Source organism: Nicotiana tomentosiformis, chromosome 3 (genome assembly GCF_000390325.3).
Source record: "Nicotiana tomentosiformis chromosome 3, ASM39032v3, whole genome shotgun sequence".
Classification (NCBI taxonomy): domain Eukaryota; kingdom Viridiplantae; phylum Streptophyta; class Magnoliopsida; order Solanales; family Solanaceae; genus Nicotiana; species Nicotiana tomentosiformis.
In genome coordinates this window covers 9,767,790-9,839,878 of record NC_090814.1, presented here as the reverse complement: position 1 = coordinate 9,839,878, position 72,089 = coordinate 9,767,790, and the positions used below count along the sequence as shown (strand labels likewise).

The 72,089-nt window shown below is 38.0% G+C and overlaps 3 protein-coding genes across 7 annotated transcripts; 1 reads left to right on the top strand and 2 right to left on the bottom strand.

Moving 5' to 3' along the window:
• The first annotated feature begins 6,807 nt into the window (after positions 1-6,807).
• Positions 6,808-8,675, top strand: LOC138907348 (zinc finger BED domain-containing protein RICESLEEPER 2-like). The gene is made up of 3 exons (XM_070197946.1): positions 6,808-6,837; positions 6,996-7,479; positions 7,735-8,675. The coding sequence occupies exons 1-3, from the start codon at positions 6,808-6,810 to the stop codon at positions 8,673-8,675; spliced, it is 1,455 nt and encodes a 484-aa protein (XP_070054047.1).
• Positions 8,676-21,806: 13,131 nt separating this feature from the next.
• Positions 21,807-22,876, bottom strand: LOC138907346 (uncharacterized mitochondrial protein AtMg00860-like). Its single transcript, XM_070197945.1, has 3 exons — positions 22,713-22,876; positions 22,411-22,531; positions 21,807-22,175 (listed from the first exon to the last, which is right to left on the bottom strand). The coding sequence occupies exons 1-3, from the start codon at positions 22,874-22,876 to the stop codon at positions 21,807-21,809; spliced, it is 654 nt and encodes a 217-aa protein (XP_070054046.1).
• Positions 22,877-35,940: 13,064 nt separating this feature from the next.
• On the bottom strand, positions 35,941-55,807 carry LOC104115798 (protein RRC1-like). 5 transcript variants are annotated; one of them, XM_009626505.4, is made up of 18 exons: positions 55,604-55,807; positions 54,271-54,351; positions 54,056-54,191; positions 53,863-53,902; positions 48,818-48,875; positions 48,577-48,723; positions 47,955-48,071; positions 47,667-47,832; positions 43,825-43,937; positions 43,287-43,358; positions 42,918-43,139; positions 42,666-42,724; positions 41,849-41,933; positions 41,576-41,713; positions 40,909-41,133; positions 40,020-40,807; positions 37,487-37,653; positions 35,941-36,544 (listed from the first exon to the last, which is right to left on the bottom strand). In XM_009626505.4, exons 2-18 carry the CDS (start codon positions 54,331-54,333, stop codon positions 36,258-36,260), a joined length of 2,883 nt encoding a protein of 960 aa, XP_009624800.1. In that variant the 5' UTR covers positions 54,334-54,351; positions 55,604-55,807; the 3' UTR covers positions 35,941-36,257. The 5 variants fall into 5 exon arrangements, with proteins under 5 accessions (XP_009624800.1, XP_033517092.1, XP_009624802.1 ...); XM_033661201.2 differs by having other exon boundaries at positions 48,577-48,720; XM_009626507.4 differs by lacking the exons at positions 53,863-53,902; positions 54,271-54,351; positions 55,604-55,807.
• Positions 55,808-72,089: the final 16,282 nt, after the last annotated feature.

Here is a 72,089-nt window from a genome sequence, read left to right as displayed (position 1 = left end):
TTATACCTCCACCCGCATATATTGGGGTGAGGTAGCATAGCTGCTTTGTGTTGGGATTGTGGTATTGTGGCTACACCTCCACCCGCATATATTAGGGCAAGGCGACAGAGCCGTTTTGTGTAAAGATTATGATATTGTGATACACCTCTACCCGCATATATTGGGGTTAGGTGGTAGGGCTGCTTTGTGTAGAGATTATAGTATTGTGATACACTTCCACCCGCATATATTGGGGTGAGGCGGCATGGCCGCTTTGTGTATAGATTGTGGAATCATGATACACCTCCACCTGCTTTTGTTGGGGTGAGGCGGCAGGGACGCTTTGTGTATAGATTATGGTATCGTAATACACCTCCACCCGCTTTTATTGGGGTGAGGCGGCAGGGCCGCTTTATGTGAAGGTGGTTATAGAGGATCCACGACTTAATATCTTTAAATTTTAATGGAAGCTCTTAATAAATTTCCTTGACATTAACAGCTATATAAGCCCCTTTACTGTTACCGTGATTCATCATATTTATGTTATAATTCCAAGCCCTTGAATAGGTGTATTTGTATTGTGTAAGTAAACAATGTGAACAGTCTATCAAACACAAAGGTGTATTGTATAGGTGATACTGTGAACGGTCTATGAAACGCACATGTGTATTATATAGGTGATACTGTGAATGATCTATGAGACACATAGGTGTATAATATGATATGTGAACACTAAGGACGGTCTATGAAATGTATATGTGTAAAATAAGTGAGGAAGATGCCACTTTCATTAGCCTTGTTTGTACATGTTGTTACAATTACGTTATATTATATATTCCACATATAGTTCGTATGGCTCAGTTGATCCTAAAAGAAGTTGAGAATGATGCAAGTATAATAAAACTTGAAATGTGATTCTATGGGATGTTTCATAGTTTCTTGATGTACTTTAATTGCCTCTTATTTGAGTTACCGTATTTTCATATGTTATTTTGGCTGCCTTACATACGAGTACTATTCTATTTGTACTCACGTCTCTTTTGTCGGGGGCGTTGCATCTTTTAATGGATGCAGGTATACTTCTACAGGATGATATGGATCTTTGAGAGGGATCTTCTTCACTACTTAGCTTATGGTGAGCCCGCTACAGTTCTAGTGGGTGTTTGGGTCTAGTTTATTTTATGTATTTAGGTATCTATTGTCATAGAAGCTCTATGTACACTGTTGGTCATGTAATTAAAGATTTGAGTTTTGTCATGTATTTATGTTCACAGTATTTACAGCTATTTATAAAGTTGTGTAACCATCATGAGAAAGAATTTATGGGCCATTGAGCCAAATGTATTCAATATGAAAGTCAAGATCTAACTATGTTATGGTAAATCATGCATGAGTAATGATGAGAGATTAATGCATTTTAGGCTTGCTCGACTGGTTTACTCGGTTGAGCGTTGGTCGCACTCCTCGAGATCGGGGCGTGACAAACTTGGTATCAGAGCATAGTTTAGGAGTCGTAAGGTGTCATGGAGTTGTGTCAGTAGAGTCCCTCGTATCGGAGTGTTGCTGGCCACACTTATAATAGGGATGCTACAATGACATTTAAGAAATCTTTCTCTTCTTCTATCCCCGATTGTGCATTAAGGTTCCGAGTTAGTCTCGGAGTTTCCTTGTTAACATCAATAAATGTTTGCATATCGTGCTACGAAATAAGAAAGGCCTATGGATTAAAGGAATGATGCACATAACAGGCATAATGTGTGAAGTGCCCAATTGTCTTCGTAATGGAGGAAGGAAAAGTCAAGGATACGACCAAGGTAAGCAAGGTCATCGAGTTGGTCTCGAGAGTCATGGTTGTTGTTTTCATGTATATGGTGCAATGTGGTACTATCTATATGTTGTTTAGGATTGATTTCTGATATTCTTTGGCAGGTGGATAGACCCCAATTACGGGGGAGACTCTGGCGATATTTCTGAACATTTATGGAGTTAGCCAAATTTTTGAGCTTTTGGTGTGTAGATAAAGATTTAAGTCACATTAGGTGTCTATGGTAGACTCTAACCCTCATTCGATAACGAATGATCCTAAGCGGGGGAGAATGTAAGGCCCTATTAAAATTTGCTAATGATTTAAGATTTTAAAGTGCGCCAACGGTATTTGGGAATAACGTATTCGAGTATTAAAGAAGACCCATGGGATAGAACCACATTATTTTGAAATGCAAAATATATGTTTAGGGTGTTTTGGAATATACTAAGGAGTTTTGTAAATGTCAAGAATTCGTGTGGAACAAGTTGGATACATTAAGTGGAAAGGATGTCTCAATTCTCACAAGATCCTACTTCAAACAAATTTTGCTACCGAACTACAATGACTTAGGAGGTTATCTACCTATCAAATTAAAGCCCTTTAAGTCTAGTTTCTAACGCTTCAAACCGTTCGTCATTTGGACACTCCTACAAGAAGTTATGACCAACTTACCAAAGGCTGGCAGAAGGTGACACTACCGCGTCGCCCCATGCGGCGTGCCTGTGGGGATTTCCAGAACACTTCGAAAAACGTTTTCTGGGCACATTTTTCACTGCCGCGTCACACCCCGCCGCGCCCCATGCAGCGTGGCTATGCAATTCAGGGTTTTTATAACCCGGCCCTATTTCGTTATATAGGCGCTGTGGACAATTTTCTTGCAAAATCTGATATTTTTGAGAGTGAGAGAGCGCCCTAGAGAGAGGGAGAGTTCCTCAACAATTGGTTCTTCAATGCTTGCTCGAATCCTTGAAGATTAACAAGGAAAACTCACTAGGTCTTCATCCTAGAGGTAAGATTCTACACCCTAACTCTCAATTTCGAAATTGAACTAGAAATGGGTAATTAGTAGGGTAATTCTTGGGTGTGGGAGGTACTCTTTATGCATGTATGTACCAACAAAGATCGTGCGAAGGTCATTGAACTAGTATGGGTGAACTCTTGGTGTTGAATTATTTGTGGGATGAAGGAAATCTTGTAGAAGAAACTTATAGTTAAATTTGCACACCTAGTGTTTCATAATATGCTCAAGTGAGCTAAAACCATGAATATCTTCCTAATTTGTATTCAATTTTGTAATGTCTCTAAATAGATTGAAGTTGCTAGAATTTTCGAAACATTGTAGTAAATAAAGGAAAGCTCAAGAAATGTATGTTGGCTAAACTTCTCTCCTAGAATTGAATCACATGATGTTCTTGTAAGTTCTGAGTTATTCACTATAAATTAACTATTCCGAATAAGCTTTGTGTTGAAAGGTATATGTTCAAAATGTATTCCGGATACTCTTATCATAGGATGTTATCCTTCGAAAATGTGTTCAAAGCATGAGTTAGGTATTAAAATGTTATGATTTCAAGTCGAGTTTCAAGTGAAGGCTATTATGCCAAATTGTGTAAGAAATCACAAGGTACTTAAGACTCTTAATTGCTCATGTATGTATTAAATGTCGTAATTAGAGATTCTTTGTTCTCGATAATCTATAAAGATGCTTGAAAGTGAAAGTAGTGAGTAGTGAATATAAAGTGTGGACAGCGTGCCAAGAATAAAAGTTATACTTGTGGCCAATAGCGCCAATGAAATGAAATGATGTATGAAAGATTATTAAATGAGCCTTGGTTCAACTATTCCGAATTGACTCCGAAAATAAAATTGTTCAAAAGCTTATGTACTCAAGTCATGTCCAAGTATGGTTGCTCTAACTAATGTTATGCTTGGTAGGTATTTCCAATATGTTGTGAGTTCTTACATATTCATGAGCTGAAATTGTGTATTGACCTTTTTGGGGAGAGGTATTGCAAGAGTATTCTATAGGATGACGTTTATGATAATAATCCGTGAAAGAAAAGAAATAAAAGTGTGGAATATGATATGCGGCCACAGTGCCATGAATGAAGAATAATATGTATGGCCAAGGGAGCCAATGAAATAATGATGTGTAAGTAGTTGAAAATACTAATGAAGTGATATATGGTGTGAAAAGGTTATGAGATGAACGTATTCGTATTTGTGTTTTCAATGTGCTATAAGCTCCTACGTCCTCATGAGGAGAGGCTAAGTTGTTCCTAAATATTTTAAATGTTCTTGATGTCATGTGATCACCCATGGCAAGTACAAGTAAGTAATAGTATGAACATGAAATGTGGCCGTTTGCCAAAATGAGAATTATGAGGTGTTGTATGTCCCAATTGCTTCAATCATAGTATGTATGATTCTAAAATAATTAATATAAATGACTTCGATTTTAAGTCCCCAAGAATCATGAACATAGATAATAACCTTAAGATGACAAGAGAGTATATAATGAAGTGGAAGAGGGATGTCCTATGCTAAGTGACGATAAATGTTACAGAAAACGTATTTGGGCCATGTGCCATTAAAATTGACTTATTGATTTACCATACATGTGCTAATGTAATGAGGCGTATTTCTCCATGATGAGCATGAATATGAACATGAAGTATTCTAATGATCCGGGAACTTGCGACCTCAAAAGTAGCGCTAGTCATGTCGCTTTGGGTTTATATATATGGTTATGTGCATAATGATTCTCTATTTTTACTCAATTATGTTATACCCCCCTTGGGAAAGTAATGTACTGATTCAATGTGATCAAATTTTAATTCACATATGACGAAATCTTATGAACTTATATTCTTATTAAGATCAAAGGTGCCAAAGGGTATGATTTGAAAGGAAATCTTTAGTACTAACTATTATCGTTTGAGAATCCAAATTGTGATATTGTGGTTACACATCCACCTGCATATATTGGGGTGAGACGGCAGAGTCGTTTTGTGTAGGGATTATGGTATTGTGGTTACACCTCCACCTGCATATATTGGGGTGAGGCGGCAGAGCTGCTTTGTGTAGGGATTGTGGTTACACCTCCACCCGCATATATTGAGATGAGGCGGCAGAGCCGCTTTGTGTAGGAATTGTGGTATTGTGGTTACACCTCCACCCGCATATATTGGGGTAAGGCAGCAGAGTCACTTTGTGTAGGGATTATTGTATTATGGTTACACCTCCACCCGGATATATTGGGGTGAGGCGGCAGAGCCGCTTTGTATAGATATTGTGGTATTGTGATACACCTCCACCCACATATATTAGGGTGAGGCGGTAGGGCCGCTTTGTGTAGAGATTATGGTATTGTGATACACTTCCACCCGCATATATTAGGGTAAGGCGGCAGGGCCGCTTTGTGTATAGATTGTGGTATCGTGATACATCTCCACCCACATTTGTTGGGGTGAGGCGGCAGGGCCGCTTTGTGTGAAGGTGGTTATAGAGGATCCCCGACTTAATATCTATAAATTTGAATGGAAGCTCTTAATAAATTTGCTTGACGTTAATAGCTATCTAAGCCCTTTTATTGTTACCATGATTCATCATATTCATGTTGTATTTCCAAGCCCTTGAATAGGTGTATTTGTATTGTGTAAGTAAACACTATGAACGGTCCATGAAAAATACATGTGTATTGTATAGGTGATACTGTGAACGGTCTATGAGACGCATAGGTGTATAATATGATATGTGAACACTAAGGACGGTCTATGAAATGTATATGTGTAAAATAAGTGAGGAAGGTGCCACTTTCATTGGCCTTGTTTGTACATGTTGTTACAATTACATTATATTATGTATTCCACGTATAGTTCGTATGGCTCAGTTGATTCTAAAAGAAGTTGAGAATGATACAAGTATAATAAAACTTGAAATGTGATTCTATGGGATGTTTCGTAGTTTCTTGATGTACTTTAATTGCCTCTTATTTGAGTTACTATATTTTCATATGTTGTTTTGACTGCCTTACATACGAGTACTATTCCATTTGTACTCACGTCCCTTTTGCCGGGGGCGCTGTATCTTTTAATGGATGCAGGTATACTTCTACAGGATGATATGGATCTTTGATAGGGATCTTCTTCACTACTCAGCTTATGGTGAGCCCGCTACAGTTCTAGTGGGTGTTTGGGTCTAGTTTATTTTATGTATTTAGGTATCTATTGTCATAGAATTTCCACGTACATTGTGGGTCATGTAATTAAAGATTTGAGTTTTGTCATGTATTTATGTTCACAGTATTTACAGCTTTTTATAAAGTTGTGTAACCATCATGAGAAAAAATTTATGGGCTATTGAGCCAAATGTATTCAATATGAAAGTCAAGATCTAACTATGTTATGGTAAATCATGCATGAGTAATGATGAGATGTTAATGTAAATTAGGCTTTCTCGACTGGGTTTACTCGGTTGAGCGTCGGTCGCGCTCCTCGAGTTTGGGGCGTGACAGTAACACACATGGCATTGATCATAACTTCTCTGCACCTAGAACTCCACAACAAAATGGCATTGTAGAAAGTAGGGGTGTTCGCGAAAAAACAAAAAACTGAACCAAACCGAGAAAAAAAACCGACATCTTTTTGGTTTAACTTGGTTTGGTTTTTAATTTTAAAAAACCGACAAAATTTGGTTTGGTTTTGGTTTTATACAAAAATAAAACCGAAAAAAACCGAACCAAACTGATTATATAGATACCTATTTTAAAAATTATATATATATATTATTTCTAAAATATTCTTTACAGTATATGTAATATTTTACTCTCTTGGGCCTAACCTTTGAAATATTTCTTTAACTGCAATGAGCTTATGTCAATTTAGCCTGTCAAGACAAAAGGTCTTTAATTCCTTAGGGTTTATTTGATTCTCTTTCAGCCCTTCACAACAAAACATACGCAGCTTCCAGGCCAAACAAAATTCTCTCCTCTTTCCCTCTAAAATTCTTGACAGCGACCGATGGCAACCACAACTATGAGAAATGAGCAGGTTTTTGCCTTTCTTTTTGGTCTTAACCCCAACTAGTTATCTTTTTTTTAATGGATAATTTAAAAATAATTTACATGAAATTGTAAAGTATTTTTGTATCACTTATGTAGTTCTTTTTGTTCTTGACCATTGTTTGCCTGTTTCGTCTCTCTTAGCAGATGGATTCAGAAACTGAGGTTCAGGAAATTCCTCAGCTTGAAGGCAACAATACTCCAGGTATTAATTCAAGTGTTCCTACTCCTCCTAAAAAGCATAAAAGAGCAATACCTTATGAAAATGATTCTGGCCTTGGGAGGGAAACATCAGACATTTGGAAATACTTTTCTAAATTTTTTGATAAAGATGGTAAGCATAAGTCAAAATGTAGTTTCTGTACTAAAACTTTTGCTTCCGATACTAAACAAAATGGGACTACTACATTATGGAACCATTTGAATATTGTTTGTAAGAAATCCCCTTTTAGATTCATTGACAGAACACAGACAACACTCAGTTCTTACCCAATTAAAGGAAGTAGACAAGAAGGTAGTGTTGGTACTTGTAAACTGGAAAGAGTTGTGTATAATGTCAATGAAGTAAGAAGGGCTATTGTTGAATTTGTGATCATTGATGAACAATCATTTAAAGTCGTCGATGGGGAAGGTTTTAAAAGATTAATGTCAATTGTTGTGCCTAATTTTGAGTTACCCTCTCGTTTGACTATTGCTAGGCAATATTTAAAATTTTATCATAAGGATAAAGAAAAGCTTAAAAAACATATTCAAAATCAACATGTATGTCTTACTAGTGATACGTGAACATCGCTCCAAAACCTAACTTACATGGTTATAACTGCCCACTGGATTGATGATAATTGAAACTTGCAAAACAAAATTCTGAACTTTTTTCAAGTTCCAGATCATAAGGGTGAAACAATTGCAAAGGGTATTGAGGTCTGTTTGTTAGATTGGGGAATTGAAAATCTATTCACCGTGACCCTAGATAATGCAACTGCTAATGATGCAGCAATTAGATACTTGAAAGGGAGGATTGAGGATTGGAAAGGAATTGTCTTTGGAAATGACTTTCTACATGTTAGATGTAATGCTCACATTTTGAATTTAATTGTAAAAGAAGAATTAAGTGATCATATTGAGTCTATTTCTCGGGTCAGAAATTCTGTGAAGTATGTTAAGTCCTCTTCTGCAAGATTAGCTTCCTTTAAATCAATTATTGAAAAGGTAAAGATTGATGGTCATGGCCTTTTGAGTTTAGATGGTGAAACCAAGTGGAACTCAACTTATATGATGTTAAGTACAGCTATAAAATTTGAGAAGGCCTTTTCAAGAATGTATATTGATGATCACAAGTACCAAAAGTATTGTCTAGATATGATTGGAAAAGCAGCGTACCCAAGTAGGGATGATTGGAAGAAGGTAAAAGTTTTTACAAAGTTTCTTGACATTTTCTACCAGATTACTTTGAAATTTTCAGGAACTTTGTATGTTACTTCAAATTCTTTCTTCCATGAGCTTTTTTATCTTCTTAACTTTATTGTCAAAAATTCTCAAGGTGATGATCAAGTTCTGATTGATATGGTTGTTAAGATAAAACTCAAGTTTGATATATATTGGGGTGACTTTGATAATATGAATATATTATTATTTGTTGTTATTATGTTGGATCCTTGGTATAAGATGAGGTATGTGAAGTTCATTTTTGCTAAATCTTATGGTTCTGCGGTGGGAGATTTGAGATCAGACAAAGTGATAGATACTCTATCTCGCTTGTATAATTGCTATAAAGATTCTTCTGCTGAAAATTCTGATGAGATTTTGGGAGGTCAAGTTAGTAGATGAGTGAAGGTGATACTGGAGAGATATGGAAATCACAATGGAAAAAATATTTGCAAGAGCAAGATAATGAAGGAAGTAAGACTGATCTTGAGAGGTATTTGATAGATGATTTGGAGTTGGCCAAAGATTTTAATATCTTGTCTTGGTGGAAAGATGCAAGTAAAAGGTATCCAATTGTTTCTAGGATTGCAAGAGATGTTCTTGCAATTTCTGTTTCTACTGTTGCATCTAAATCGGCTTTTAGTACTAGTGGGAGGATTCTTGATTCATATCGAAGTTCTTTATCGCCAAATACGGTAGAAGCTCTAATTTGCACTCAATAATGGCTCAGGCCAACTCCCAAAGAATGCAACATTGAAGATATTTTAGAAGAAATCCAAAAACTTGAAATAGTTGAAAAAGGTAATTTTATACATTTAACTCATTATGAATATATTTATATTTGTGAATTACTTAATGCTTAATATTTATATTTTTTTTATCTCTTTCAGAATATCCCGATAATGTTTTGAGCATTGATTAGATCGGATGATGGAACTGGCTTCAACCATATTCTTGTTGCTTGGAATTTGGTTGTATTTTTTGATGTGGATGCTTTACTTTGCCATATGAAAAACTGTTTTATAATATCCTGTTATAATTTTATTATTGTAATATAAATTTTGTGACTTTGCAATCTTCTGTTAACTTTCTAAAGTTGGGGTGATAAAATAGCATTAATGTGTGTCTCTGGTGATTAGCTCCATCTTCAACTACAAGGTTGCATTTCATTTTTCATGAGGGATTGTAGATATGTATTTATTTGTATAATGAAGTTTTAAGTGCACAAGTCTGAGTAGTGAGTGATATAAAAATTGGACATACTTGTATAATTTTTTTATGTGGCCAGAAAGGTCATATAACTTCTCTCTTTTAGCTGTACTCTTTGGCTAGAGTTCTAAAGAAGCCGAAAATTTGTTATGTACTTTTTGTGAAAAGTTGGGATATCTTGTTTATTTATCCAGTCATTTCATTATTGAGTTTCTCATTACTAGTCATTCAACCGAAAGAAAACCCCTTCCAAAAGGAATCATAAAGGCCACAACTCATGTATTCGTAAAAAAATCGACAAAAATCGAAAAAACCGAAAAATCAAAAAAAAACTGACAAAAACCAAAATCTATAAATTTCTATTAATTTGGTTTGGTTTGGTTCAACAATTTGAATAACCGATGTATTTGGTTTGGTTTTTTTAAGATAAAAACCAACCCAAATCGAACCATAAACACTCCTAGTGGAAAGAAAGAATAGATCTCTAGAAGACATGGGGAGAACCATGTTGATTGCTAGTGGACTGCCTAAGAGATTTTGGGTTGAGGCAGTCAATACTGCTTGTTACTTGCTAAATAGATATATTATCATACCCATTCTTGAGAAAACTCCCTATGAGTTACTTAGAGGAAGAAAATCCAACATCACTCACCTGAAAGCGTTTGGGTGCAAATACTTTATGTACAATAATGGCAAAGAAGCTCTAGGTAAGTTTGATGACATAAGTGATGAGGGAATTTTCTTGGGTTACTCACCACATAGTAAAGCCTATAAAGTTTTTAATAAAAGAACTATGTGCGTAGAAGAAAATGTTCATGTTATTTTTGATGAATCTAACAGCATGGCTGAGAAAGGTCTACAGGATAAAGACTATGACATAAGGCTCACTGATGAAGGAGCTTCTAAAGAATCCGAACTTTAATATAAAGATGAATCAGGACATCCTAAGGAAGCTGAGAGTGATCATGAGGAACAAGAAGAAGAGAGAACTACTCTGACTGCTAACCCGACTGATGAAGTTGTACCTGCTGATATTGTTCCTTTGGGTCACTCCTTGGGTGAACCATCTCTGGAGATGCATATTAGACCATGGAAATATCAAAGTTCACACCCCTTTGAGAATATCATCTCTGATCCTAATGCTAGAGTGCAAACCAGGTCATCTCTGAGAAATTTATCTGCACTTACAGCATTTTTCTCACAGGTTGAACCTAAGAATATAAAGGAAGCTCTAAAGGATCCAGATTGGATTATAGCCATGCAAGAGGAGCTAAATCAGTTTGAAAGAAGCAAGGTATGGCACTTGGTTCAAAGACCCAAGAACGGAATTGTCATAGCTACCAGATGGGTGTTCAGAAATAAGTTGAATGAACAATGAAATATCACAAGGAGCAAGGCCAAACTTGTGGTTCAGTGATACAATCAAGAAAAAGGCATTAATTATGATGAGGCATTTGCACTTGTAGCCAAAATTGAAGCTATAAGGATGCTAATAGCTTTTACTGCACACATGGGGTTTACCCTGTATTAGATGGATGTAAAGAGTGCATTTTTGAATGGTTACCTGAAGGAGAAAGTGTTTGTTAAATAACCTCTTGGGTTTGAGAGTGAAGAATTTCCTGAATATGTGTTCAAGTTAGACAAAGCCATGTATAGACTGAAGCAGGCTCCAAGAGCTTGGTATGAAAGACTCTCAAAATTTCTCTTGACCAATAACTTTGTAGAGGAAAGGTGGACAACACACTGTTTATGAGGAGCAACGGCAAAAATATTCTGATTGTGCAAGTATATGTGGATAATATTATCTTTGGAGCTACTAATGAAGCAATGTGCAAGAAATTTGCTGAGATGATGGGGAATGAGTTTGAAATGAGCATGATAGGTGAATTGAACCTCTTCTTAGGGTTACAAATCAAGCAAACACCTACAGGACCATGATACATCAGCAAAAATATATCAAGGAACTACTGAGAAAGTATTTTTTGAGTATTGAGATTTTGATGATTAACAAAGTTTATTCAGATGAAATATTCTAAAAACCAGGTCCTCACCGTAGCTGCTTAACTGCTCTAAGAACCAGTTTCTCAGGGCTAAGGACCAGTTCATCAAGGTTGATGATTGTACGTCTTTGCAAGACAATAACTTTATTTCAAAGTTACGCAGGCCCGAGTTTGTTGGAAGAAGATTGTTAAACATGATAAGAGAAGTTTCCCAAGAAGATACACATGCATAAGTAGGAGACAAGAGTCTCAAGACTTGTGGAGTCCTTGGAGCAATTGGAGTCCTATCAAACCAGAATCTGACTACGCATAAGACTCCTAAAAGATCTCGGAGTCCAGGGAATTTGAATACTATCATTTTGAACTGATGAGATCATCCTTTCACTCATCAACTGAAGAACTATATTTTCTACACTTAAGTCGAATACTAGTATTGTGTTATTCTTGAGTCAGTCTAGTAAATGTGTTTTAGGAAATCGAGTTGTAATCAAAGTATCACATACAATCAGTGAGTTAGAGTAAGTGTTTGGTTTTGCAAGTTAGAGTAACTTGTAAATCAAATAGTTAGAGTAGGAGTACTGGAGAGTATTGAGTTACAAATTTATAATCGATATATTTGCCTCATTGTTCTAGTGAAGTTGAAGTTAAAAATCTTACGTAGTAGGTCGTAATTTTCGCATCTTTTGAGCCGAGTAGTTTTTTACGTAAAAATTGATGTGTTTACTTTACGCGTTTACTAATGGATAAAGGCACTCAAACTAATAGATGTACTGCGGTGGACTCCACGTACAAAAAGCGAAATACTTTAATAGTTAAAAGTTAAAATTTTCGACAATAAGTTCTACCAAAGTGTACTTTAATTTAAAAGAACTCTTATCAATATAAATAATGTTAGTAATAGATATTCGTATATAAATAAATATTACTAATGAATATTCAAGGAATAGCATATGCATCGACATTAGCAACTTTATTAACAATATCAAATATTTTGTCAGTACCTAGACAATAGTATTATATACGTATCAATTATGTAAAATCAAACTAAGGCTTTATCATGGTAAAAAGGAAAAAAAGGGGAAAATATAGCCATAAAAGACTTGCATAAGCAAGAAGACTGGAGAAACTTGCTTTACACATGTTTAGCCTTTTCAAACTGTTAAAAGACTAAATAATCATTTATTAGGAATATATAAACATATTTTGTGTATTTACCTCCAGAAGAGTAGTTAAAATCAAGAAGTGCAGATAAAAGGATTGAAAAAAGTATTATTTAAGGCATATCTATGACGAAAGAATTATGTCAATGTGGTTAAAAAAATTAGATTTTCTAAATAGATAAAAAGATGTAATTTTAAATTATTAAAATCTGATAATAGTAATGAACGAAGAACATCTGTCATATGTTTTTGCTATATTTTTGCTTGTTTACACTTTTGCCCCTGTAACCTTGCCCCATTTCACTTGATCGATTTTTAACCTTTGCACATAGGATATATTGTGTAAAGAAAAAACAAAGTCTGGTCAAAAAGTAACCTTTTATTAAATAAAGATTTGTAAGGTCCTTTCTGTGCAATGTTCTCCAATGAGTTGTACAGACACTGAAAAATGAACAAAACATGAACAAACACTGCGTGAAATTCTTAGAATCTGTAGCAAGAGCATGCTCTTGTACTCGGAAATGACAGAAATTGAGAAGAGAGAGAAGAGTAAGAGAGAAAATAGGAAAATTGTATTCAAATTTCGGATAACCTTCTCAGTACAGTACCAGCATATATAACAGAAATCTAACATTGGATCCTATGACATATCCTAGGGCAGGACACATGTCCCATTTCCAGTAACAGAAATGAGGACTTCATTGAATTAAAACTACTAAATTAAGGGACTTAAATTGAAATAATAAAAACTACAACTTAAAGTTGCCTGGGACTCGATTGCATAACTTAAAAACTTGGTTAAATTCTCATTCTTGACAATTCATTCCCCTTTAGAACCTTGTCCTCGAGGTTCATCAAAGTCTAGAAATTGTGACCTGATGAAATTGTAGTGTTCCCAAGTAGCTTCTTCTGGTAACAGATATGTTCATTGCACTAAAATCTGAGTTGTAGCCTTGTTTCCTTTCTTCACCATCCTTCTGTCAAGTACAACAATGGGTTCTATCAGTAGTTGCCCTTCTGAAGAACACATGGGAGGATATATTGAGCAAATAACTTGTGGTCCTACTTTCTTTTGAGCTGAGAAATGTAAAAATACAGGGTGTATTTTTTATGTTGATGGCAGGCTCAACTTGTATGCAACTGGCCTAATCTTCTGAACAATCTGATAAGGACCATAGAACTTAGAAGCCAACTTCAAGCTCTTTCTCACGGCTATGGAAGTTTGTATATATGGTTGTAGCTTCCGAACACCCAATCACCTATATTAAACTCTCTTTTAGTCCTCCTTTTATCAGCATACATCTTCATTCTGTTTTGAGCTTTTTCTAGATTCTCTTTCAATACCTTAGCCATTAACTTTCTTTAAGCACTTGGTCAATAGCAGCTTAGACTGTGCCACCAACTCAAAAGAGAGTTGTGGTGGATCATATCCATACATAACCTTGAAAGGAGTCATTTTCAAAGAAGAATGGTAGTTGCTATTGTACCAGAACTCAGCTGAAGATAACTATTTGTTCCAATCTTTTGGCTTATGTCCTGTCATGCACCTCAAATAATTTTTAAGACATCTATTTACTTTCTCAGTCTGACTATCCGTTTAAGGATGGTAAGCAGAACTGTAGAGCAACTGCATCTGCAAATTCTTAAAGAGTTCCTTCCAAAAATTGCTAAAGGAAAACTTTGTCTCTGTCAGGTACAATACTCTTAGGCAAGCCATACGTTGTATCCATAAATATTCTGGCTACTTGAGAGGCAGTAAAAGGATGAGTTAAAGCAATAAAATGAGCATATTTGTTGTACCTATCCACTACCACGTGTTGGGATTTTAAGCTTGTGTAACTTAAAGAGGGTGAATAAGAAATAGAGGGAAAATAAAAGAGTTGAGTTTCCCTTGGCAAAGGGACATTGTCCCATATCGGAGGAAGAAGAGGCTTTTGATGGGTATATATATAATTGCTCTTCTTCTAGCTCTTAAAGAGTAAAGAAAAAGGCAAGCCTCGCGCCGTCGTCGCTTCGGCTTCGGAGTCTTTTTGGACAAAATTCCTTTCAATTATTTAATTAATTAATTAAATAATTAACGAAAAAATTCAATCCAAAATAACTCATGACCCGCAACCCGGTTCGGTCAGGCCCGTTTTCTTTCCCGGATTATTTTAAATATATTTTTCCCGTAATATTTCAAACAACTCTTTTCCAACAGCCATGGTTGTTTCTGAAATGTTACAAACCTTTTCAGAAACAATGCCAGCAACTCTATAAATAGAGTTTGAATCCCAGAATCTTTCCTTACGAAATTTTCTGAGCTTCTTCTTCTTCTTCTGCACAATAAATTTCAGTGTGTTTTACAGCCTTCGAGTGGCTCGCTGTTCACCGGCGTTTTGATACTAACACTCCGGTGAGTTAAATCGTTCTATCCTGGGAGGATATATTCCAGCATCTCGGGTACTTGAGGGGAATAATTTCCTTAAGGACACACTATGTATTCAGTGGGTTCGATTTATTCCTATACTGTTTTTTGTTTTTCAGAATCTATTTCGTTAAACAAGTATTACTAACTTTCTGTTTGTTTTTTTTCAAAAAGTTTAATTGTTTATTACAGCAATACAGAATTATAACATTCTTAAGGAAATTAGTTTTATTATATTCTGTATTTTGTTTGTGGAGATTAAAACCTGTGTGGTTTTCTACTCCTTCTGAATTTTACTATTCTGATTTGAAAATATAAAAAACTTCATCAGAGTATTGAAATTCATAAAACGATTTGAAGAACATAAAAACATCATCGTTTTTCTGTGAAACAATATATAAAAACTTCGATTTTATTTATTATACATACTGTTTTTTGTTAATAACAGTATTGTTTACTGTTCTGATTTTGCCATTAATTGAACTCTTTTGTTGTTTACAGTGAGAAATGGCAATTGATAACGGAAATTCTTCTGCGACTATTGCGGCAACGACGATAGCCTCGTCAAGACGGACTGCTGTTCCACCGGCAGAGAAACCGGGGAAATTTTCCGGAGCCAACTTCAAAGGATGGCAGCAAAGGGTGTTCTTCTGGCTTACCACACTTGGTATGCAGAAATTCACTAGCGAAGAACCTCCAGTGCCTGCTGCGGACATGGCGGACAACGAGAAATTCATGATTGTTGAGGCGTGGAAGCAGGTAGATTTTCTTTGCAAAGGCTATATCTTAAGAGCTTTAGAGGATGACTTGTACAATGTGTACAGTGCGATAAATACTTCGAACGAATTATGGGACGCACTTGAGAAGAAGTACAAGACTGAAGATGCATGCTTGAAGAAGTTCGTGGTTGCCAAATTTCTAGACTATAAAATGATAGACAGTAAAACTGTTGGAACCCAAGTTCAGGAGCTTCAACTTATTTTTCATGACTTTATTGCTGAAGGTATGGTCGTGAATGAAGCATTTCAAGTGGCTGCAATGATTGAAAAATTGCCTCCTTCGTGGAGAGATTTCAAGAACTATCTTAAGCACAAGCGCAAAGAAATGAAGTTGGAAGATCTTGTGATTCGTCTCAAGATTGAAGAAGACAACAAAACAGCCGAGAAGAAGTCTCGTAGAAATTCAACGATCATGGGAGCTAATATCGTTGAGGAGACTGCTCCAAAAAGTAAGAAGAGAAAGAGGTCTTCTGGACAGACTAAGGAGCAGAACAAAAAGAAATTCAAGGGCAGCTACTACAATTGTGGAAAAACCGGTCACAAAACCCCTGATTGTCGCCTCCCGAAAAAGTATAAGAAGAAGGGACAGGCCAACATAGTGGATAAGAATGATGACATTGATGATCTGTGTGCAATGCTTTCGGAATGCAACCTAGTTAGAAATCCGAAGGAGTGGTGGATTGACTCTGGAGCCACTCGACATGTTTGTGCTGTCAAGGAAGCATTTGCGACTTACTCTACTGCTGGTCCCAAAGAAGAGCTTTCCATGGGAAATACTGCAACAGCCAAGATTGAAGGTTCTGGGAAGATATTCCTGAAGATGACTTCCGGCAAGATGTTAACGCTCAACAACATTCTTCATGTTCCTACTATTAGGAAGAATTTAGTTTCTACTTCTTTGCTTGTTAAGAATGGATTCAAATGTGTATTTGTTTCTGATAAAGTTGTTGTAAGCAAGAATGAAATGTATGTTGGAAAGTGGCTACCTCACAGAGGGCCTCTTCAAACTAAATGTAATGCTTGTTGACAGTATGAATAAAATTGCAGCTTCTTCTTATTTATTGGAGTCAAATGATTTATGGCATATTCGTTTAGGACATGTCAATTACAAAACCTTGCGGAAGTTAATTAATTTAGAAGTGTTGCCTAAATTTGAGTGTAATAAATCAAAATATCAAATATGTGTTGAGTCTAAGTTTGTAAAACATCCTTATAAGTCTATTGAAAGGAATTCAAATCCTTTAGACTTAATTCATACTGACATTTGTGATATGAAGTCGACACCATCTCGAGGTGGGAAAAAGTATTTTATTACTTTTATTGACGACTGCACTCGATATTGTTATGTTTATTTGCTTAATAGTAAGGATGAAGCAATTGAAGCATTTAAGCAATACAAGAATGAAGTGGATAATCAATTGAATAAAAAGATCAAAATGATTAGAAGTGATAGGGGTGGAGAATATGAATTTTTATTTGCAGAAATATGTTCGGAATATGGAATTATCCATCAAACTACTGCACCTTACACACCTCAATCCAATGGAATTGCGGAAAGAAAAAATCGGACATTAAAGGAAATGATGAATTCTTTATTAATAAGTTCCGGATTACCGCAGAGTTTGTGGGGCGAAGCTATCCTTACAGCTAACCGAATACTCAACAGAGTACCCCACAGCAAAACGCAATCTATTCCATATGAAAAATGGAAAGAAAGAAAACCTAACTTGAAATATTTCAAAGTGTGGGGGTGTCTAGCAAAGGTACAAGTTCCTTTACCTAAAAGGGTTAAAATCGGACCAAAAACTGTTGATTGCGTTTTCATTGGATATGCTACAAACAGTAAAGCATGTCGGTTTTTGGTTCATAAATCCGATAATCCCGAAATTCACGTTAATACAGTAATAGAATCAGATAATGCTGAATTCTTTGAAAGCATCTATCCGTATAAAACTGAATGTGAGTCGTTAAGTGAAAGACCTAAACGACCTCGGGAAGAACCAAAGGAAAATACTCCAAGTATAAAAGATCCAAGGCGTAGCAAACGTCAAAGAACATCTACTTCCTTTGGACCAGATTTTGTGACATTCTTGCTTGAAAACGAGCCTCAAACTTTTAAAGCAGCTATGTCATCTTCTGATTCAGCGTTTTGGAAAGAGACAGTCAATAGTTAGATTCAATCAATTTTGGATAACCATACATGGGAATTGGTAGATCTTCCTCCGGAAAATAAGCCTTTAGGTTCGAAATGGATCTTTAAACGGAAAGTGAAAGCTGATGGCACTATTGACAAATATAAGGCAAGACTTGTTGTCAAAGGTTATAGACAAAAGGAAGGCCTTGATTACTTTGACACTTACTCGCCAGTAACGAGGATAACATCTATTAGGGTGTTAGTGGCACTAGCGGCCGTGTATGGTCTTGAAATCCATCAAATGGATGTTAAAACAGCTTTCTTAAATGGAGAATTAGAGGAAGAGATTTACATGGAACAACCTGAGGGTTTTGTGGTAACTGGTAAAGAAAAGAAAGTGTGCAAACTTGTTAAGTCACTTTATGGACTTAAACAAGTACCCAAACAATGGCATGCCAAATTTGACCAAACAATGTTAGCAAGTGGGTTTAAAATCAACGAGTGCGACAAATGTGTTTACATTAAAAACACTCCAGGTCATGAAGTCATTGTTTGTTTATATGTTGATGACATGTTGATAATGAGCAAAAACATGGAAGATATAAATGCTACTAAGCGCATGTTGGCTAGCAAATTCGATATGAAAGACTTAGGAGTTGCTGATATGATCTTAGGAATCAAAATTCACAAGACTCCACAAGGTCTAGCATTATCACAGTCTCACTACATTGAAAAGGTACTTGACAAGTTCAAGTATTTGGATTTCAAAATTGCCAAGACTCCAATTGACGTGAGTTATGCACTTCAAAAGAATGAAGGTGAAAGTGACTCACAACTGGATTATGCAAGAGTATTGGGAAGTTTGATGTATATCATGAATTGTACACGACCAGATATAGCATGTGCTATTAGTAAACTGAGTCGGTTTACAAGTAATCCCAATCACATACATTGGATGGCAATGAAACGAGTTTTGGGGTATCTCAAACATACCCAAAATTACGCTTTGCATTATAACAAATATCCCTCCGTGATCGATGGATATAGTGATGCAAATTGGATCACTGGATCATCTGAAGTTAAATCCACGAGTGGATATGTTTTCACAATTGGGGGTGGAGTAGTGTCTTGGAAATCATCCAAACAAACGTGCATCGCCCGTTCTACAATGGAATCTAAATCCATAGCTTTAGATAAGGCCGGTGAAGAAGCTGAATGGCTCCGGAATTTCTTGAAAGATATTTCATTTTGGCCCAAACCTTTGGCACCTATTTGTATACATTGTGATAGTCAAGCGGCAATAGGCAGGGCAGGGAGCGTTATGTATAACGGAAAATCTCGTCATATACGACGGAGACACAATACCGTTAGAAAACTACTCTCTAGTGGTGTTATCACAATTGACTACATAAAGTCAAGAGATAACGTGTCGGATCCACTTACAAAAGGCCTATCTAGACAGGCAGTTGAAAGATCATCAAAGGGAATGGGGTTAAGGTCTAGGACAAGTTATCATGACGGTAACTCTACCTAGCAGACTGGAGATCCCACGAGCTAGGTTCAAAGAGATCAAACAAAGTTATGAATGACGGTTCAACATTGTCAAATAACTCAACCCATTCTCGTGATGAAGACAATGTTCAGAAATCGAGGTAAAGCATTAAGGCTTTTTGATGAGTCAACAAAGCTTAAAGGTTTTTTAATGATTTGCTAAGTCTGGCAGGATATGACCAGATAGTGTGTCTATAGGATTACACGTTTAGAAATCACCTATGTGAGTGTGAAGTGTAAGCCGCTTCAAGGGGAATGAAAGTAAAGGCCCATTCTCTAAGCACTCATGAAACCAGGCGGTGTTTATGGCTGAAACAAACACAACCGTGAGAACCATAGATGGTTAAGGATTGATTGTGTGACTTATGTTGTCTAGGTATACAACAAAGCTCGACGGTTCAAAGATATCAAATCTACCGATTGACCGAGTATATCCGATATAAGTTCACTACGGAAAGTTCAAAGGGAAACCTACTTATCCAGATGTAATTAATTCTTGCATGTAAAACACACACGCGTCCGTGCATTCCTTTATTTTATAGCCATTCCCCATTCATGTGGGGAATTGTTGGGATTTTAAGCTTGTGTAGCTTAAAGAGGGTGAATGAGAAATGGAGGGAAAATGAAATATTTGAGTTTCCCTTGGCAAAGGGACATTGTCCCATATCGGAAGAAGAAAAGGCTTTTGATGGATATATATATAATTGCTCTTCTTCTAGCTCTTAAAGAGTTAAGAAAAAGGCAAGCCTCGCGCCGTCGTCGTCGTCGTCGCTCGCTCGCTCGGCTCGGCTCGGCTCCGGCTCCGGCTTCGGATTCGGATTCGGATTTGGTCAAAGATTGATTGATTAATCTTTTTGGACAAAATTTCTTTCAATTAATTAATTAAATAATTAACGAAAAAATTCAATCCGAAATAACCCATGACCCGCGATCGGGTTCGGTCAGGCCCGTTTTCTTTCCCGGATTATTTTAAATATATTTTTCCCGCAATATTTCAAACAACCCTTTTCCAACAGCCATGGCTGTTTCTGAAAGGTTGCAAACTTTTTCAGAAACAATGCCAGCAACTCTATAAATAGAGTTTGAATCGTAGAATCTTTTCTTACGAAATTTTCTGAGCTGCTGCTTCTTCTTCTTCTTCTTCTTCTTCTTCACAATAAATTCCAGTGTGTTTTACAGTCTTCGAGTGGCTCGCTGTTCACCGGCGTTTTGATACCAACACTCCGATGAGTTAAATCGTTCTATCCTGGGAGGATATATTCCAGCACCTCGGGTACTTGAGGGGAATAATTTCCTTAAGGGCACACTGTGTATTCAGTGGGCTCGATTTATTCCTATACTGTTTTTTGTTTTTCAGAATCTATTTCGTTAAACAAGTATTACTAACTTTCTGTTTTATTTTTTTCAGTAAGTTTAATTATTTATTACAACAATACAGAATTATAACACCACGAATATAGCATCATATCCTTCTGATTTTGGCAAGCCTTCAATGAAATCCATGGATATACGCTCCCAAGCTCTTTTAGGTGCTGGTAATGGTTGAAGGAGCCCCGGATAAGCCATTTGTTCTTCCTTGCATCTCTGACAAGTTTCACATTCTTGGACAGTCTTTTTAACATCTTCAGCCATAGAAGGCCAATAAAAAATTGCATTCACCCTATGATAAGTTTTCATAGTTCCAGAATGTCCACCAAGTCTAGAGTGGTGGATAGTTGAAAGCAATTGTTGTTTGAGAGACCCATGATTACCAACCCACACCTTGCCCTTGTATCTCGGTAAACCTTGTTGCAATGTAACATCTAAGTTAGCAGAAGGATTAATTCTCAGGGTTGCTATAGCTTGCACTACTTCTTGATCTCCTTCAGAACTTGACAATACCTCTTCTAGCCATTTAGATTGCAGTTGAGTTAACATCAAATACTGTGATTGATTATTAATTGTTGCTTGTTCATGCTTCCTTGACAACGCATCCGCCACAAGATTCTCAACTCCTTTCCTGTATTGTATCCCATAGCTTAATCCCATCAGTTTGGTTAAGCCCTTGTGCGGTAAGGATGTGGTGGTTTTCTGCTCCTGCAAAAACTTCAAACTAAAGTGGCCAGTCGTGATTATGAAGTGGTGTAGGTGCAAGTAATGCCTCCACTTATCCACTGCCAACAGGAGAGAAATGATCTCTTTCTCAAAGGTAGACAACCCTTGATGTCTCTTTCTCAATGATTGACTCATGAAAGCCAAAGGTCTCCTCTCTTGCATCAGTACAGCTCACACTCCAGTATTACAAGCATCCACTTCAAGTATAAAGGGTTTTGCTGAAATCAGGTAAAGCTAGGGCTGGGGCAGTTGTCATGGCTTTCTTAAGGCTATGAAATGTTGTAGCATCTTCCTGGTCCCATAAGAAACTTCCTTTCCTCAAAAGATTGGTTAAAGGCTTGCTTAACTGAGCATAGTTTTTGACAAACTTTCTATAATATCCGGTCAAGCCTAAAAAACCTCTTAATTCCTTCACAGAAGCTGGTGTAGGCCAATCTATCATGGATGAAACCTTTTTTTGATCAGTTCTTACTCCACTTACAGAGATAATATACCTTAAATACTCTACTTGAGGCTGCCCAAATTCACACTTACTCTTTTTTGCAAATAGTTGGTTCGTCCTCAATATCTGTGACACCACTTCCAAAAGTCTCAGGTGTTCAGTCATGTTTGGACTGTATATTAGTATATTATCAAAAAAATACTAATATGTACTTTCTCAGTTGTTCCTTAAATATATTGTTCATTAAGGACTGGAAGGTGGTTGGAGTATTAGTTAGCCCAAATGGCATGACTTTGAATTGCCATAGCCCATGGTGAGTCCTGAAGGCAGTTTTATATTCTTCCCCTGTTCTTATTCTCACCTGGTGATATCCAGCTCTAAGGTCCACTTTTGAAAATACAGTAGCTCCATTTAGTTCATCCAGCAAATCATCTATCATAGGAATTGAGTACTTGTTCTTAGCAGTTAAGCTATTCAATCTCCTATAATCAATACATAACCTCCATTATGAATCTTTCTTTTTAACCAATAAGGCAAGAGAGGCAAATGCAGATTGATTCGGTGCCACAATTTCAGCTTTGAGTATATCAGTAATAATAGACTCAGTGGCATTTTACTGATCATGAGAGTACCTGGAGGGCCTCAAATTGAAGGGTTGAGCACCAGGGATTAGTCGATGACATGATTACATTTCCTCTTTGGTGGTAACTCAATTGGCTCCTGAAACACATCAGCGTAGAGACTGCCAACAACTTTTCAATACTAGGATCCATCTCCTTCTTTCCTTTGGCCGCTGGACTAGCAGTTGCCATAGACAGTTCAGCCATCATTATACAGGTTCTGTTATTCAACATTTTGCTTCATGTTGCAGTATCAACTGGTGTTACTTCAGTCTTTTCATTTACCCCAATCAAGGTCACCATTCTGCCATCCTTCATCAAGCTTAACCTATGAGGTTTTGTATGCAGTATTACTGGAGCTACCACATCAATCCAGTCCATACCAAGTACCATGTCATAACTACCAATCTTCAAAAACCTAATTTTGAAAGAAAATAACTCATCCTGCATTTTCTAGTTAAATAGTAGGCTTTCCTTATTACAACTCATAATCTGCCCATTAGCTACTGCTACCCTCAATGGAATTGCCATAGGTTGCACATGCAATTTCAACAATTTGACTACATGAGGACCAATGAAAGAATGTGTTGTTGAACCACTATCAATCAAGATTAGGAATTTTCTTGGCATATCCCAGTATCTTGATAGTGGAAATGGTTCCACTTACACAGCTTAATCCTAACACCACATTTAGAGAAACCTCAGCTTGTTCCTCCACTACCTCCTCTAAGGTTTCAGACACATCCACAAATTCTTTCACTTTTGACTCTCCTTCCACAGTCACTCCTTCCATTGCATGAAGAGTCTTGGCCTTACACTGATGGCCAAGCTCATACTTCTCACGACACTTATAACAGATTCCTTATTCTCTAAGTGCCTCAAACGTATTTGGTTTAAGGGGAGCTCTATTAGCATGCCTCTGATTAGGATAGGTGATTCTCAGTGGTTGGGTTGGTGTTGGAAGTGTTGTTGGTTTTGGTACTGGATGAGTTCTTGGATAGGTAATGGCCAAATGTCTTGGATATGCTAGGTTTGGGTTGTTTCTGGAGGATATAAGGGCAGTAAGTGTTGAAATGATTCTTCATATAATTTTGCTACTTCATATGCATCCATAATGGTTACTGGGTTGGCCAGCTTCACTAATGGCTTAAGTTTAGGCTTCAAGCCACTAATAAAGCTAGAGACAAAGTGAGTTTCATTTAGGAGAGGGTTAATGATGGTCATGTAACTAGTTAATTCCTCAAATCGCTCCTGATATTGATCTACACTCCCAACCTGCATGATTTTGTTAAACTCATCAACAATATTTTGGGGTCTGATATTACCAAACTGTCTACAAACTTCGTGCAAAACTTCTTCCAAGTAATTCTACCCCTGTGGTTGACTAAGTAGCTATCAAACCACACATCCACCTTATCTCTAACATTCATGGAGCATAACTCAGTTTTTCCTGCTCAGGTACACCATACAATTCAAAAAACCTCTCACATTTTCGCAACCAACCTCTAGGATTAGTTCCATCGAAATCAGGAAAATTGAGTTTATGCTTCAAGGTTTTCTAATTTGGGTTTGAATCAACAGGATGAACAGGGATTGGTAACAATGGAGAATTAGAGGAATAAACAACAAGGGTTGGTAATAGAGGGGAACTAGAATAAATAGGGTTTTGGAAAAGGGGAGGGCTGTTAAAGATTAGAGCTGGTGGGAAGGTGAATCCTCGACCCACAGGAAAGTGGACGGAGTGAAAAGAGTTTGAGTCGATACAAATGGGAGATTTAGTACCTGAAACACCACCATATTCGTAGGTCGCCCGAGCAGATTAAGCGGTAACTGAGGCTGGTTGTTGCACTGGAACAGAGGTCACTGGTGCGAGTTGTTGGTTAGCCCCAGTGTTCGCCGAAGATGGCGTAGCGGCTGCTGATTTCTCTTGCTGAGATAGACCCGTATTAGAGATGATGAAATTGAGCTTCTGATTAGTATCCTTGACTTCATCGAGCTGAATTTGGAAATGGCTTTGGGTCGACTCTAGGGATTGAAACTTTGTGCTCGCCTGATCACAAACGTCGAAAGCTGAACACGCATGGCCTTCATCTCCGTCTCTAAGTCGAGTATCTCAGGATTAGAAGACATTGCTACTAATGGTTGATTCCAAGGTGGCCCTGACACCATTGTAACATGAGCAAGCTCTTATTACCCAGAAATGGCAGAAATTGAGAAGAGAGAGAATAGGAAAATTGTATTCAAATTTCGGATAACCTTCTCAGTACAGTGCCAACATGTATAACAGAAATCTAACATTGGATCCTATGACGTATCCTAGGGCAAGACACATGTCCAATTTCCAGTAACAGAAATGAGGATTTCATTGAATTAAAACTACTAAATTAAGGGACTTAAATTGACATGATAAAAACTACAACTTAAAGTTGTCTGGGACTCGATTGCATAACTTAAAAACTTAGTTAAATTCTCCATTCCTGACAGAATCTCGCAATCGTTTTTGATTTGTCACGCGTTAAATAAGTCTAGAAAAGTTTGGTACAATCATCAAAGAATAAAGTAGTAAAACCCTAAATTTAACCGAGCATGAGCTAAGGGTGTTCGAAACCGAACCGAAACCGAAAACTGAATCGAAACCGAAGCTTAATGGCTTATTGGTATCGGGTTAACGTTTAACGGACGAAGAACGGATTAAATTTTTTTTATTAACGGCTTATCGGTTTGGGGGCGGATTATTCAATTTTCTTAACGGATAATCCGTTAAGAATATATATTTTTCCAGAAAGATTACCATCTTCAAGAATAATTCATATTTTGTTATAAAACTTTAACTTTAAACAGTTTACTATATAGCCAAAGCAAAGCCAGGAGACACTGCAATTTCTAACTAGTTTCATGTCAACGTTTCTTAGTAAAATCCGAAATAATAGCAGAAGAAAGAACACAAGCCAGTTACAACGAAATTTACAGAGCAATAGCCTCAACCACAACCAGCAGTGACAGCTCTCAGATTAATACTGCTAATATCAACCATTGCCATAAGCTAAGCATCATAGTTAAAAACACAATTCATCTGTTACAAAAAAGGCATTTATAATGTTCGTCATCATTATAAGGCACTGAAGAATGTCATCATTTCAATCAACCGAAACTAAACCGATAACCGCCCGATAATAGCTAAATCGATACCAATCCGCCCGATATCTTATTGGGTGGCTAGCGGATTAATATATTTAAAAACCGATAACCGATAAGTCAAACCGTTAAGAGTAAATAACCGTCTGATCCGCCCGTTAAGCAGCCCTAGCATGAACCCATCAAATATTTATACTATTTTGAGGAAAATACAAAGAGTAAAGTTTTTTTGTGACAACCGCCGCTTTTGTTGAACGAGAGAAATGCAGATCTTCAATAGGAAATCAACGGTTTTCTAAATTTAGATAAAAAAAAACTACATACAATAGCAAAAGTCTATTTTCTACTGTTCCCTACGTACCAATTTATGTGAACCTGTTTGATTGGTCACGGAATTTAAGAAAAAATAAAGACTTTTAGAATTTGTGATCCTAAACAAATCAAAAAGGGGTGCAAAGTATTTATGAGGTTATAAAAATTTCTCATTAAGGGTAGAATTAAAAGTTTAAGCTAAATTATTTTCAAATTTAGAAAAAGATCATTCTTTTTGAAACGAATCAAAAAAAATAGGTTCACGTAAACCGGAACAAAGAGTATCTAATAAGAGAGTTAGCTGACAACTATACCAAATGTTTGCTTGGTCTTCTGAGGGTTATCTAGTCATTTCAGTTTAAATTGAGCTATGATTGGTTGATAGAGAATCTCACTGTAGACACCTTTAAAAATTTTGAACACTTTGGCCAGTTTAGCCCTTTGCTTATATGATCAACCAACCCCACATTCTTTCTTTGTACTACCTCACATGGACCCCACATCCCACCCCATCAAAGAGACCAAAAAACTCAAATCTAACAAAATCATTTTGCTAAATTCAATGAACAATTTGCAATAGATAATACTTTCCGCTCTCAAGCATAAGCAGGCTCATCTGATCACTAACGAATTATTTTGGGATTATGTTAAAATATGATGAATAAACCTTAAAACTTATTTTCAGTTTCTTGCAATTGTTATCATCAAGAAGATATAATTTCGATCAGTTTTGGTACCTGTAACAAAGGAAAATAACTATGCACTATTATACTGTTTTCTTTCTTAATAAATTTAGTGTGGTACATTCTCTTTGATTAGTAGGGACTAATTTAAAGATTTATTAACTTAAAAATACTTGAAAATATAGTTAATCACTAATAATTATTGATAAGGAAGACAATTGTATTACATTCTATCCGATAGGTCAATCATGTAAAATGAAACTAAAAGAGTGCTAACAAGATCACTTATGAATTTATCAATTTCAAATCAGATTTTTTTTAAGGTCTATTTTATTAATTTCTAGAGCTAACGATAAATTTTTGTATTGTTAAATATATTATTTATAAGTTTCGCCATAAGTAAAACAACATATAGACTGAATACGTTAGAAACTTACTTGTTTCATTGTAAGAAAATAAAGTTGTATATGGTCGAAATAGATTTCGGTCCTCGTACGTTTGATCGGGTTCGAATGGTAAGCGACCGAAGTGAGACTTCGAGATGAGTTCCGAAGATAGTACAAACAAGCTTCGAGCTCCAAGACCGATCGAGGAGTCAGCTCGGTATCATTATCGAGCCCATGACCAAATCGAACCGCAAGGCAACATGAAGGTAGTCGGAAACGCACAAACCGATTGACACTCACCCCGAATGTCGAACTCGAACCAAGGCCGAGGGCTCGACCCAATAACGAGCTCGAGCCAGTATCGAGTTCACAGACAAGAGCCGTTGCAACCGCACTAGGAGAGAGAATCTTGGCGGGAATCGAGAAAGAGACAATCCATCATAGGTTCTTCACTGTATATTTTTTATTGTAAATAAAGTAAGACCCCTCTACTATGAAAGGGGGAATCCCTGTAAGCACATGGCAGGTTCACACATTGTAAGAAAAGAGTACTTTTATTTATTGAAGAATAAATCTCTTGAGCTTGTTTCACTCAGCATACTCAGTCTCATCATTCAATAATTCATATCCCGTTTTTATAGCCAGGAATCTAAACATTTCACTTCTAGTACGATTTATGTCCAGCTATATCACATATCCTTAGAACCACTAATAAATTCAACTATATCTGATTTTCGGGGTAAAAAGTTTGGCGTCCATCGTGGGGCTAAGGGTAACAGTGGTTGTTTGATACAAATCTGCAATACACACCAGTTTACAACTTCAAATCAACAATGGCAAACCCTCGATTGATGGCTTTACCTATCGACTACGAAGTCGGCCTTCAAGATGAAACCAACAAATTGACACCCAGGGCCGGAAGGCGAATTAACGATGTCACCGAAGCTCGAGTCGAAGTACCGCTAGATGTCAATTCGCAAGTGGCTCTTGAGGCGAACCAACGTTCCAAACCGGAAAAAAGCATTCAGGGCGGTACTCGATCCGTAGCTCGAGACACCCATAACGTGGAGGAGATCGGAGTCAGCTTATGAATGATCTTCGAGATGTTACAAGCCCAGCAAATAGCGATAGCTCAGTTGCAGAGCCAAACTCATGTAAAATTAGGTCGGAGCCCAATCTGCTTCGAGAAATCACCCACAGGACAGTACCAGCCATAGTGAAGTCAAACGAGCAAGAATCGGGGACTACTCCCGAAATTACTAAATTGCTCGAGGAACTCACAAAACGAGTCGAAGCCAATGATAAAAAAATAGAAATATATAATTCCAGGGTCGATCAAATCCCGGGAGATCCACCAATGTTAAAAGGGCTGGATTCGAAAAAATTCGTACAAAAGCCTTTTCCCTCGAGCGCAGCCCCAAAACCAATCCCCAAAAGATTCCGCATGCCCGAAATTCCCAAGTATAACAGCACGACCGATCCCAACGAACACGTCACCTCTTATACGTGTGCCATCAAGGGTAACGATTTGGAAGACGATGAGATCGAATCCGTGTTATTGAAAAAGTTCGGAGAAACCCTCTCGAAGGGAGCGATGATTTGGTATCATAATCGGCCACCAAATTCCATCGATTCTTTTGCCATGTTAGCGCATTCGTTTGTAAAGGCACATGCTGGTGCCATATAAGGTTGCAACAAGGAAATTATACCTTTTCAAAGTAAAGCAAAGGGGTAATGAAATGCTGAGGGAGTTTGTATCCCAATTTCAAATGGAATGCATGGAATTGCCACCGGTCACAAACGACTGGGTCGTCCAAGCGTTCACCCAAGGCGGAGATCGAGTATCCAGCGATAACTTGGGCGGATGTACACAACCGATATCAGTCAAAAATTAGGGTCGAAGATGACTAGTTGGGAGCTCCTTCCAAATCCATGCATCAGAACAGGGCAGCTATTAAAAACCAGAGGGACATAGATAGGGAGCAAAGGTCGAACAGAGACCGATATCAACCGTACGTCGCATATCGAATGAACAACGGTTCAACGCGCAATGCCGCTCGGAACAATCGAAAGAATGATCGAGGACAAAATTCTCGGGGGCTTATGAGCAAGAATGGTTTTGATAAATATGTTGATCCTATAGAAGCACCTCGGCTATCGGAGTACAATTTCAGCGTCGATGCATCGGGCATTGTATCGGTGATCGGAAGAATCAAAGACACTAGGTGACCCAGACCCATGCAAACTGACCCTTCCCAAAGGAACCTGAATTCGATGTGCAAGTATCATGGTACGTATGGCCACAAGACCGAGGATTGCAGACAATTGAGAGAAGAGGTAGCCCGTCTATTCAATGAGGGCCATATTCGATATTTCCTCAGTGACCGAGCCAAGAATCACTTCAGAGAAAGGGACGTCAGCAAAAAAGATAAACAAGAGGAACCTCTGCATATCATTTATATGATCATCGGTGGGGTCGATACTCCATAGGGACTCGTGCTCAAATACGGAAAGATACTGGCCGCAGGGGAAAAACGAACTCGAGGATATATACCCGAGGGCACTTTATCATTCGGAATTGAAGAAGCCGAGGGCATCTCTCAACCTCACAATGGCACTCTGGTAATTTCTATCCTATTAAATAAAGTTCAAGTTAAGTGTGTCTTAGTGGATCCAGGTAGCTCTGCGAATATCATCTGATCTTGGGTAGTAGAGAAGCTCGGTTTACAGAATCAAGTCGTGCCTGCAGCTCAGGTCTTAAACGGCTTCAATATGGCCAGTGAAACAACTAAAGGGGAAATTATTCTGCCCGTAAATGTAGCTCGAACCATCCAAAATACCAAGTTCCACGTAATCGAAGGCGATATGAGGTACAATGCTCTACTCGGAAGACCATGGATCCACAATATGAGGGCAATGCCTTCGACTTTACACCAAGTGATGAAATTCCCTACGTCGGATGGCGTGAAGACAGTGTATGGGGAGCAATATGCTGCAAAGGAAATGTTTGCGGTCGATGAGATAACACCAATACCAAAGTTATCGGCCTCAGAAAAGTCGAGCACAAAAGATAGGCAGGAAAACAAGTAGCAATCACAGCAACCAGTCTCGACCGAATTGGTGAAGCAGGAAATAGAAGATGACGAGGAAGAGTTTCCGACACCTCGAGCTCTCATCATCCCTGACGACTCCGATGCCACCAAGTCAACGATCGAAGAACTGGAGCAGGTTATATTAATTGAACGTCTACCCGAGAAAAAGGTATACCTGGGAACGGGGCTGACCCCCGATCTCAGGCAAAAACTTATTCAATTTCTTATAGATAACATAGATTGTTTTGCTTGGTCCCATTTAGACATGACAGGGATCCCACCATCGATAACAACGCACCAGCTAAGCTTGGACCCTAGGTTTAAACCGGTGAAGCAAAAAAGAAGACCTCAGTCCGAGGTAAAACACGCATTTGTAAAGGATGAGGTAACTAAACTTCTCAAAATAGGGTCAATTCGGGAAGTAAAATATCCCGAGTGGTTAGCCAACGTAGTTGTAGTCCCTAAAAAGGGGAACAAACTTAGAATGTGAGTAGATTATAAAGATCTAAACAAAGCATGCCCCAAAGATTCTTTTCCACTACCTAGCATCGATCGCATGATCGATGCCACAGCCAGCCACGAGATCCTTACTTTTCTCGACGCCTACTCCGGGTACAATCAAATTCGAATGAACCCGGAGGACCAAGAAAAGACTTCATTTATCGCCAAGTACGGAACCTATTGCTATAATGTAATGCCATTCGGGCTAAAAAATGCAGGAGCTACTTACCAACGCCTAGTGAATAAAATGTTCGAAGAACAAATAGGTAAGTCGATGAAAGTTTACATTGATGGCATGCTAGTTAAGTCCTTGTGCGCAGAGGACCATTTGACTCATTTGCAGGAAACGTTCAAGATCTTAAGGAAATATAACATGAAGCTCAACCCCGAAAAATGTGCTTTCGGGGTTGGATCGGGCAAGTTCCTTGGTTTCATGGTATCGAATCGTGGAATCGAGATCAACCCCGACAAAATTAAGGACATCGAAGACATCACCGTCGTGGATAGCGTGAAAGCAGTGCAAAGGCTAACCGGGTGGATAGCTGCCTTAGGCCGATTCATTTCGAGGTCATTAGATCGAAGCCACAAATTCTTCTCTCTACTCAAAAGGAAGAATGATTTCGCATGGACCCGGGAATGCCAACAGGCACTAGAACAATTGAAGCGGTACCTATCAAGACCACCACTACTTCACACTCCGAGGACAGATGAGAAGCTTTACTTATACTTGGCGGTATCAAAAATCGCGCTAAGTGGCATCCTAATTCTAGAAGAGCAAGGTACACAGTTTCCTGTTTATTATGTAAGTCGGACCTTAGGAGAAGCAAAGAATAGATACCCTCACTTAGAGAAATTAGCACTTGCACTAAAAAGCGCCTCTAGAAAGTTAAGACCATACTTTCAATGTCACCCCATATGCGTTTTAACCACTTACCCACTTCGTAATATTTTGCACAAGCCCGAATTATCGGGTCGATTGGCCAAATGGGCCGTCGAACTCAGTGGGTACGATATCGAATATCAACCCTGTATGACCATCAAGTCCCAAATTTTAGCGGACTTCGTGGCTGATTTCACGCTAACCCTCGTACCCGAAGTTAAAAAGGAACTCTTGTTAAAATCGGGTACGTTGTCGGGGGTTTGGACCCTCTACACAGATGGTGCTTCAAATGTGAAGGGGTCTGGGCTTGGCATCGTACTGAAACCTCCCACAGGTGGAATTATTAGGCAATCCATCAAAACCACTAGATTAACTAACAATGAGGCCGAGTACAAGTCCATGATTGTAGGTCTCGAGCTAGCTAAAAGCCTGGGAGCAGAAGTCATCGAAGCCAAATGTGACTCTTTACTAGTGATCAACCAAGTAAACAAAACTTTCGAGGTTCGAGAAGATAGGATGCAAAGGTATCTGGACAAATTACAGGTAACTCTACACCGTTTCAAAGAATGGACCCTACAACATATGCCTCTAGACCAAAACTGTGAGGCCGACGCACTCACAAATTTGGGATCGTCGGTCGAGGAAGATAAGATCAACTCGGGGACTGTCGTTCAACTCTCTAGATCTATAATCGAGGAGGGACATGCCAAAATAAATTCCACGAGCTTAACCTGGGATTGGAGGAATAAGTATATTGAATACATAAAGAACGGAAAACTCCCATCGAACCCTAAAGAATCGAGGGTTCTACGAACCAAGGCTGCTCGATTCACACTGGTTGAAGATGGAATATTATACAGGCAAATGACCCACTATCATGGACCCGAGCGAATCGCTCGGGACGCTATGATCGAGACTCAGGGTATCGGAACTAACCCCGACCGGTATAGCCATCATCGGCTCAGAAGGTCTGGCGACCTCGATAGCTTTCGCAAATCGGATAACCAGAGCCGAAGCATCTTCTTCTTCTTCTTCTTCTTCTCTCAGTCGTTGGACCGAGTCCGTCGAAAGAGCGATTGTCTTCCTCCTCACCCTTCGAGTTTTGGGCTTGGGGTCCTCTGACCGAGAGACAGCTTTTTGCTTTTTATCTTTCCTCGGTTCCGGGACCGAGGACTTGGTTCCTTTCTCACCACTCGAAGGCCTCAAAACGGCATCCTTGGTTACACCTGCATGAAAGGAAGTCGATAACGAATGAAGCATAAAAAACATTTCGAAAAACATGAGAAGTGACCCTTACCGTGATTCTTGGCCTCCTATCTACCTTTTTCCAAGTCACGCCAAGCGCGTTCGGCATAAGAAAAAGTCGAGGCTAATTTTCGAACCCAATCCTCGAGGTCGGATACCGCTTGTGGCATTCAAGGGGCAGCTGTATATCGGAGAAAGATATCAGATAGAATCAGAGAAATATACGAAAAGCAACGCCTTATGAAAATCACTTACTGTCGAAATTCCATTCCTCGGGGAACGGCATATGGTAGAATCGTAACCATAGAATACGACCCTAATCGAAATGCATACATTTGTCTCATGTCAACGGTGAAAGATAGCCCTAAAGTAAGGGCCCCGATTTCTCTTCCGGGATGAGGTCACAGGTCCTCACCCGAATATAATGGCCCATCCAACCCCGATCCTTGTCTTCGTCGATGCTCGACATTAAAGCTTTCGATGTCCGACGATGGAGCCTGATTAGTCCTCAAAAGATTTGAGGCCGATACAATCGTATGAGGTGATTTAGGATGTGATTTAGGGTGAAATCCAGCCCCCCGGCCTTGTTGGAGAAGAAGCGAAGTAAGATTACTATGCGCCATAGAGAAGGATGAATTTGACCGAGGGAGACCTGATATCTTTTGCAAAAATCAATGATCAATGGATCGACGGGACCCAATGTGAAGGGGTAAGTATAAACACTTAAAAAACCCTCCACGTGAGTGGTGATGCTCTCTTCGGAAGAGGAAATTTGCAATACAACATCGGGACCCCAGTTGCAGTCTTTCCTCACAGCCTCGAGATGGCCCTCTGTTATCGAGCACTTGTACATCGACACGTGCTCACATCGACCCTGAACTGACGAAGGATTTTCAACCTTAAAATTGATTTTTAGAGTACACGGGCCAGGAACATACTCGTGGGAAGGCGGCTCCACCGGCGCCTTGTCGCCGGACGGCCGTGAATAGCAAGCTTTCTTCTTCTGAGGTACGATTTTTGAAGTTTTTGCCATTGACATAAGAACCAAGAAAAGCTAAAGAAGATGAAAGGCCGATGGTGCCAAACGCTAGTGAATGTGGCTCTATGAGCGGCGAAATAGAGGCAGAAAGAGTAAGAAAATTTGGAAGATTGAAGATGTAAAAGTGATAAATGATAAATTGAGGGGTTATTTATAGGTTTATACCATGGCGGTTCAGTATCAGCGGTGGTCGACCACCGTCTGACATGCATTAAATACCTTGAAAAACTAAATCGACGTGACAGCTATCACGTACGTCATGATCGAACCCAGTGAAAACGTCAGCTTATAACCCGATCGAGCCGTTGAAAATCATATCGCTTCTCACCACATTCTTTCTCAGAAATGAGGGGACTATCTGTATACGGTCGAAATAGATTTCGGCCCTCGTACGTTTGATCGGGTTCGAATGGTAAGCGACCGAAGTGAGACTTCAAGATGAGTTCCGAAGATAGTACAAACAAGCTTCGAGCTCCAAGACCGATCGAGGAGTCGGCTCGATATCATTATCGAGCCCATGACCAAATCGAACCGCAAGGCAACATGAAGGTAGTCGGAGATGCACAGACCGATTGACACTCACCCCGAATGTCGAACTCGAACCAAGGCCGAGGGCTCGTCCCAATAACGAGCTCAAGCCAGTATCGAGTTCGCAGACAAGAGCCATTGCAACCGTACTAGGGGAGAGAATCTTGGCGGGAATCGAGGAAGAGACAATTCATCATGGGTTCTCCACTGTATATTTTTATTGTAAATAAAGTAAGATCTCTCTACTATAAAAGGAAGAATCCCTGTAAGCACAGGGCAGGTTCACACATTGTAAGAAAAGACTACTTCTATTTATTGAAGAATAAATCTCTTGAGCTTGTTTTACTCAGCATACTCACTCTCCTCATTCAATAATTCATATCCCGTTTTTATAGCCAGGAATCTAAACATTTCCACTTCTAGTACGATTTATGTCCAGCTATATCACATATCCTTAGAACCACTAATAAATTCAACTATATCCGATTTTCGGGGTAAACAAAAGTATTATTTGGATTACCACTTTCTATGTTGGGTACCCTGTTATGATAAAATACGGTAAATTATTTAATAGAGGAAATCTAGAAAATCAAATATAGTATATTCAAATTTTGAGAAATATTAAAAATATTAAAGAGCATAAGATTAATTATTACATACTTATGAAGTTATAGAAATTTATAGTACATTTTATTTTGAGGAACAATTAATCAATTTAGAGTATAATGTTGTAGAAACAATATATATTTATTATAGGTTGGACAGATTCAACAACAACAACCCAGTATAATCCCACTAGTGAGGTCTGGGGAGGGTAGTGTGTACGCAGACCTTACCCCTACCCTGGGGTAGAGAGGTTGTTTCCGATAAACCCTTGGCTCCCTCTCTCCAAGAACTCCCCACCTTGCTCTTGGGGTGACTCGAACTCACAACCTCTTGGTTGAAAGTGGTTGGACAGATTCATTATTACGATTAGTGTGCATACTTGTGATATCAAAGCGAGTCTTAAATGATCAATCCGAACCTATGGACATGATTTCTAATTGAGATTATTTTAAGTCCTATGGGCAGGATATCTAGGTGATAAAGAATATTGTCAATGCGAATTGAACCTAATGAGTAAGACGTCTATAATATATACGAAGAAATCCTAGCACATATTAGCTAAGCATACAAGTGACACATAGCACGCAATTGTATAACTTAAACTCCTATAAGAATGAATTTTTTTTTTCAACCCTAGGACATTGAAAAATAAGGGAGGAAGAAGGGAGGAACAATCTGGAAACAGTAAGAGAAACAAAAAGAGCAGATATATTATTTATCTTGTTGTATAAGATTTGGAGTTTAATACAAATAATTTAGAATAGTATAATTTGAAACTTACGTTAGGATAATTGTTATCCGCAAAAACAAAATTTGCTTTATAATTATTTCAGTACCCATGCATGCTTGCAATATCAAAGCTGGTTGGGAAAAAAAAGTCGGGAAATTCGTTAAGACATGAACTACAAACAAATTACATCTGAGCATAAATTGTTGGGCCCATGCTAAGGCCATCTAGTAGAAATACAAGCACGAGACTCTCTTCAAGTGATGCATCTTTTCCGGCCCATAAATGCATTCTACAGGTTCCTTCCATTGGCCAAACAGCTTCACATTACGGATTTTCACTATGAACCTTAGATGCCTAGAAAATAAGATTAACAAATGAAAGATTGCTACAAATGAATGGCGAACAAACACTGATTTGCCATCTATCAAGATATAGTAACAGCACAATGTTTTCATCTGACTCGTCTTCTCTCCCTGGATCTGTCTCTACTATCGTCATCCCTCTCTCTGCTTCCTCTCTTCCTCTCCCATTCACGGTCTCTCTGTTTTTCACTTTCTATGTCGTGAACTCTTTCCCTCTCTCGTCGTTTTTCCTTGTCTCTGTTCACATCATTTTCCCTGTCTCTGCTGGAAGATTTCCTCTGAGGACTTTCACTTCCGCTTCTGCTTCGATGACGTTTCCTTGAAGTTTCCCGGGGATCCTCTCTCTTATCCCTCCTCTCTGAAGTTGACCTACTCGCTGTTTAATTTGGAAGAACAAATACAATACAGGAATTAGTTTCAGTTTGAAGGCAAAAAGTAAAGCACCTTCACATTGGTAGGTTTGCAGACAGCAAAAATTTGCTGTCTATATCTTAATGCAACAAAGAAGATGATTAACAGTCTCAAGCAAGAAACGATTCATCTCAAACATGCCCTCCAAATAAGGTATAAACTATGACGAATCTCGTAACTGTTGGCAATAAACATTAACCATCACTGCCTTCGCAATAAATGCAAAGAAGATGAACAAGTGTCCGAGGCATGATATTTCAGTCAAAAGAAAAAAGGATATCTGATAATATTTGCCTCACTCCCTTCATTTTTGTGTTTATCGCCAGACACAAAAGAAGAAAAACACTCCTCTACAAACAAGAGGAGTCAGAGATGCTTGACACAAAATATCTGATAGTGCTTTTTAAAGATCATATAATGAGATTTGAGCACAGGCTTCAGTTAATGTCTATGAGAACATCCTAACTTCCACCAATCACCTGGTATCTGAGAACTTATCAGCTTAATCGGAGATAAAATGCAGGCTTCAACTGTGTAAGACAAAGACCACTGGCAAAAACAGAAATAACTACTTGTACAAAAAAGGGGGTTATTGAAAGTACAGAGTCAAAATATTTAGTTGAAAAGATATCACGTAAAGATTAAAATAACATACTCCCTGCATCTTAGTCGATATTCTTGGAGAAGGAAGAACGCCATTTGAGGGGTCAAGTGGATTAGACACAAAAGGAAGCAACAAGCTTTTGTTAATTGGAATTAACCTACTTCGAGATCAATAGGAAATCAGACAACTGTAAGGGTGCAAAATTTTCTGCTAGAAGATATCTTTTCCGAAGAATCTGAGAAATCTTAAATCTGAACACAAAAGATATAGAAATGTCAAACTACTTGCAGATTTATCACTTACTTTTTCTTGAAATATCTTGACTGAAATTTGCTAAACCATATTCAGATTGAAGCTGCTGCCGATGGATTTCAACTTTCTTTTCTATTTCATCTGGAATATGTATCCCTCGCTCTTCAAGAGATTCACGATATTCAATCAAAGCAACCTCAAGGCGCCTCAACTTTTGTCTGCCATGAGCAAGTCGTATACCAATCAAAATCCAAAAGAGAAGACATTGAAGAATGTAATATAAAAAATCCGGAATCAAATCTATAGCAATCCCTGGAGCGCATTTGATTTCTCTGAAATAATGGTGCGTTACAGGGAGATTTCAGTTTTAGAAATGGGCCAAAACAAGAAACGAACACGACAGCAGACCCCTCAACCAACAAAAACAATCACAATTCAAACACGCAAAGGCAAGACTCATTAGGTAGTCAAATCTATAGCAATCCAAGGAGCGCATTTGATTTCTCTGAAATAATGGTGCGTTACAGGGAGATTTCAGTTTTAGAAATGGGCCAAAACAAGAAACGAAGACGACAGCAGACCCCTCAACCAACAAAAACAATCACAATTCAAACACGCAAAGGCAAGACTCATTGGGTAGTGTGTTATTCTTTTTGTCCAAAAATAGAGTCCATTTTTTACTTCCGAAACTCAAATTCTTCAACCAAATTTGTCAAAGCATTAAACTTGAAACGGAAAAGGGTCAAAATTATCCTTATTGTTTGATAAATGATTTACATTTACCCTCCGTCCATCAATCAGTTCAAAAATACACATTACGTCCATCTATCAGTCCAAAAATACATACTATGTTATTTTTATTAACAAAAATACCCCTACGTTGAACGGTAGACCAGGTGGGTCTTCAAATTAATGCGTTGGCATCTTTTTATTGGGCCAGGTGGCACTCTTATCCAAGAAATTAAATCTGGGATTAATTTCGACCCATTAACCGGATACGCCCGTCTCTCCTCCATCAATTTCTCTCTTTCTTCCGTCAATTCCTCTCTTTCTTCCATGTTTTCTTCCAGCAATTTCTCTCTTTCTTTCATTTTCAAATCACATGCTTAAAATAACAAGATAGTGTTTATCAATGGTGTTTGAACATGAAGGGTTTTCATGTGTTTTCTGGTGGCCTTTGCTGGAGTTTCCTTTGTTGTTTTAGGTGGCGGAAGATGAGATGAGGAGTGGAGAAGGTGAGAGAAAATAAAAGAGAAAGCGAAGAAGCAGGGTCATCGCCAGCAGTATTGGTCGCCGGCGTAAACAAAAAGAAGAGTCTGAAGAAGAAAATAAAACAAATGGTCGCCAGAGTAAAAACTATTGACCGGCCAAACTCGCCGGCAGCGACTTTCATTTTTTTTTTTTTAAAAAGTCCAGATCTGGTGACCTCTATATGAGTTCTCAAAGAAAGAACAAAAAAAATGAAATAAAATAGAAAAACAGAGAGGAGAGGTGGTGAGGCACTGGAGCTCCGGTGGCCTGTGGCGGATTTTCACCGGCGACAGTAAGAAAAGAGAAAAGAGGTAAGAGTAAAAAATGACTTAGGCTAGAAGTATTTTTGACCCGGGTAACAAAAATAGGGTTGAATTCAACTAATAGGGCGGATATTAGACCCAGGTTTGATTTCTGGATGAGAGAGCCACGTGGCCCAATAAAAATACGCCAACGCATTAATTTGAAGACTCATATGTTGCGCCGTTAAAAAGAGGTAATTTTATTAATAAAACTAACGAGGTGTGTATTTTTAGACCGATAGATGAATCGAGGATAAATGTAAACCATTTACCAAATGATAGGGGTAGTTTTGACCTAAGTTGCTCCGACACGGCAATTTAGGTGCCGCACTCGTGTCGACACGACACTAGTATGGGTGTGGGTGTAGGTGTGGCACCATATCTGGTCAAACAATTTTGGGTACTTTGACCACTACAGATGGAAAAATTCTAGACAAGATACAATTTGATTCCCGAAATCAGAGCCAAAACAAGGGTAAATTTGAAGAAAATAGCATAGCTTATCTAGGAAATCAATCCTTTACATATTTACAACTTGAGAATTAAAAAAAAATCCACACTTTACAAGCTATATGTAAGTGTTCCACAAAATATCTCATAATTTAGAGATATTTTTATTTTTTGAATTATTTTTAGCCGGATCCCCGCACTCGTATCTGTACTAGGATCTATATCCCCGAATCTTAGAATTTACATCTCGAAGGATCCGACCTCTAGATCCGCACCCGTGTCAGGTACCCGCACCCGTGTCCGGGCAACTTAGGTTTTGACCCTTTTCCGAATTTGAAATACAAAATCATTGTTCATAGTTTTTCCATTTACTCACTACTTCTCTACCTTTAAAGGACAATCCAATTCAAGACTAATCTAATTTGAAAATAGTAAGTAAATGTCACTACCTTCCTTCGACAAAAGGAGTATACTCAAACGTCAAAAACTAACACGACATGAAGGCTTCAAGATCAAATTTTTTTAGCAAAATAAAACCTCTTTTGATGCATCAAACAACACATCTATATTTACATATTTACCTCTGTTCTTCAGTCATTCCACTTTCTAGATGTGTTGAATTGCTTGTGTCAGTTGTAAGTCCCGTCTCCTCAATCTTACCTCCAGCATTTTCACTTCCGGAAGATGAATATGTCAACCCCAGGTCTCTCATATCTCTCTTTTGTTCATCATCACTGTCATTATCCTCCCTGGCCCATTTAGAGGCTGGCAAAATAGACTGATTTTTACCCTCATCAAATAAGTCATTTGAATCAAGCTGTGGACTAGAATTTGAGGGAACCGACGACATGGAGACTTTGCCTTCGAGTTGTTTGTCGTCATTCACATAACTATTCCAGCCCGAAGCCATCTGATCCAATTTATTATTGGTCTCTTTTTGGCTACCAAGGTATCTGTCAGAATTTGGACGGCTTACATGTTTTAGATCATCATCCAGTTCATATTCTCTCTGTTTCTCTGCTTCCTCAAGGTAAAGTAACCGAGAAACCATCATTTCCCTACCACCTATGAGAGACAAACCATTGTGCCTGCATCGTCTTTCTAACTCCGGAAGGGGAAGACTCAGTAGCTCCTTCATGGCAGCTCCTTTCCCAATTGCCAATGCAGCATCTTGGTTAACCTTGTCACCATCCAGTGCAGTTTTAGTGCTGATCGTTTGTTCTAGTTCAGGGGCATCACCACCAAGAGAATGAAAGAGGATGACACCGGAGTTCCCAGATCGAAGAAAAGTTGCACGTAAACCATTGACATAAGCATCAGAAAATAAAAACCAATCAGCCCACACTTGAAGAACTTTCAGAACTCTCTCCTGCAACGTGTCAAGCAAAACTTAGCAACACATCAAGGAGGATAGAAACAGGCTACAAATCAAACATGTGCAAAACCAGTATGGTAATGGGAATGGCTTACTTTGAGGGCCTCAGCAGTCATCCTTCCTGTAATACTACGATACAAGTCATTGAAACTTTCCATTACGTCTGGTAAGGTGGCCTCAAATTTAGTGCGATATGCTGATGCATTCTTAACAGGAGCACTACTATTGTGGAGAATATCTGAGACGAGCATAAGCCGGGCAACTTTTGTTGGTATTGGAGTTTCTTTAAGCGTCAAAGACTCTGTTAGAACTTCAACTGCCTGCAAGTCAGTAGCAACAGGGTAACTGTTTCAGGAAAATACAATGGAAACAATTACAATCACAGGATCCCTCAACTCATTCATGGTCCTATTTATTACAATTACAATTAATGTTCAAGTCTCATCTTTATGCACCCCAGACCCCACTTGTGGGATTTTACTGGGTTGTTGTTGTTGTCTCATCTTTATGCTAAATAATATAAAAACCTTCAAAGAAGCTGATGGCACTTTGAAAATTAGATGTGGAAATCACCAGCAGGTTGTATTCAACTGCTAAACATGAAATAGAACCTTTGAAAGGTAAAATAGTAAAATACCAAATTATGAATGTAGCTTCAACAGAATGACCTCTTCCACTTCCAGTCGGTTCAAGTATTGAATAGACAAAAAAGTGCAGTACAAAAATAACAGAAAATTTGTAAAACACCAACTGAAAATTTACCTCTCCAGCAGCATCAGCATTGTCTAGAGCAAAACCCATTGCTTCTCTTATCTGACTTCTTTCAAGAGTCAATGAACGTAGCATATCCTCAAATTCATCTCTCTGTGCATCAGTTAATGTCCTTTCTACTTCTACACGCTGCAAATGTTAAAAGATAAAAAGTTAAATTAGAAAATATTTGTCAGATGAAAAGAAAATCCCTTGCACTTTCAGAATGAAAATCCCAAAAAATCAAAATTAACTTGACATGAATCTCTAGCATCATGAATGTACCCTGCTTTTTCCAGCAGCATATGTAGTCCCCAATTCCTTTTCATTCTCGTCTCCTTTTGATGTAGGCAGAGGAGGTGGTATCCACCTACAAGTATTAACAAAAGTTTGGTCAACGACATACAATCTTCAGTCGAAAACTCAAAAAAAACAAAGGGCTTCGTCCCTCCATCCACACGATTCTAACTTTTGCAACAATAAAATAGACGAGTTCAGTTACATACTAAATAGATAGTTTAAGTTTTCCATTAAGGTACTTTCCAGATGCTCCAGCAGGTCCTATGTACACTATGTAAGGTACTTTCCAGATGCTTTCTATTCAGGTCGTTCAGTATGAGGGACTGAATAAGGTGGTATCCAGTCCCTCCGGATTGGATTGTTAAAGAAGATTATACAGGGGATTGAAATTTTTACCGTCATTTCCAAAATGCCCCTCGTCAAATCTCAAAACACTTCACGGAAAAGGAATACACAAGAAACAAAGAAAATAAAAATGTCTTATATTAGCTGGACATTTTAGTCATGTTGGCCCTTTCAGAGATTGGTATCCCCTGGCCCCGATAACTTATCTGAGTAACGCCATGGGATAAGAAAGGCTTATCCATATAACTTAATCTACCCGGAGGCGTACCAATAGCAGGTTTAGGTTGAATAAAAATCAATCCGCTCCATGTGGTTATTACTTATTAGTAACGCATATCAAACGACCCCCTTATATGCATATATACAATGGAGACTGATTTCAAACGCTTTGCATTAGGACCCACAATATCTGCACCAGGAACTCCAATCCAAAAGGCAAAAAAAAAGAAGAAGTTACCTTCCACTACCACTTATCATGATAAAAGGTTCTGTGCGCCAGCGTTGAAGAGTATCCCCCTATTATTTCACAAGAACCAAAAAGATCTGAGCTACAATGCACACTGTAAATTTTTTCTTCACCATCTTATAAGAGAAATTGATTTTAAAAGCAATTGATGAAGCTAGGTCACCAGATCACTTACTTATCAGAAAACAAAAGGAAGAAAGATCATTTTATCAATTCATATTTCAGAGCCATGATAGGCTTTACCTGAGCAAAAGAATAAAGTCTCCATACATAATATGTATGCTCCTTGGAACCAAGCTCAAATAAGAAGTTGAAGAGAGAATTCCCACGGCCTCGCTCCATTATGGCCTGCTCAAAAGCACAACCTCCATCGAGAACATACAGAGACATGGTATCAATAACATGGCAAAGGTGATCATCTTCCGGTGGGACAACCATAATATCAGGTACATTTGGGGTAAGAACCTAGAAAGCACAAGCATAACACCAACTGGTCAACAAGACTACCAGAAAACTGAGAATTCTTAAGGACTACTCCCTCCATCCAATTTTATGTTGCACCGCCTGTGATTTGACTTTTGTATTATATAACTATTCAGACAGCTAACATACCAATTCAGAGTTCTGGCTTGGAATAGAAGTAACTGGAGGACCTGCTGGACCAGATAAGATGACAGTGCTACCCTGGAAACCACATAAGATAATCACTCAAATTAGTTTCAGGAACTCATAGGAATGTAGTAAGAAGGAAAAGGCATAGAGGACAGCAGAAGGGAATCCTTACCAGAGAGAATTGCAGTTTTAAAGGAAATATAACTAGCTTCAGATGGAAAATTAAATATCCATTGCCAAGAACGAATAATTAACCCATAGAAGATACTTCATATATCTATCTATTAAGTTAACACGATTGATCCATACAACTAGTTGAAGCAAAAACACACAAGTTTGACCATTCATCTATCTTCATGACATGCATTCAACTGATCACACATTCCTAGATAGAAGAATCAATGTAGCATCAATGCACATATATAGCTTATCAAGGAATCATACACCTTGAGAACCAAAGATAAACACCTAAGCTTGACAAGTTATGCATTCATAACATGCATTTAACAAATCATATTCTCTATGGAGCACGACGAACCTCCTTGCTCCTGATTGCCATTTGTCCCGGAGGGGGAGCAGGGAGTGATTGGGATGGTAAAGAGACAGATTTGCCCCACCCGATCTTCAACTCGTACTCATAAACCACCACTCCTGGATCATAAAAAGAAAATTCGGTATTTAATTGCTTCACTGCTTAAAGTTGTATGTACTTGCAAGAGATAAAGAATAATAATCAAAAAGAATGATGACATAAGCAAACAAAGTAGACAGCCACATAGCAATAAAACAAATTCCATGAGCTCTGTATAATAGTTATGAAGCAGGTAAAATTATCAAGAGCACACTGCTGTTAAAACAACCAAAAGAAGTCCATCGTCAGTCTCCATTCTGCCTCTCACTACTGCGTCCCAGTGAAGCAAGATCTTTGCACAAGGATGGGTTCAAACACTGGGAAACTGAGCAAGAGTTGATATCTACTGGATAGACATGAGCAAATATTAGAAATATAGATTCTAATATCTACTGCATTCCGTCTTATTTAGCCAAATATCTCCGGTGAACAGGAGGCAACACCCACAAGAGTTGAAGGGACGAATCTCCCAAGGAGAATATAATGAAAGCAACGCAAAACAAAGAAACATTTATTAGGCATCGTTTGGTTCAAAAACTCATGTTCCCTTTTTTTTAGATCGATATTATTACCTGATGTTTCCTGTGCTTCGTTTTTATTTTTATTTTTTCTGGCTGTTGTTACTAGTTCGTTGTCATAACTACTGTGATTTTGCTGTATTGAGCCGAGGGTCTTCCGGAAATAGTCTCTCTACCTTCACAAGGTAGGGGTAAGGACTGTGTACATACTACCCTCCCAGACCCCACTTGTGGGAATACACTGGGTATGATGTTGTTGTTGTTGTTGTTGTTGTCGTCGTCGTCGTCGTCGTTTGGTTCAAAAACAAGTTATGAAGGGATTAGTAATGCAGAGATAGTAATGCAGGGATTAGTACGGTAGAGAACTAGAGATTGTTATACAGGGATTATTAATGGAGAGAGAGTAATAAAGGGAATAGTAATGCAAGGATTATGATGTAAGGATTATTTCTTGTTGGATGTTTGGTTTTTTTTTTGTATTAAAAATTAGTATACATTGTATGATTTAATGTGTGTGTCTTCCTTTTAAGTAAATGGGCTAGGGTGTTTCTCTGTAGTAGACAACTTCAGTTTTTGCTCCTTAGACACAGCAATACTCAGTACAACCACAACTCTATCAGAAGAAAAAGTTAAGACTCTAAATTACAGTGATATCTTATCTGTGTACCGAAGAAGTTGGGGTGACGTTCTCTGCATTTTTCCAGTAAATAAGCTGCAAGAAGTTTCTATTCTATCCTGGTGACATCAAGTTTATTTTTATCATTTTATTATTTTAATCCATGTATTAGTAATACCGGTATTCTTATTCGATATCCTATCCCGCATAAAATAATACATGTATTTCCTCATAACTTATGCCGGTATTATTTAGGAAGAAAGTAAAATGCTAACCGAAAATGTATATGCTATGTTGGGTTCTATGCATAGATTAACTCTCCTTATTTCACCAACCAAACAAAGTAAATGTTATGCTGGTTTTTACACACAGATTAATTCTCCTCAAAACACTAAGCAAACTGGCACTTACTGTACAAGTACATAATACACAATATTGCACCATCAAAACATTCTCCCTTTTTCAGTTTAACAGGTTTGTACACTCAATCGCTATAAATGCAGGTAGTGGAATTACCCTTATAACCTACTCCACTTATCAATAAGCCATAGTTTTGCTGGAACATCAGCATCTCTAACTCCTTATAACTGCGCATTAAAAGCTTGAACAACAAGAACGTCATGGTAAATTGTTATGTTGTATGAAACTAGGAAAAGAATAATGAGACATTCATAATAGCAAGGAATTTCAACTCCGACTCATGTTTTCAAGGCTGGATGTTTGACGAATCTCTTTGCTTGGTCTAAACTTCATATTGTAATAAATGTTATCTTTTTTGGATTTTGTCATCTCCTTAAGCTGTAACGGGGAGATTGATGAAAATGTCACGCATCGCATCGGAGCAGGATGGATGAAATAGAGGCTCGCTTCCGGTGTCTTGTGTGATAAGAATGTGCGACTTAGGGGTCGTTTGGTAGGGTGCATAAGAATAATGTTGAATAGGATGTATTAGTAATGCTGGTATTAGTTATGCTTGCATTAGTTATGCTGGCATTAGTTATGCTGACATATTTCTTATCCATTGTTTGGTTTGATGTATTAAAGCATTGCACAATTTCTAAAAGAATTATTTGTTTACAAAAATGCCCTCAAAACCAGTCCATCACTCTATCTTTTTAAAAGAAACATATGTTAAGGAATATTTTTATATAGAAAAAAGTTTTAAAAACATTATTTGATATATTGTAGTATAGAACTGAATATTTATTTATAAAAAAGGAAATATGCTAAGTATTTATTTATTTACTAGGGATATAATTTTATTTCTCACTATTTGGATTATTTCAAAATTGCATTAATATAATAGCATATTTTAATTAAGCATAGATTTTGAAGGACAATTTTGTCTTTAACTAAGCTAATGCATGCATTAAAACCCATTGCATTGTTAATACCATGGTTTTTTATGCATTAGTTATGCATAGGATAATACCAAATAGGGTGTATAACTAATGTTTGCATAACTAATGCATAGGTTCAAAATGTGTACCAAACAAGGAATTATTAATACACAAAGCTAATGCATGCATTATTCTATCTAATGCATCCTACCAAACGACCCATTAAAGGTAAGTTCTACAAGGTTGTAGTTAGACCGACTATGTTGTATGGAGCAGAGTGCTGGCCGGTCAAGAACTCTCATACCCAGAAGCTAAAAGTAGCTGAGATGAGGATGTTGAGGTGGATGTGTGGGCATACCCGATTGGATAAGATTATGAATGAAGTTATTCGGGAAAAGGTGGGAGTGGCCCCCTGTGGAGGATAAGATGCGGGAGGCGAGGTTGAGATGGTTCGGGCATGTTAAGAGGAGAAATATAGAAGCCCCAGTTAGCAGGTGCGAGCGGTTAGCCTCGGTAGGTAGTAGGAGTAGTAGAGATAGGCCTAAGAAGTCTTGAGGAGAGGTTATTAGGCGGGAAATGGCACAGTTGGAGCTGACTGAAGACATGGCCCTAGACAGGAGGGTGTGGAGGTCAAAGATTAGGGTAGAAGGTTCGTAGGTAGTCGAGCGTTTCTCTTTGTCTTACCCAGTTCTCTAGCATTAGTGTTAGTATGATATCTTTTATTCATAGATGGCTATTACTACCTAGAGTTTGACTGCATTCTTGGATTCGATCTTATTTCATCTTGTTGCTATTCCTACTTATTGCAATTACCTTTTCTTTTTCAGTCGTTCTCTAGCCGAGGGTCTATCGGAAACAGCCTCTCTGTCCTTCCAGGGGTAGGGGTAAAGCTGCGTACATCTTACCCTCCCCAAACCCCACTTGTGGAAACTACTGGGTTTGTTGTTGTTGTTGTTGTCATCTCCTTAAGCTATTGCTTGGCGTAAACTTCATATTGAAATAAATCTTATCTTTTTTTGGATTTGTCACCTCCTTAAGTTTTAGCTAGGAGTCAAAGGCATGTACAGGAACTAATTTCTATTTTATAACACATTTGCATCAACTGGATGCGTGATGAATGAAATTTATCTTTACGTGATCAACAAAATAGCAAGGGAAGGTATTTAACTTTTCTTTAAAAAAAAAATATCACGGGAAGGAAAATAAGAAGAGGGAAATGCGATTCACAGTTATAGGATTAAGCAAAAGTTTCATTCGTAGTAGCTAAAGCCTAACCTTGCATCTCATCATTTGCAGCCTGAGCATCAGCCCTATTCATGAAAGATACAAATCCACAATTCCTCTGTCGCTTTCTTTCCTCTTCTGTCCTTGGCCACATTATTTTTACACTCGCAATAGGGCCAAATCTCCCAAAAGTACGCAAAAGGAAATTTTCATCAACCTATAAAGAAAATAATCAAAAGGGTAAACCAGACAAGAAAGGAGAATAGGGTGATACAGAGACTCAAGACAGCTTCACAGTGCTTGAAGCAACAAAAGTGACATTAATAAGAAGAGCATTACCTGAGGCGATAAATTTCCAACATATAGATTTGTGGTCTGTGGGTCCCCATCATCCAATGATCCAGGCCTTCCACTAGGATCAAAATCATCTGGCAGCTCGTCAAACCGACTAGACGGCTGAGGAAAGTTTGTCATAAAACATGAGAAAAGTAATACAAAGCACACCAAAAATGCAGATTAAATATAAAAGGAAGTAGATACCACAAAAAGAAGAGACATTTGACAATAAGTGATTTTTACAGTAAATTTTAGCGCTATTGCAGCAACTTTACTAATACATGTATTGTGCATATATCAGCAGATGTGGCATGACATTTCAAGGAAGACTCTGATGTCTGTGCATAAAACGTGTATCAAAAGCAGATGAAAGGCACCAGTAATGCTCTAAGAACAACCAATAACTTATCTTCTTCCTAAAAGATTCAAGTACTCAGACCACTGCCGAAGAGCATCAACCATCTAAATCATAGCATTCATGTTGGACTGCAATTGTTTCAACCCATTTAAACAGAATCTCATTGAAAAAAACAAGAAAAAGTTTGTCCGATCTTTCATCTTAAAGGAAGGGAAGATTGAATGGCTTAATTTCATACACTCTACCAATATCCTTAGAGCCACTTACAGCTGGATTATCAGTATGACGATCGCGCCAGTGTTCACGTTCTTGGTTACGCCTTTCCCTCATTCCTTGCTCATGCTTCAGTTCCTCCATAAAATAGTCGATGTTCCTTGGTTTTCCTTTCTCCTTTTCCCTTGTCTTCTCCTCCTTCTGCATAATGTAGACCAACATATTCATATGTAAATATCAAAAAGGTACAACATTTCTACTCTCGTACTAGAGATGTTTCAACTGCCCAACATACCTTCTCATAATCTCTGCTCTTGGTTGCCGTAGGAGGTGGTAAAAAAGATGGAACATACCTGCAGATACATGAACTACATTCCAGAATCTACCACCAATAACTTAAAACATATTTTTTTTTAAAACATATTCTTAAACAATGATAGAATCAATATTTTACATGTGGGTGGCGATATTATCATTAGGAGAATTGAACATGCTTTCAATTGACACAATCAGTTTACCAATACAAGCATTTAACAAAGAAAGAAAGTGACGCATATATCTTCTGAAAAGAATAGCCACTTTGGCAGAGAAAATCACCATGTTTCTGCTTACAAAGTCACTTTCACTATTTATAGTTTCCTCTTTCTGATGTATGACAGGCGTTCCATCCCTCCTCGTAAAAGCTTAAATTAAATTGTTGTCTAAACCAGGGAACAGTACCTGCTACAGTAAAAATTCTAACCTACCATATGTTCTTAACTTGCACGCACATTCTTCAGTGATTTTAAGAAGAGTTTACTTCTGCCAAATAACTAGGTTTAGGAGTCATAATGAAATGCCAAGTTTGTGACATAAGGTATCATGAAGCACACTCGTTGTTCCATCACTTTTTCAACTAAAAATTTATTACGCATCCCTTTCCTCACTCAGTTTTTTGTGGAACTACCATGGTACCATCATTATACCACACAGCTAGAGCATTATTAGCCATTCTGTATCATCCCAAGAAAAGGAGAGAAGAGTTTGCAGAATTCAGTACCATATCCATAAAAAGCCTTGTTCTTGCAACAATGACTAGTTTAAGGGCATAAAATCTATTTTTACTGCCACCATTGCTATTGTTTCTTCACTTCCCAGTTCTACTTTGCCCTCAGATCTGGCAGTTTCCCGATGGATGAGAAATAAACTAGTTCCGTCCAGTGTTATCAAAGGCGAAAAGCGCAAAAAAGCTCTAAGGTCCATTGGGGCTTTAAGCGCAAAGCGCAAATAAAGCGTGGGCTTTAATGAAAAAAGGTGCAACGAAAGAAAAAGTAAAAATATGCATGTAGTCCAAGACTAATCATAATAAGCATGAATAACAAATATATGGACAAAGAAATTGAAAAGAAATTCACAATAAAGTGAAATATCAATTGTTTAAGGCCGCCTTTTCAGGATTACACTCATTGGCAAGGAAAAGTATGACTTAGAGATTCGATGCGACACTAAAGCGCCCACAAAGTGAGGCGAAGCGCTCAACGTGTTTTGAGCCTCGCTTCAGGGCTTAAGCGCGCCTTTAACAACACTGGTTCCGTCCCAATTTATGTGGCGGTGTTTAACTGGGCACGATTTAAGAAAGAAAAAAAGACTTTTAAAGCATGTGGTCTAAAACATGCCATAGACATTTATTTTTTGAGAATGGTAACATATGTAAAACATGCCATAGACATTTGTGTGGCTATGAGATCATGTCACTGAGGGTAAAATGGAAAATTTAAAGTTAAATTGTGTCTAAATATAGAAATGTGTCATTATTTTTGGGATAAACTGAAAAAGAAAGTATGTCAATGTCACATAATATCGGCAGAGGGAGTAAAAGTTTAATTCACACCCCTTTCATCACTCAAGTTTTTATGGAACTACCACAGTACCTTCATTATGCCACACAGCTAAAGCATTATTAGCCATTCTATATCATTCCAAGAAGAGGAGAACTAGAGAAGACCTTGCCGTTTTCAGTACCAAATCCATACAAGCGTTTTTTTTTGCAACAGCATCAGATCCATTTCTACAACCACCTTTACTCCAGGGGTGTTTCTTCACGTCCCAATTTTACTTTGCCATCCAGTATGATAGCTTCCCACTGGATGTTAAGGCCTAGTTGAAATGTTATACAAGCAAAGGATGTGTGCTAGCCAACACTCGTGGAGGTGGGGAGCGAAGAAAGAAGGATCATTCACAGTAAAGTCGTTACCATAAGATCTTCGGCACTAACCAGTTTGAATTATCAGCATATCAAGAAAGATATGCTTTTTTAGTTGGTTGACAACAAGAGAGAAAAATCTCACAACTGAGAATTTGCAAAAAAAAGAAGATTACATATGTCCATCTAGTGTTTCATGTGCGAAAAATCAGGCGAGACGTGAATCATCTCCTGCTACATCGTTAGGTGGCAACTGAGATCATGGGATGATTTGGGTTACACTGAACAATGCCAAGCACAGTGTAGGATGCATTGTTTAGATGGAATTCTAGAAGGGAGAGAAGATGGATAGCGTGAAATAGTTGCCCCACAAGCACTCATGTAATCCAACTAAACAGTGCATCCTACATTGTGCTTGTCATCGTTCATTCTAACCTGAACCATCCCATGATCTCTCAGCACAAGCGAGTTGCAACCTAACAATGTAGCAGGAGATGATCCACGTCTCACCTGATATTTGCACATGAAACACTAGATGGATGTATGTCTAAGTAGCTACTCGCTTGTGGCGGAAAAGTTTGAGATATTTCGGGGTATATTGATTGATCCCAATGGAGGCATTATTCAACTGAGCTTTTACTAGACTAAAGAGAAGAAGAAATGCATGGAATGTTGCTAGAGGTGTCAAATATTTTTAAAAACTACTGAATCGAACCAAACCTCGGACCGATTTCTAGGTTTTTCACCGTAAATACATAGGCTTATGTGTGAGCCTATAACTGCACTTGATAACTAGAAGAGGTTTTTATTTTCATGTAAAGAATATGAAAATACCAAACTCAACCTACTAATAATATATTGATAAAAATGCTACACATATAAATTACGTGTATAAAACATTAATTTTTGAGCCATGGGAAGTATCAAGACACTTCAATGATCACATGAATCCACCTGTTTAAGTCAACTATTAAGTGATTTCAAAAGTTTACCCTTCTATTATGGAGCTTTTGGTTGCAAGTGAAGAAATATGGAGAGGGTATAATTTCACAATTAGAAAGTTCAACAAGTAATATAGTAGATGTTTAATTCAAATGACAATTTATAGTTTCACATTACATTCTTTGCTTTTGTTTGTGTTATACACTATACAATTTTTGGATTTTTAGTTGTTGCATATACGTTTTAGTTGCCTTAAATGAGACACGGATGAATGAAAACAAATAATGTTGTCAAGATCAATTACATTATTATTTTTTATTTTAAAAAAAAAAAAAACTTCTTTTGGTCACCTAGTTTTAGCAATGACTTGTTTTTATATATATTTAATTGAACAACACCCACGAAAAGCAATGGTTTCAGATGTTGTACCTTGATGGTAAAGTATAATGTACCTATAAGAAATCATAGAAGTACTTCTGAAAGTAGGTATATTTTGAAAGTTAAAGTTACTCAACTCATCCTTGTTTCTTAGCAGGAGAATTGCTATTTTTATGTTATATTGTGTTTGCCAGTTTTCTGTAACAAATGAAAATTCTATTAACATTAGTATTCTTATTTGATGTCTTAAAAAATAATTGAACCGAACCGAAACCGAGGAGAAACCGAGATGATTGGGATGATTCGGAAAAGTCTAATTTAGGTTATACACAACAAATTAAACCAAAAAAAACTCTATGGTAATGATTCATGTGCCCATCGTTTCTTTGTAATATGCCAAAAAAAAAAATCTATGGTATAAATTTCTCAGAATTACGAGTTGAACCGAACCATTAACAATCTTAGATGTTGCTCCATTTACTCATGTGGATAGGTTGGAAAGGGAGGAATATGAGACCTTTTGAAGGATAGAGGAAGATTTTGTATTGTTGATGAATAGCCTCTTCCTTGTTTCTTTTTGGTGCACCCATGAGGTATCAATTTGTATAGAAGATTGGGTATCTTTTATAGAGAATACATATTTTTACAGATACTCTACTTTTTGGTTTACCACTTGTATACATGAGTTTCTCCCTACCATTAAGTAAATAATTTACCTTATCAATAAAAATATCCCTCTTATTTCATTTGCATTTTTGTGTAATGAGAGAATACTATAATCTAATGATAGTTGACAAAGTTTAATAGACCATTGTGGATGACTCGGCTGGAGCCACTCAGTGTCCACATATTTTTTGGCATGGATTTGGTGTTCTCTAATGAAAGATTGACTTATCAAAAAAATAATTCCAAAGCATTCGCCTTCTCATCTCTTGTAATGTGTTTCTGGTGATGAATTAGAAAGGCCATCTTTAGTAATGTGTTTCTGGTGATGAAAGGCTGTCTCAAGAGGACTGCTGAAAATGGATGCTCCATCCAATAGGACTTCTTTTTCATTGTAATAAATGTTAAATCTCAAAATTTAGCAACAAGCATTGATAATCTATGTGCTTTTACAATAAGCACAGAAAATAACATGCAGGCACAAAATTTTGCCCAGCAAAGTACATAGGATGTTAATCCCACTTCCGAAAATTGGTAGTACACTTCAACCTTTCTATACTATCTATTTCTTGGTATGAGTAAGTAACAAAAAGGGAGCTATACAAAAATGAAAAGAAAACATTAAGTGCTCAGTGCCTCAGTATGACTGCACATGCTCTTGAGATACACACACAGCTACATTAGCATTTATCTTTCACAGAGATGCACGGTAAGATCGTCAATTCGTCATTAAAGTGAATCAAGTGACTCGGAAAAATTCTAAAGGACAAAATAATATTTTACATAATTAACTTTGCAGCCCTAATAATGACGGTTTCATCACCAGAAACCAGTAGTACTCTTAACCTTTCCGTATTATCTTATTGGCACGAGTAAACAACAAAAAGAGAGCTAAACATATATGAAAAGAGAACACTAGATGCTCAGATTGACCGCCCATGCTCTCAAGACACATGCAGCAGCATTAGTATTTATCTTTCAGATAAATTCAAGGAAAGATTGCCAGTGAAGTTAATCAAATGACTCAGAAAGATTATAAATGACAAAATAATATTTTACCACAAACATTTGCACCCTAATAATAACAGTGATATCATTACCAAAAGACTTGGTACTCAAGGCCTAAATTTTTACAGTAGCATTATAGCACGGTCAATCAAAAAGCATTCGTTTACCTACTTCCCTTCTTTAAACCAGAAACCTCATCTTTGGAACCTGCCATCGGTGAATGAATAGAAAAGGCCCATATTTTTATTAAATGTGTCAGTGTAAGAGGGAAAAAAATTATTTATCCAGATTTTATAGAAAAGGATTCATATATATAAGGAGTATAATGAAAATCTAAGGACATAAATAGCTGCAACGGACCTTCAGAATCAATCTTCAACTTATCATTTGGATTGATGGTTCCCCCTCTAACAAAAGCTTTAGAACCAGGTGTATCATCCACTTGAAATGACTCCACAAACTCTCGGTACAGACGAGCTGTTTCGTCCTCTGCTCTCTGCCAAGATAATACATGTATGTTACAAGACCAAGAAACTTAATTACACAAAGTAAACCAAAGACTTAAGAGTTCATACTTTCTTCTTCGCCTCTTCCTCTTCTCGGTGTTTCTGGAAAGGTGTCTTCTTCCTAGAACTCATCTTCTCAGAACGCACAAACTGCACAGCAGCACATGTGTATTAAAAGAGAAGCACCACCTCCACACATATGACATATCACAAGAACAACAGTGCATAATTTAATCAGAATTAAAACCACCCCCAAACATTGATTCACTGATATCATAACTCCAACATCAAACTCAACATATTCATACGCGAATACCCCCCCCCCCCCCCCCAAAAAAAAAAAAAGACCAAAAGAAAAACTAGAATGCATGCCAGTATGAGATTAACATCATTGCAAGAAAATGAACATCACCACCAAATCCAAATAGCAATCTCATCACCAACCTCATCATGCATAAATAGTTTAGCTAAAACATCAACAAGAAACTCGACAAATGAACCCTAAAAGAGAGAGAGGGAGAGAGGTTTTACTCCAAAATCTAATAACCTGACCAAATTCCTAAACATATTACTCCCTCCATCCCATTTTATGTGATGGACTTTGACAAGGAACGGTATCTTACTTGTGTGACGATAAATCATCTTATTAAGGGTTAAAATGAAAAGTTTAAGTTAAATTATTTCTAACCATAGAAAGCTATCATTTTTTTGGGCCAGACTAAAAAGGACAAATTATTTTTAACCATAGAAAGCTATCATTTTTTTGGGCCAGACTAAAAAGGACTATGCATCGCATAAATTGGGAGAGAGGGAGGAATAAATAGCACGAATGCATCAAACTAAAGTAGAAGTCATCAAATACTCCATTTCTCCTAATTTACGTGACACTATTCACTGACCACAGAGTTTCAGCTGCTAATTTTGACTGCTAAATTATAATAGTAGTTAAAAAAACAATTGAAAGTCCGTTCCACTAGGGGAAAAAAACATTACACCAACGTATAAATTTGATACCTAAATGAGTTTGAATCCTTGAAAACGTATACGCAAGTTGTGTAAAACAATATAATCAGGGGTATGGTGTCATGATCAAAACAGTGCCACATTGCAAAATGAGGGAGCATTCAAGTAATAAATTTTCAATTGCAAAAAAGAAAACATATGTTGAAAAAATTTAGAAGGTCAAGTTGGATGAATTAACTGTAAGAGTCAAACAATTCTGGCGACTAATTAAACATAAATATAATCATTAGTTTACCTCAAGCTTTGCAATAAACCAAATTAATTATTGCTTTAACTCACAGCCAGCATAGTGGTATTTCATTTAACCAGGACATATCAATCAAAATAATAGAAGTGTTGTTTCTCAATCAATTCAATGAAAAAGAAAAAAAATGCTTACTTTGAAGTTAGAAAATTGAAATTTAGGGCTTTGCTGAACAACTTCAACTACTCAGAGGATATTTGCTACTCGATTAGCACTGGCGCTTTTCCTCTTTCGCTCTCTGTTGGAATTTCAGATTTTAGTCCTTTCTTTTTATCCCTTCTAATAGAGTTTACGGAAATATGCCCTAAAATTAAGTAAAATTGAGCAGATTTGTCCGTCCTTGTACCTTGGCGCAAATATGCATTATGTCCTTATTTTATACTCCTTCGATTCGCTTTTATTTGTTTAAAAATGCATTTCACTTTTACTCGTTAGTTTTAGCATATTAAGATAATGATAATTTTTTTTTTTCTGTTATACCCACAGTATTAATTACTCATTTTAAATCATATTCTCAATTCTATTAAAAATATGCATCAATTAATATATGTATCATGGTAAATTATGCACTTCGTTTATTATTTCTTAAGGAGTGTTCAAACTCTATAGTGAACAAGTAAAAATAAACGGAGGGAGTACGATCCCATATGGATTATATATTTGGTCCAATCGCTTACTTTAATGGCATATTTGACACTTTAAACTTTTATTTTATTGAGTTATTTTGTTTGGTTCATGGTAATATAATAAAAGTTTGTAATGATAAAATCTCCGTGAAATCAATTACTCTTCTTCCTAAATCTTAAATACGATCAAAGAGAAGCAAAGAGTCGAAAAAACTAAACCATTTGTTGGAACGCCTATATTAGTAAATATCGACATCATATGCTTTAAAACACCAATAAATAACCACTTTCGGTATCACAACAATAAAAACTAATACAATAGACAAATTTATCCATCATAGGCAATAAATGAATCAACTGCATCAATTAAATGTGTCAAATCTCAACTCACTAGCAAAAAATAAATTATTTACTCGCACCATACAAATAAAACATGATACATTTTGCTTTGGAACAAACAGAAACATGGTTTAAGAGTAAAGGCAAGCAAAATGTACAAAAATCTAAACTATTTGTTGGAAGAGAAACCTCTCAAATTGGTCGGTCGTGGTATAGATTTCTCTTCCAACAAAATAGTTTAGATTTTTTTATGCTTTGCTTTTCTTTGTTCATGTTTAAGATTTAGAAAAGAAAAGCAATTGATTGAGCGAGATTTTATCATTACATTGCTATGAACCAAACAAGGTATAACTCAATAATATAAAAGCTTAACAGCTTTAATGGGTCAAATATAGCCTCAAAGTATGTGTGTGAGACCAAATATGCCTCCATATGAGACCATTTAAAATAAGGAATATTTGGAGCAAGTATTTGATAGCAGGGGCATGGTTGTGCTAAGGTATAGACGAAGGGCAAATTCTATTAATTTTCATAGTTTAAGGACATATTTGGACCTCTTAAAATGAGTTTTTTTCCCGACCATTATTCATTCTTTATGTATTACTCCCTCCATCTCAAATCATCCGTAGTGTATTCTAAAAGTAGATGTCCCAAATATTTTATCATTTAGAAATTCAAGACAAAATTAATTATTTTTTCGCATTCTACCCGTAATAGTAGTAATTATTCTTGAAGACTACTCATCAATTACGGAGTAAATATTCAATGAAGAGAGATTATATCCTAAGACATAAGTAAGGGAAAATAGTCAAAAACTCCTCTTAATTAATATTTTCTTAAGGAGCATGTACAAAAAAAATATTATTACACCTAAGTTTCAATTATGACAATAGTTCAAATCTAATATAATCTACTTGATTGCACGAAATTAGGATGACAATGCTAAATCAAAGGGAGCCAAAGGAAATCAAGATGTCAAGGCCATCAAAAAGGAAACAAGATCAAGTGCAGTCGTTATAGGAAGACAGGCCTTACTTCAAGGATCAATTTGGTAAAAAAAATCTCAAGATTCTGAAGATTGATCAATCAAGTCAAGTCACAAATCACTCATTTGATTATGAATGCGAAAAGGAGGGAAATCATTGAATCCAGCCCATCTCTTGAGCAGGATTCTGAGGCAACCCTTGGGTCAAAACTCAAAACTATTAGAATATTTTGTGCCTCAATCAATGGTCAATCTGCAACGGCTAGCTCAAAAAGAAGTTTGCATCATCTCAAGACTCTAGTATAAGAAGACTGACAGACTCAAGAAAAAGACTACGCAACTTATCACTGTTTCTATACCTTTCTAGTTCTTAGCACAAACACTGTATTCTTGAGTTTACTAGTGTCTCAAAAGATAGGAAGTATTAGAAAATAAAACAAGAGTTGTGTCAAGTTTAGAGAAACAATTGTTGCTAAAAATCGTTAGTGGTGAACGATCCAAAAACCACTACTTTTGTAATGAATTATTGAAGATCTAAGAGAACCCTTGTGACCCAAGGAAATTGGATATAGGTGCCACACCGGTACTGAACCAGTATAAAACTCATGTGTTCTCAGCGTTTAAATTCTATGAAATTTATTTCTGTTGCAAATCAAACTTGCTGAAACAGTTGAGTCGACTGATTCCCATTTAAGTCGACTAAGTTTTTAATTTGGTTACAATTCACCCCTCCCCCCCTCCCCCCGTACTTTCAATTCGTATCAGAGCAAGGACTTAGAATATTGCCTAACAACAAGTGAGGAAAAGATCATGACATCAAACATAGTCGTTGGAGTACTATTTCAAGAAGGGACTTCTCAGGTAAGACCACCATACTTTAATGGCCAGCACTTTTCATATTGGAAAGAGCATATGAAAACCTATACAATGTCATACGACATCAAAGTATGGCGTGTCATCAAAAGAAAAATTCTTCCAATTCATCCAAAGAAGGATAAAGATGGTGGGATTATAGTATCATATGATTCTCTTAACTTAGATGATTACACTGAAGAACAAGCAGTTGTTATTCAAGTGAATGCTAAGGCTAAAAATCTCTTATACAACGCCATAGGTGGTGAAGAGTATGAGAAGATATCTAGTTGTGAAACTGCTAAAGAAATGTGGGACAAGTTAGAAGTCACATATGAAGGAAATAAGAATAAATCTCCTGATGCGTGACTATGAATTATTTCAAATGAAAGATGGAGAATCAATTGAAGAAATGTTCTCTCGATTCAGCAAAATTCTTGGGGATTTAAAATCTTTTGGTAGACCAATCAGAAGTGAAGAACAAGTCAGAAAAATACTAATAAGTCTACCCACTATTTGGCAACCCAAAGTTATCACTCTTGAATGTCAGGACCTCGACAAGATGTCATATGATGAACTCAGAGGCGATCTAATTGCTTTTGAGAAAACCCACTTAGAAAGGCAAGTTCATCAAGAAAAAAGGAAAATAGTTGCATTTAAAGAAACTATGACTGGATCAGAAAATGAAGAAGAAGATGAAGAAGGAGGAGAACAAGATGAAAACACAGCTATGCTCTCCAAAGTAGTAACAAACATGATGAGGAGAAACAAAAATAATAAAAGAGGTAAGCAAATTTCAGAAAAGGGAAGATAGGAAATGAAAATGACAAAAATGATGGAAGATGCTATGAATGTGAAAAATACGGACACATTCAAGCAGAATGCCCTGAACTGAAAAAGAAACTTAGCAGAAATTTCCAAAAGAAAAAGTCTTTTGGAGCATGAAGTGATGAAGAAGAGTCTAATCATGAGGAAATCGCCAACATGTGCTTCATGGCTATAAATGCCGACAGTGATGAAAACTCAAGTGAGATGGGTGTAACAACGCGATCGGTCATTTTGAGCTCTAGCACGTCGTCTGGCGATTTGAGGTCTTGAGTAGCTTCACTTCATGTTTTATGACTTGTGCGTGTGGTCGGAATTGAATATCGGGAAGTTCGAAGTTGATTTGGAAAGAAAATTTTAAATTCTAAAGCTAGAAGAATTAACTAAGGTTTGACTTTTGAGTAAACCACCTTGCAATCGGTGTTTGAAGGTTCCAATAGGTTTGTATGATAATTTCAAACTTGGGCGTATGTGTCACAACCCGAAATTCCCACCTTCGGACCGTGATGGCGCCTAATATTTCACCTGCTAGGCAAGCAAACGTTAGAATAATATTAACCAATTTTTAAACAATCTTTAAATTATTAATAATCAAAGAAACAAATGCGGAAGCAATGTTTGAAATATAGTGAATAATCCATAAAAATAACGGTGTCTAAATACCATCCCAGAATTGGTGTCACAAATGCACGAGCTTCTAGAATAAATATAAATAAAGGTCTGAATAAAATAAAGTTGTCTGAAAACAAACACACAGCTAAAGTAAAGTAGACGGGGACTTCAGAACTGCAGACGCCATACAGTTATACCTCAAGTCTCCTCTGGTAGCTGAAATCCGAGCAAGTCTATGGCACGCCGCTGGGACTAACTCCAAAATCTGCACAAGAAGTGCAGAGTGAGGTATCAGTACAACCGACCCCATGTACTGGTAAGTGCTGAGCCTAACCTCGACGAAGTAGTGATGAGGCTAAGGCGGGTCACTTACATTACCTGTACGCAATATTAGTAACAACAACAATAGTAGAAATAAATCAGGTAACTCGTTTATAATAATTGAAGTTAACTCAGCAATCATAACCAATTATCATTTCTATCAATTCTGTTGCACCGTGCAACCCGCTCTCACAATATATTCACATTCAATTCTGTTACAGCGTGCAACCCGCTCTCACAATATATTCACGTTCAATTCTATTGCAGCGTGCAACCCGCTCTCACAATATATTCACATTCAGTTATGTTGCGCGCGTGCAACCCGATTCTCCAATATGGACTTTTAATAAGTCTGTTGCGGCATGCAACCCGATCCTCCAATATGGACTTTTAATAAGTCTGTTGCGGCGTGCAACCCGATCTTCCAATATGGACTTTTAATAAGTCTGTTGCGGCGTGCAACCCGATCCTCCGATATGAATTTTTAATAAGTCTGTTGCGGCATGCAACCCGATCCTCCAATATGGACTTTTAATAAGTCTGTTGCGGCGTGCAACCCGATCCTCCAATATATTCATTATAATCAATCTTGTTGCGGCGTGCAACCCGCTCCTCCAACATATTCATTTATCAATTCTTATAGAAGAATTTTCCCAATCAATGCAATAATTAATATAAAATTATAAGACAACAAGCATACACTAATTATGATTTAATTACGAACAAACAAAGGCAAATAGCAAATTAGTATAGAATCAAAGAAAAAATATACAATTTAATATTTAATATGCTAAATGTCAAATAAAATTTAAGGCATATAATTCAAATGGCATGTAACAATTAATGTAGGAATTCAAGAATTAATATTTGACAAAGAATAGGAGAGAAATAATTATTATAATAATTAATTCATAATTTAAAATAATTTATGATTTTTTTCAAGTAATTATGCAAACAATTAATTTGATGACGTATAGACACTCGTCACCTCACCTATACGTCATTCACATGCATTTCACATAACAAATAATTTAAGAGTTTTATTCCCTCAAGTCAAGGTTAACCACGACACTTACCTCGCTTTGTAAATTCCAATCAATTACTCAACCACAGCTTTTTCTTTTAAATTTGTCTCCAAAAGTTTCAAATCTGTTCACAAATAATTCGATATATTCAATATTAATCATAGGAATTAATTTCATATGAATTTACTAATTTTCCGGATAAAATCCAAAATTTATTAAAATATTCGGCTGTGGGACCCACATCTCAAATCTCGAAAAAACTTACGAAATCCGAACACCCATTCCGAGACGAGTCCAACCATACAAAAATTTTCCAATTCCGATATCAAATGGACCTTCAAATCTTAATTTTTTATTTTTGGAAGATTTTAGAAAAATCTGATTTTTCTTCCATAAATTCACGGTTTCATGATATAAATGAGTATGAAATTATGAAATATAATTAATATAGGATATGGAACACTTACCCCAATGTTTTCCCGTAAAAATCATCCAAAATCGCCTCTTGAGGTTTTAGGTTTTGAAGATTTGGGAAATGAATCAAAAATCCCGTCCAAAAGTCATTTTGTTCAGCTGCAGGTGTCGCAATTGCGACCTGAGCTTCGCAAATGCAAAGAAACACTCGCAATTGCGATGCCCTTCACAATCCCGCTGCCTTCGCAAATGCGAAGATTATGTCGCATTTGCGACAATTGGCCCTTCGCAATTGCGAAGATAAACTCGCAATTGCGAGAACTGCTGGCCTAGGCTTTCTTCGCAATTGCGATAAAAAACTCGCAATTGCCATACCTGCTTGGTTCGCATTTGCGATGCCTGATCTCGCAATTGCGAGATCAGAGGCCTGCAACAGGTTCAGTTATACCAGCAAAATTTTCTAAGTTCAAAATATCCCGTGGCCTATCCAAAACTTGTCCGAGCCCCTCGGGACTTTATCCAAATATCCCAACAAGTCCCGTAACATAATACGGACTTACTCGGGGTCTCAAATCACATCAAATAACATCGAAATTGCAATTCACACATCGATTCGGACTTTGAGTTTTAAACTTTTCCATTTGCAAATCTCGTGCCAAAACATATTAAATGAATCCAAAATGACTTCAAATTTGGCACACAAGTCATAAATGACATAACGGAGCTGTTCAAATTTTCAGAATCGAATTCCAGCTCCAAAAGCAAAAATTCAACCCCGTGGTCAAACTTGAAAATCTTTAGCCTTTAAATTACTAGTTTCTGTTAAATGGTCATAACTTGAGCTAGGGACCTCCAAACTAAATTCCAGGTATACACCCAAGTCCCAAATCACGATACGGAGCTACCGGAACTGTCAAAACACTGATACAGGTCCATTTTCTCAAAATATTAACCAAAGTCAACTCAGTTGAGTTTTAAGGTTCTATTTCACATTTTAATCCATTTTTCACATGAAAACTTTTCGAAAAATTATACGGACTATGCACGCAAGTCGAGGAATGATAAATGGTGCTTTTAGAGGTCTTAGAACACAAAATTACTTATTATATTTAAAGATGACATTTTGGATCATCACAGCATGTTCGGGTTTAGTATCGGGTGGTCCGGAAGTATTTCGATGCTTATTGTAGAAAGTTGGCATTTTTGAAAGTTTTAGAATTTCATAAGTTTGGTTTGAAGTGGATTTTTATGTTATCGATGTCCGTCTGGGGTTCCGAGACTTGAAATAGGTTCGTATCATGATTTGTGAGTTGTGTGCAAAGTTTGGCATCATTCAGAAATGTTTTGATATGGTTCGAACGCGTTCGTCGAAGTTTGGAAGTTTGAAAGTTTAAAGAAGGATTTTGGTCGTCGATTCATAGTTTCGATATTGTTTGGCGTGATTTGAGACCTCGACTAAGTTTGTAATATGTTTTGGGATGTGTTCGTATGTTTGGATGGGGTCCCGGGGTCCTCGGGGTTGAAACGGATTGAAAATGGATTGAAATTAGGATTTGAAGAAATTCTGGTGTTGCTGAAGACTGGTGCCTTCACACCTGCGGAAGAAATGGTCGCAGGTGTGGTCGCGCTAGAGCGGAAAAGGGGCGTCGCACGTATGAAATTCATGAACGGGACCGGGGAGCGCATGTGTGAGGAAAATTTTGCACCTGCGAGGTCGCAGATGAGGAGGGGAAATCGTGGAAGCGGAATTGGCCAAGAAGGCCTGGGGCTGCAGGAGCGGTCATGGCTCCGCAGAAGTGAGACCACAGAAGCGAGACCGCAGGAGCGATCAGGGCTCCGCTGAAGCAAGACCGCATGAGCAGATTTTGTCCGCAGAAGTGGACTCGACTGTGCTTAGTGGTAACCGCACCTGCGATGGGAATTTCCATAGGTGCGAAGCCGCAGAAGCGGCTACTCGTCCGCAGATAGGGGTGTCGCTGGGCATTGGGGTGTTTTTAAATCTGAGACTTAGCCCATTTCTCTCATATTCTTCATTTGGTTGAGCGATTTTTGGAGCTCTTGGAGGGGAGGTTTTCATCATCTATATCGAGGTAAGTAATTCCCAAATATTATGAGTTAAATACATGGGTTATATATGGATTTGAACATGGGAATTAGTAGGAAATTTGGAATTTTGGTAGAAAACTTAGAAATTGGTATTTATGGATTTTGACCATGAAATTAGACATGGAATTAGGAATAAATTATATATTTGAGTTCGTGGTATTATGGATAATGTTTTTCTTCGAAAATGTTCGGAATCCGGGCACATGGGCCCGAGGGTTGACTTTATTAACTTTTCGAGTGGAGTTGGGGATTGTTATAAATTGATTAATTATAAACATTTGGAGTATATTTTGATTGAATAGCACATTGTTTGACTAGTTTCGGAACGTTTGGCTTGGAGTCGAGTGTTAGAGTGGCGTTGGAACCGGTTATGGAATTTCGGAGTGAGGTAAGTCTCCTGTCTAACCTTGTGAGGGGGAAATTACCCTGTAGATGTTATATTCTTATATACTACATGTTGCGGGAGCTATGCAGGTATGAGGTGACGGGTGTCCGTGCGTATGCTAGAATTCCTGATTATGTCCGGGTAGACTTAGGCTCACGCCATGCTATAATTGTACTATTTGAGTTATCTTTGCTTGTTTAAATTCCTTTATTTTACGTTACAACTTGATACTAGATTTGCTTTGAGTGATAGACTTGCTATTGTAAAGATTCGACGGGCTTCATGATTATCCGCAGAATAATTATACTCTCCTTACGAATTTCTCCGTTGTGCGTTTTCATCGAAAAGCTTCCTTAAAGTTCATAACTTGCACGTTTATTCGTGAATGAGCTCAAGGACCCGTTAAAGCTTCTTATTCTGATGGGATCAGGCCGTTCGCCTCATCAGTATAATAGGTACATCTATGGTTCGTGTCGTTCGACCCTCGGCAGTGCTCACATTATGATGGGATCGGGTCGTTCGCTTCAACAAGATTATGTATCACACTCTCATGGGAGCAGGCCGCTCGCCTCGACAATATAATAGATGTATCTATGGTTCGTGCCATTCGACCCTCGGCAATGCTCATATTATGATGGGATCGGGCCGTAGCCTCGGCATTTCTATAAAATACTCTTATGAAATCGTACGTAATATTTGACAAGAAGCCAGTGTATCTGTGAGTTTTCCTGATTTAAGCTATGACGACCTATCTGGTGAGTCCATTATACACACACACACACACACACACACACACACACACACACATACACACACACACACACTCTCTCTCTCTCTCTCCAATTGAGGAGGTAACTGCTTAGTGAGAGCTTGAGTTTACCATTCAGAGGAGGATTGTACCTCATATTTATATTTGTTCATACCGTTTATCTGCTCTGCCCCATATTTATTTACTTCTTACTGTACCTGTCTTATTGGACCACTAGTAAGTGTCGATGTCGACCCCTTGTCACTACTTCTCTAGGGTTAGGCTAAATACTTACTGGGTACGCGTTAATTTACGTACTCATGCTATACTTACTACACTTATTGTACATGTATATATATGTTTCTGGCGGTCCTTTGGGCGCAGAGGCGTGACATTTGCGGGGACTTTACGGTGAGCTGCATTCCATGTTACGATCCGCAGCATACAGAATCTCCATCAGAGTTATTTATATTCTCCTGTCTAACTTGTATTCCAGACATATGTTGTATTTTATTATATTTCCTAGTTAATACTCATGCACTTGTGACACCGGGCTTTGGGGTTATATTAGTTGATGCTTATTGTTTCATATATTAGCATCACCTCTCATTTCTCTTACAAACTACAAATTTTGTACATTCCCACAGATTTAAAAGTGTAAATTTCCTTTCTTATTAAAACCTATGATTTCAAAAGTAATAAAATGAGTAATTAAGTTGATTAATCACCGTTGGCTTGCCTGACGGCGATGTTAGGCGCCATCACGACCTTTGGTGGATTTTGGTTCATGACAGCTTGGTATCAGAGCGTTAGGTTCACTTAGGTCTTACGAGTCATGAGCAAGTCTAGTAGAGTCTTGTGGATCGGTACGGAGGCATTTGTACTTATCTTCGAGAGACTACAGGGCTGTTAGGATCACTTCCCTTCTTGATCCCTTATCGTGCGATTTGACTCCAGTGAGGCTTGTGCCTTTATTTCCTTCATACTCAATCTTATGCGACGTGAAGCACTTGTGATCAATTGGGCGTCAAGGATGGTACTGCAGACGTAGTTCAGGATGTTTTCCCATGCGTGTTCGGGCATGCTATTATCATTGCCTTGCAGAAGGATGTCCTTTGTTTCATCTCAGTATCTGTATTTCCTATGGTTTCGAGACTGTGCACGGATTGCTATGATGTTCATGCGTTGTTATCATATGGTATTGGTGGAATGGTAGGGTGCTTGTTTATGTGTCGAGGTGGTGAATGGCTTGAAAGGAGGATTTCTCGGTGCATGATTTAGAAGTTCAACATTTAATTCCAGTGGAGGAAAGACAATCGGACTATGGATATTCAGGCCTTAGTTGATGAAGTAACGAGACTTGATATTTTCGAGTGTGGTGAAATTCTCATTTGTGATGTGGTGTCGTTGTCCTTGTTTGAACGCATTAAGGTTCGCCAGTGTTATGGTCTTCTTCAATTTTTGCCTTCGGGGTAGGGTGTTGTGAAGTGGTGCCTAAAAAGCGGATTGATCGATATAAAACCAAAGGGTCGAGGGCTCTTTTTTAGTGATTTCCCCCTGACCCTAATGAGAGCGGGGATTCGTTTCTCCTCGGGCAACACTTCCACGTCTGCAAGATACTTGATGACGTCGATGAGTTTTTCCAGCATGAGTTCGTCCCGCACTCCTCCCTGCTCACGGGCAACTTTTCTTGACTATACACAGATTTCTTGTAAGAGCCTTTCACACTGGGCGACATTCTCTTTGGTTTCCTGATGCAATTGCGCTATTTCAGCAGGCAGGAGCAGGTCAAGTTCGTTCAGCTTGAGGGATAAATTACGTGGCTGACCTGCCAGTCCATCAAATATCATAGTTTATCCTTAAGAGCGGGAGGTTCCTTGTGTGAAACTTAGATGTTGAAGCACACATAATTTCTTTATCTTATGCTATGGAGTTTCAGAGATAGAGGAGTGTAGCGATTTCATAATCAAATTTGTATTTCTAACATTGATGACTCGAGATAGATGATCTTCTAGGAGGCTTAGAGTTGGTAGCAATTCATTAATTCAGGTGCTACAAAAATGGATTTTGATTTGATGCAATATTTGGGTAGCAAAGGATGAGGAAGGACATGGCAGAAAGTGTCTCGCGGTGGTTGAATTACTGGCAGGTCAAGTATGAAAAGCATAGGTTGAAAAGTTGCTTAAAAGAGATGGTTTAACCGAAGTAAGAGTGGCAGATTAGCATATGGATTTTGTGATAGGATAGCCATGTGCCTTGAGAAAGTTTAGAGCGGTTTGGGAATCATGGTGGAAAGGTGACTAGGTCTACGGATTTTATTTGGGATGGTGGCTACTGTACTGAGGAACATTGAATATGGCAGAAATGAGTTTGCTTGAAATGAAGAGGGGTGTGAAAATTTGATTATCGTTGGGATGCAACATGACTTCGAGTTTGGGATGTATTGTCGAACTTTCAGTTCATGTCAATGGAAAATGAATGGACTTGTACCACTGGTGGATGAGCACGAGCTCGGGAGGATTTACTGATTTCGTGGTAGTTGTACCCAGTGCAACGTCGTTGGGAGATGTCGGTATGGAATTTCACATGTGGGCTATCACCTTTGGACAGGTCAGTGGTTGTATAATTTGATGCAGTTTCTATGAAGAGTTCTACTTACTACGAAGCGAAAGATCGAGTATACGATTATGGTTGATAATTCGAAATGTTCATGAAAAGTTTAATAAGAAACGACAAGAAATTTAGCGGGTTGACGGTGTGAGATCATGGTAATTAAGAAGGAGAAATCTTTATGGGTTCTAGGTTTATATAATTGTAGCTTAAAGCTAAGTGGGGAGCCCCACCATTTACAATTAGATCATGTGGTTGTCTGCGAGTGCGGTTTCTAGTTATCGGTGCATTGGCGGGTTATTATGACTAAAAAAACATCAGGGGTAATTCGGGCAAAGAACGTGATGGATGTATGCTCTATTTTACCTTATCGGTTCATGTTCAGGTTTTGGGAAGACTCGGAGTTTATGCTTCTTGTGGATATGATGTACATGGAAAAATATTCATCTGGTTGCTTCTTTGGGAGTGTTCATGTGCTAACAGAGTATTGGAGTTTGATTATACTCGGGACCAGGTTAGAGTGGGTGACTTCCAATAGTGGTTCTAATGGGTTCAAGGATGTAAGCATAGTGTCTAAGGATATTTGGGTCCGTTGTGTGGTTAAAGATCGAGTTTTTGTAGTGGGTATTAAGACAATGTGATATCGTGATTTGGGTCACTCATGATGAGTGTTGATCGAGTTTCGTTATGTTTTTGAATGGAACTATTATTATTCCTAAGGCAGGTCAAGAGTAAATCGGAGGAAGTTGGGTATGTTGGTAATGGTTTGAATCAACGGGATTGAAGCAATGATCGGTTCCTTCGGTGTGTTAGTGTTATACATGTGATTTATGGCAGTACGTACGGTCTTGACAACCGCCGTAATTTGGTTGATTTGGGGAGGTATTTGATTCTAATGGCCTTGTTATGTGTAAATGGATCCCGGAAGAGTTATGAAGGTATAGACCACGACTCGAGGTTTGTATTCTCTGCAACTAGGGGAATTAAGTTGCGTGCTGCAATTGTTCTTGTAAAATGAGTTAAGTAAAAGGGATTCTAGCTAATGAAGTGTTCATTCTTATAGTAGTTAAGGGGGTTATGAGGAATTCTTGTACTCTCACGTAGCGGCGCGATACGTGCAGTGAGTGGCATGAGAATTGGAAGTTGAGGATCAAGGTTGTGGTTCGGTATTGAGAAGAATATCATAAGCTTGGATGAGTAAGGGAGAATTCAGATGTTCAGAGTAAGTTGGCATTCTCTTTAGTGTCACCTGAGAACGGTGTCCTGTGTAAGGGGCTTTGTGTATTAATTTGCGGACTCTTGGTTGGCTTTACAGAATTAGTACGGTTGGTGGTGTGGAGGTGCAAACTTTTCTACCTGGTGCGGAAGGTCGTTGGAGCGTATCCCACGGGAAAATTGTATAAGTGTGACATATTAGTCACTCGATTGTTAAGATTGAAACCAAGTATAGAGATTCTGGTACTGTCGCTAATGTGAGAATGTATGCCTGAAGGGCACTCTATTCCTTTGGTTATGGACTGTGGGAGTTTGTTCCGGATTGGACGGTTGTTCGTGTGTGTCATGAATAGGGTTATTGTGGATCCTTGGAAGGTTATTAGCCCAATATGGGACAAGCGGAATCGACTTGAGGTCTGCTAGTAGATTTACAATAGATCGAATGAGTTCATTCGTCATAACATTTCTTACGGAGGAGTCTTCGGGCGTTGAATGTTATTTTCGTCGTTAGCTATTCCATGTAATACTCTATTGTGCCACGTGGGTTGTGAGACGACGTGATTATTCGCACAAGTGTTGTGGTCCTGTATAGCTTGTGGTGTTATATGAGCAGGATGGGCCTCGAGATGCAGTCATATATCGCACCTTAGTTGTGCTTGGGTTTCGTAGCATATGGCGCTATTCGTCTCCCCAGGATTTGTATTATGCACTTGGCATGCTTGTGGTCGATATTCGGGCATTTCGTAAGTATAAGCATTACAGCTAGATGTGTATTTTCTTCTTGATTGTTATTTGCGGATCGGGTGGCACGCCGCCACAGGTATATTATTTGGATTGGGTGGCACGCCACCACAGGTATGTTATTTGGATCGGGTTACACACCGCAATGGTATCATGTGTGGATCGGGTTGTACGCTGCAACGGTGAGATGTTGAGTACGGTTCCCTATATCTACTTCTGTGTATTTTGTTTCTCATTCATTGAGAAGGGTTCATAGCATATGTTCTACCATTTTATTTGCTACGCGGGCTGGGTAGTTCTTTTCCTGAGTTCGTTTTTCCTTATGTATCACATTCGAGTTTGTAGCTTGTTGGTGCATTATTGGCGTCATATGAGACTTTATTAGTGTTTGAGATGGCTTATTGTCTGAGAATCTTGTACCGGGTGAGACGAGGTTATTGGACCTGGGATCAGTGCAATCAGATTCATATGAGGTATATTAAAAAGCAAATATCGTTATTTAGTTCAGAATGAGGTAATGGTTCATGTCAGGAGGAGAGACTCCATGATTTGTTGATTCGGCAGGTGGTTATGAGTTTCTACACATCTCTTCCGTCGTGGCAGTACCGCAAGAGTTGGGACATATCTTATATGTGTTATGAGGTATACTACGAGCTTCGGGTCAGTGAAATTGCAGTTGTTGTGCTTGGAGGAGGTTGCCTTAGGCAAATGAGTTATGCGGTGCATTGTGTGATGTCAGCATGGGTGATGATCATGTGTGGATTCAACATGTGGAGGTTGATACGGTGTTCGTATGCTAGAATCAGGTCTTGTAAGGAATTCGGAAGTTAGAATTTGGTTCTAAGGCTTATTGACTAAATAAGAGGGAGGATCTTCAGTCTGGCTCGAACTAATATGCTGAACTAGGTTGTAGTGGCATGGGTAGGTGGACAAGGTGTTGAACAATGATTTTGGACAACTCCGGAGCAGTTCTTAGCACGTTCGAGGACAAACGTATGTTGAAGTGGGGGAGAATATAACGACCCGACCGGTCGTTTTGAGCTCTAGCGCATCGTCCAGCGATTTGAGGCCTTGAGTAGCTTCACTTCATATTTTATGACTTGTGCGCGTGGTCGAAATTGAATCTCGGGAAGTTCGGAGTTGATTTGGAAAGAAAATTCTAAATTCGGAAGTTTTAAACTGGAAGAATTGACTAAGGTTTGACTTTTGAGTAAACGACCTCGGAATCAATATTTTAAGGTTCCAATAGGTTCGTATGATAATTTTGGACTTGGGCGTACGTTCGGGTTGAGTATCGGGTGGTCCGAAGCATTTCGGCGCTTATTGTAGAAAGTTGGCATTTTTGAAAGTTTAAGAATTTTATAAGTTTGGTTTGAAGTGGATTTTTATGTTATTGATGTCCGTTTGGGGTTCCGAGCCTTGGAATAGGTTCGTATCCTGATTTGTGACTTGCGCGCAAAGTTTGGCATCATTTAGGAATGTTTGATATGGTTCGGACGCGTTCGTCGAAGTTTGAAAGTTTAAAGAAGGATTTTGGTCGTCAATTCATAGTTTCGATGTTGTTTGGCATGATTTGAAGCCTCGACTAAGTTCTTAATGTATTTTGGGATGCATTGGTATGTTTGTATGGGGTCCCGGGGGGCTCGGGGTTGAAACGGATCGAAAACGGATTGAAATTGGGAATGGAAGAAGTGCTGGTGTTGCTGAAGACTGGTGCCTTCGCACCTACGGGAGAAATGGTTGCAGGTGCGGTTGCGCAGGAGCGGAAAGAGGCGTCGCACGTGTGAAATTCGTGGACGGGATCGGGGAGCGCAGGTGCAAGGAAAATTCTGCACCTGCAAGGTCGCAGATGCGGAGGGGAAATCGCGAAAGCGGAATTGGCCAAGAAGGCCTGGGGCCGCAGGAGCGATCAAGGCTCCGCTGAAGCGAGACCGTAGGAGCGGATTTTGTCCGCAGCAGCGGACTCGACTGTGCTTAGTGGTAACCGCACCTGCGATGGGAATTTTCGCAAGTGCGGAGCCGCAGAAGCGACTACTCGTCCGCATATGCGGGTGTCGCTGGGCAGTGGGGTGTTCTTAAATCCGAGACTTATCCCATTTCTCTCACATTTTTCATTTGGTTAAGCGATTTTTGGAGCTCTTGGAGGGGAGATTTTCATCATCTATGCCGATGTAAGTAATTACCACATATTGTGAGTTAAATACATGGGTTATATGTGGATTTGAACATGGCAATTAGTAGGAAATTTGGGATTTTGGTAGAAAACCTAAAAAATGGTATTTTTTGATTTTGACCACGAAATTGGACATGGAATTAGTAATAAATTATATATTTGAGTTCGTGGTATTATGGGTAATGTTTTTCTTTGAAAATGTTCGGAATCCGGGCACGTGGGCCCTAGGGTTGACTTTATTGACTTTTTCTAGCGGAGTTGGTGATTGTTATAAATTGATTAATTATAAGCATTTTGAGTATATTTTGATTGAATTGCACATTATTTGACTAGTTTCGGAACGTTTGGCTTGGAGTCGAATGTTAGAGTGGCGTTGGAGCCGGTTATGGAACTTCGGAGCGAGTTAAGTCTCCTGTCTAACCTTGTGAGAGAGAAATTACCCCGTAGGTGTTATATTCTTATGTGCTACATGTTGTTAGGGCTACGCACGTATGAGGTGACGAGTGTCCGTATGTATGCTAAAATTCCTGATTATGTCCGGGTATACTTAGGCTCACGCAATGCTATAATTGTACTATTTGAGTTATCTTTGCTCGTTTAAATTTTTTTATTTTACGTTACGACTTGAGACTCGACTTGCGTAG

Bases quoted from the DNA above. Each gene is read 5' to 3' on its own strand.
- LOC104115798 (XM_009626505.4), bottom strand. From the start codon at position 54,333: ATGAGTTCTAGGAAGAAGACACCTTTCCAGAAACACCGAGAAGAGGAA. The intron at 43,938-47,666 runs GTTAGGCTTTAG...TTTATGATCCAG, and splicing joins TGCAAATGATGAGATGCAAG to GAGTGGTGGTTTATGAGTAC. The intron at 43,140-43,286 runs GTATGTTAGCTG...TGTGCTTTCTAG, and splicing joins CAAGCCAGAACTCTGAATTG to GTTCTTACCCCAAATGTACC.
- LOC138907346 (XM_070197945.1), bottom strand. From the start codon at position 22,876: ATGGCTGAACTGTCTATGGCAACTGCTAGTCCAGCGGCCAAAGGAAAG. The intron at 22,532-22,712 runs GTGCTCAACCCT...TATTGATTATAG, and splicing joins ATGTCATCGACTAATCCCTG to GAGATTGAATAGCTTAACTG. The intron at 22,176-22,410 runs GTGAGAATAAGA...GTGGTGTCACAG, and splicing joins TTAGAGCTGGATATCACCAG to ATATTGAGGACGAACCAACT.
- LOC138907348 (XM_070197946.1), top strand. From the start codon at position 6,808: ATGGCAACCACAACTATGAGAAATGAGCAG. The intron at 6,838-6,995 runs GTTTTTGCCTTT...CTCTCTTAGCAG, and splicing joins CAACTATGAGAAATGAGCAG to ATGGATTCAGAAACTGAGGT. The intron at 7,480-7,734 runs GTTTTAAAAGAT...TTCAAGTTCCAG, and splicing joins TAAAGTCGTCGATGGGGAAG to ATCATAAGGGTGAAACAATT.